The sequence below is a fragment of the Rana temporaria genome, chromosome 3, assembly GCF_905171775.1.
Source record: "Rana temporaria chromosome 3, aRanTem1.1, whole genome shotgun sequence".
In the NCBI taxonomy this organism is placed as follows: domain Eukaryota; kingdom Metazoa; phylum Chordata; class Amphibia; order Anura; family Ranidae; genus Rana; species Rana temporaria.
The window spans coordinates 413048407-413120495 of NC_053491.1; the positions used below are offsets into that span (position 1 = coordinate 413048407).

Here is a 72089-nt window from a genome sequence, read left to right on the forward strand (position 1 = left end):
TAAAATGCAGGTTTTGCTGTCCATATGTATCAACAATAAGTATGACTAGTAATGTGTATGACATAGCCAGTTCTTCATCGCTGTTAAAACAGGAAGGGGCGTTTTTGTGAGTGAGTGAGCGAGTGAGTGAGTGAGTGAGTGAATAACTTGTATAGCACTACAAATGCCAACTAAATCGCCTCAAGGCACTTTCAATCCATTTTCTTCTTTAGCCAACAAAAGAGGTGGGTCTTAAGTTTTTTTCTGAAGGCCTGATGACTTTTTGTTCCATTCGGATGTTAGTTGGTAACGTGTTCCACAGTCTAGGTCCTTGGACTGCGAATTTTCGTTTTCCTTTAGACTTGAAGTGGGCCTTGGGGATTTGAAGTAGATTTTGATTGGTTGATCGAAGAACGCGATTGGGGTTGTGGTATTTTATTTTCTCACATAAATATTGGGGGGCGAGTCCTTGTACACATTTGTGAGTCAGGCAGAGGGCCTTAAAGTAGAGGTTCACCCAAAAAGTTAATTTTTAACATTAGATTGAGGCTCATTTTGTCAAGGGGAATCGGGTAGTTTTTTTAAAATCGAAGCAGTACTTACTGTTTTAGAGAGAGATCTTCTCCGCCGCTTCAGGGTATGGGCTGCGGGACTGGGCGTTCCTATTTGATTGACAGGCTTCCGACAGGCTTCCGACGGTCGCATACATCGCGTCACGATTTTCCGAAAGTGGTCAAACGTCGGTGCGCAGGCGCCGTATAGAGCCGCACCAACGTTCGGCTTCTTTCAGCTACTCGTGACGCGATGTATGCGACCGTCGGAAGCCTGTCAATCAAATAGGAACGCCCAGTCCCGAAGACCATACCCGGAAGTGGCAGAGAAGATCTATCTCTAAAACGGTAAGTACTGCTTCGATTTAAAAAAAAACACCCGATTCCCCTTCACAAAATGAGCATCAATCTAATGTTAAAAAAAAAAAATTCGGGTGAACTCCCGCTTTAAAGGTGACTCGGTCCTTTACGGCCAGCCAATGAAGGGTCCTCAGGGACGGAGTGATTGATTCCCAGGTTTTTTTTCATGTTACCAGTCTTGCTGCCGTGTTCTGGACGACTTGTATACGAGCAATCTGGTATTTTGGGAGTCCGAGGTAGAGGGAGTTTGCATAGTCGAGCCTGGAGTTGATAATTGATCCAACCACTACTGCTGAATCCTCTTCCGGGATGAAGGGGATGAGTCTTCGTAGCAGGCGAGAAGATGGTGAGATCCGCTGACTACTGTCCCCTTCAAACCTTAGCTAGCTTCTAGATCCAACAGCCAAAAGAGCTCAGCTCCACATTTACCAAGCTTTGGGGTTCATTTACTAAAATTGGAGAGTGCAAAATCTGGTACAGCTGTGCATGGTAGCTAATCAGCTTCTAAAGGCGGCCGGCCATACACGGTTCGAATTTTCGAAATAACTTTTTTTCGAAAATCGTATCAAAGACTTTTCGTACGAATTACGCACCGTTAGTGGGCTGCAGCAACAGCCGATTTTCATGCGGCAAACAAATTTGAGGAATCCCACATGTTGGAAATTTTTTGAAAAACAAATGATTTTCTGATCAATGATGGGAGAATCGTGCGAGAAATGTTTTAAAAAAATAAATGCGCATGTGCAAGAAAAGAATATTCCCGGAGAGAAAAGAATATTAACCGCTTCCATACAGGGCATTTTCACCCCCTTCCTGCCCAGACCAATTTTTAGTTTTCAGCGCTGTTGCACTTTGAAGTGACAATTGTGTGGTCATGCAACACTGTACCCAAACGAAATCTTTATGTTTTTTTCCCCCCACAAATAGAGCGTTCGTTTGGTGGTATTTGATCATCTCTGATGTTTTTATTTTTTGCGCTATAAACAAAAGAAGAGCGCCAATTTAAAAAAAAAAAACAATATTTTTTACTTTTTTATTTAATAAATATCACAATTATTTTAAAAAAACATTTTTTTTCCTCAGTTTAGGCCGATACGTATTCTACATATTTTTGGTAAAAAAACCCACAAAAAATCGTATATTGATTGGTTTGCGCAAAAGTTATAGCGTCTACAAAATAGGTGATAGATTTATCCCGCGCGCCCTAGATCGCCGGGAACACAGGACGTCATATGACGTCCACCCGGATCGGCGAGGGGTTCCTGCCGCCGTCATTTCCCTATGACGCAGTATGGAAGTGGTTAATGGAAACATAAAGGTTTGGTCGGCCGAATTTCCAAAATCAATGGTGGCATTATCGGATCACAAAAAAAAAACGAACTATATGATTTTGAAAAGAAAATTTGTTAAAAATCCGACCGTGTATGGACTGATTTACTTCAGCTTGTTCAATTAAGCTTTGCCAAAAGAAGGTGGAAGCTGATTGGTTTCTGTGCAGAACAGATTTTGCACCCCTTTGTGTCACTTTCTTCTTCTTGCAAAGCACAGGCTAAACAACCCTATTGGTGTTGATCACCCTTAGAGTGTTAAAAGTGTGAGTGAAGTAAAACATTACTATAGGTACTGCATACTCTGGTTTTGTAAACACTTTGGCTTGGATTCACGTAACACTTACGCGGCGTATCTCGAGATACGCGTAAGTGTAAATGTGCGCCGTCGTATCTGTGCGCTGTGCCCATAGAACTAGATACGCCCCAAAATAGGCTTCTTACGACCGACGTAACTTGCCTACGCCGGCGTATCTTGGGCGCATATTTACGCTGGAGGCAGTGATTCGACGTATCTTATGGAGTATTTATGACGTGATTCTGACGCATTCGTACTGGGATGCGTCCACGGGACCCCGCATGCGCCGTTCGTTCAGCCCATCATTTGCATGGGGTCACGCTTCATTTAAATGGATCACGACCTCCTTCCACCTACTTACGCCGAGGAATTTACGTTACGCAGGCACAACGTTGGGAATACTGTGAATACTGTGTTCGCTGCTCTGCTATACGTCGGTGTAGCGTATATTCAATACGCTACGCCGGCATAACTATGCGCCGATCTACCTGAATCCAGCCCTATCTCTGAAGATCCAGCCTAACTTAAAGGGGTTGTAAAGGTTTGTGTTTTTTTCACCTTAATACATCCTATGCATTAAGGTGAAAAAACAACTGGTAATGATGCCCCCCCCCCCAGCCCCCCCGTTTTACTTACCTGAGCCCGTTCCCCTGCTATGCGCATCCCTGGCATCCTCTTCTCCACGGAGTCTGGCCGTTGATTGGCTAGATTGGATAGATTGATAGCAGTGCAGCCATTGGCACGAGCTGCTGTCAATCACATCCAATGATGCGGCGTGCCCGGGGGGGGGGGGGGGCAGGACAGAGTGATACAGTCAGTGGCTATAGCCTCCGGCTGTATCATGGGAGCACGCCCGCAAGCTAACCCCCTTGGGAGAGCGCTTCCCATGAAGGGGGTTACCTTTTGCGGGGAGGAGCCGAGACAGCCGCCGAGGGAGCCCAGAAGAGGTGGATCAGGGCCGCTCTGTGCAAAACTAACTGCACAGTGGAGGTAAGTATAACATGTTTGTTATTTTAAAAAAAAAAAGCTATACAACCACTTTAATTCCTTGTAGTACAACTGCTTGAAGCCTGGAGTGCCCAGAAGCCTTTTGGAGATTTTGTTACAAGGCCCTGCCTAGGTGCTTTTAGTGTATACAGAAAATCAAAATGATATATATTTTTCCGATTGTGATATTTAACCACTTAAGGGCCGCCGCATGTACATACGTCAGCAGAATGGCACAGGCAGGCACATGCACGTATATATACGTGCTCTGCTTGACGTGGGTCGGGGGTCATGCGGCGGTCCCCGTGGCTTCAGGAGCGATCCGGGACGACGGCGCGGCTATTCGTTTATAGCCGCTCCGTCGCGATCGCTCCCCGGAGTTGAAGAACGGGGAGAGCCGTTTGTAAACACGGCTTCCCCGTGCTTCACTGTGTCAGCGCATCGATCGCGTCATTCCCTTTATAGGGAAGACACGATCGATGACGTCATTCCTACAGCCACACCCCCCTACACTAGTAAACACACACAAAGTAAACCCTAACTCCTACAGCGCCCCCTGTGGTTAACTCCCAAACTGCAAACTGTCATTTTCACAATAAAGAATGCAATTTAAATGCATTTTTTGCTGTGAAAATGACAATTGTCCCAAAAATGTGTCAAAATTGTCCGAAGTGTCCGCCATAATGTCGCAGTCACGAAAAAAATCGCTGATCGCCGCCATTAGTAGTAAAAAAAATAAATAAAAATAAAAATGCAAAAAAACTATCCCCTATTTTGTAAACACTATAAATTTTGCGCAAACCAACCGATAAACGATTATTGCGATTTTTTTTACCAAAAATAGGTAGAAGAATACGTATCGGCCTAAACTGAGGAAAAAAAAATGTTATATATGTTTTTGGGGGATATTTATTATAGCAAAAAGTAAAAAATATAGCATTTTTTTCAAAATTGTCGCTCTATTTTTGTTTATAGCGCAAAAAATAAAAACCGCAGAGGTGATCAAATACCACCAAAAGAAAGCTCCATTTGTGGGGAAAAAAAGACGCCAATTTTGTTTGGGAGCCACGTCGCACGACCGCGCAATTGTCTGTTAAAGCGACGCAGTCCCGAACTGTAAAAACCCCTTGGGTCTTTAGGCAGCATTTTGGTCCGGGGCTTAAGTGGTTAATACACCTGTTTTTTTTAAAAAAAAAGAAGATATTATTTAAAAAAAGCCAGTGTTGCAACTCACTTTAAATCTAAACAGTGCCCTACATAAATCTACAGGTGCCCCCACATAAGATTTTATAGTGGTGTGACATCCGGTTCACTTATTTTTGGCACATGCTGCATTAGAAGTTTTGGCCACCTGACCTGAACAATGTGTTAACATTTCTAATGCTGTAAATTGAATTCAGCCACTCACGAATCCCTACACATTAAGTATGTTTAGGTCTATTTGAAATTTTCAGTCTGTAAAATGTATTCTGACGTATTGCACATTTTCCCTGTGCCTGTCCCACCCTTGTTATCTCCAGCACACATAAGAAGGTGCCCTGTATGTTCTCTGGATGCTCTGTAGGTCCAGATAAGTTCATTGGCAGTGCACGCCCAACTCTGGTATCTGTGAATACATGGAGCATTTGACTACCATCATCACCCCCACCTGCTGATGTCAGTCAATTTAAAAGACATTCCCAACTGTCCCTCCTTTGGAACAAAATCCATCTGTCTTTTCCTTCTCAGTTCTTCAACTGTAAGCCTTTCATAAAATCACTTTAATATGTCCATACAAATAACTTAATTTTTATTTATTTTTTATAAAAAAATATAAAGGAAATGGAGCCGTGAAAAAAACAAATTAAGCAAATATTTTTGTATGCTAATTCTTTGAGGGTCGCATAATTGTGGACGTAACCCCCCAATATAGCTCTCCTGTATAGATCTCCCCCTCTTAGTCCAGCTATTCCCTAGAACAGATCTCCCCAGCCTTAGTACAGCTCCCCCAGTACAGATTCCCTTCCTTAGTACAGCTCCCCCAGTACAGATCCCCTTCCTTAGTACAGCTCCCCCAGTACAGATCCCCTTCCTTAGTACAGCTCCCGCCCAGGGCCATCTTAATGCAAGGGCACTCCTGGGCTGGGCCCAGCGGTCCTATGCACATGGGGGCCCTACAATAATTTTGCATTACATCATGCTTGTTGCCAACTGTCCCGGATTTGCTGGGACAGTCACACTTTTTACTAAACAGTCTCGATATAGTCGTGGAAGCATCCCAGAACCTATACTGTGCCCTCCTGATCCCAGTATTGTGCCCTCCTGACCCCCCCCTGTACCGTGCCCTTCTACATTCCCTGTGTACTGTGCCCTTTGTGTTGACTAGACTTTGATTTATGGAATGTGTTTCTTTTGTAAATGGATTTTATTGAAAGTACTAATGATTATGGCCCGGATTCACGTAGAGCGGCGAATATTTGTGCGGGCGTAGCGCATCTCATATGCGCTACGCCAACGTAACACAGAGAGGCAAGAACAGTATTCATAAAGCACTTGCTCCCTTTGTTGCGCCTGCGTATCGTAAATTGGCCGGCGTAAGCCCGCCTAATTCAAAGTAGGAAGGTAGTGGGCGTGATCTATTATAATGAAGCGTGACCCCATGTAAATGAAGAGCCGAACGAACGGCCCAGCACCATTCACGCGCGACTTACGTAAACGACATAAAATACGACGGCTGTTCCGTCGTCCATTCCTTTGCATGGCGTGCGCCTCCTATATGGTGTAATAACTTTCTGCCGGACGTACACCTTACATAAACGGCGTAGATTACAGCGACGGGCGCAAGTACGTTCGTGAATCGGCGTATCTCAGTCATTTGCATATTCGACGCGTAAATCAATGGAAGCGCCCCTTGCGGGCAGCGTAAATATGCGCCCAGGATACGACGGCGTAGGAGACTTACGTCGGTCTGATGGAGCCAAAATTCAGGCGTATCTTATTTGCAGAATCAGGCGCAGAGATAACACGGCGCATCCGTGCACTTACACGGCGTATCAGTAGATACGTCGGCGTAAGTCTTTCTGAATCCGGGCCTATATGTTTAATTCTATTTCTTGAAAGGAGGTGTGTAAATTGGGGCAAGCTAGTAGGGGGCCCCAGTGCATTACTTTGCCCAGGGGCCCATGATGCTATTAAGACGGCTCTGCTCCTGCCTCCCCTTAGTATAGCTCCCCCCTATACAGGACCCCCCAATACAGATTTTCCCCACCCCCTGGGTAAAGCTTTCCTTGGGAAAGATCGCTCTCCCCCCAGTACAGCCCCCCCTAGTATAGATATCCCCCTCTATGAAGCCCACTCTCCTGTCAAACCAGGCAGTTCAGGGTGAAGGGATGTCCTCTCTCTGCTGTGTCATGTGACTGGACCCCCTTATTTCATCTTTCTATTCCACTGTTTTATGATGCTCTTACTTCAGCTGACTGTGCAGGAACTTTTAGTCTGGTTCCTTCTGAATCCTTGGAGTATCCTGCTTCCCTAGCAAACGGTGTCATCCCATGTGACGTCAGCCTCTGCTGTCACTCCATCTCCACAAGTATATTGCATCGCTTTTAAAGCACTCTGTCTGACGCATAAGTGCATCCATGGGAAGGCTCCGCAATATCTATGCGAAAAGATAAAAGCTCACAACTCCAATCGCGTCTTGCGATCCACCGACCAAAATCTGGTCCAGATACCCAAAGCCAGATACAAGTCCAAGGGAGAAAGAAGGTTTGCGGTACAAGGTCCTAAACTATGGAACGCTTTACCAACCAGCATTCGGCTGGAGGAAAACCACCAAGCCTTCAGAAGACGGATCAAAACTCTGCTCTTTTGATGCTCTAGAAAGACAGGAACAACTAGCGCCCAGAGGCGATTCAGTTCGCATGCGCCACGCTTTATACGTTTTTCATTCATTCATTCATCTCTTTCTGTTCTCAGATTGTCGTTTGCAGCTCCATTTTGCTAGCTTCCAGTGTCCGCTGGTGACCCTCAGGAAACCAATACCTTGCTGTGTCTCCTTTGAAGTCTGAGCTTTGATGCAGTGTTATGTACCTGTGCGTGGAACGTGAGATGACGAGGATGGCCTCTCCTACAATTCCCGTACAAGCAACCTTGGAAGTGGAGACAGGGGCAGCTAGGACAGTGGAAGAGTACAGGAAGCTGGATCAGTGAACTTGAAAGTGCTGATGCCAAAAGAGCAGAAGCATAGAGTCAGGTCACAAGCCAGATTCATTAAAAGGCCAGGCGGGGAATTACCAAATTATGAACAGAGTCTAGGTCAGTATTAGGCAGGGGTTGGCAGCATGCTAGCAATGAAGTACAAAATCAAAAGGTAGAAACCTTATCAAAAGTCTAGGTCGGGGTTGGTAACGCAGATGAGCAGCAGACATGAACAGGCAAGTGTAATCCAGAGAGGAGCATAGCCGAGTCAGGAACGGAGGCAGTAAGGTTTCAGGGACACAGATACCAAAGGGAATAAGCTGAAAGACCATTTAGTTACAACGCTGGCCTCAGGTCTAAATAGGCCATCAGGCGCCAGGATTTGTGTAGGACGCACCTGTTCATCCACGTGTTTATATGCCTGTGCCCATCTTTGCACGCTTAAAGTGGTTCTAAAAGCTGAACTTTTTTTAACTTAATGCATTCTCTGCATTAAGGTAAAAACCTCCTGTGCACAGAATCCCCCCCAACCATGGGCGTAGCATAAGGGGTTGCAGGGGTCACAATCGCAACCCCACCCCTAGCTCCAGGGGGCCCCTGCAGCCTTCCTGTCATATTATCATATCCTTCACAAAGTCCAGCTCTGATCTGCCCAAGGGCCCCACAGCCACGCTCCAGTACTGGGCTTCCACTTTGCCTTCCACGGTCCACACCCCTCCGTTCTCATTGGCTGGGGACAAGCTGTGAGCCATTTCCTGAATGGAGAGGAGCATAGGGGGAGAACTGCCTAGGGGCCAGGTCAACTTTTGCATCGGGGCCCACAAGCTTCAAACTACGCCTCTGTGCCTGATGGCAGTGGATTTTTTCCTCCTCACTGGACAGAGAGGCAACAGTGGAAGCCTTTGACTCCTGCTGCTGTTACTCAAATCATGTGATGAAGGAGTGGGGTCGGGGCTGAGCTGTGCTGTCTGTGTCAATGGACGCAGACAGTGCAGCTCAGTATCACCACAATAGAAATGGCTTCCTATGGTGACACACAAAGAAGAGGGGGAGCTAGGAGTGCCAGTGTGGGTCCCTAGAATAGGATCGGGTCTGCTCTGTGCAAAACTATTGCACAGAGCAGGTAAGTATGACATTTTTTTTTTTTTAAAGGTTTACAATCACTTTAAGCCCATATGCCTAATGCCATATGCCTAATGCCGCGTACACACGATCGGAAATTCCGACAAGAAAAACGTGGATTTTTTTCCAACTGAATTTTCGCTGCATAGACACGGTCACACAAATGTTGTCTGAAATTCCAACTGTCAAGAACGCGGTGACGTACAACACTACAACGAGCCAAGAAAAATTAAGTTCAATGATTCCGAGCATGCGTCTTTTTTTGTAAATCGGAATTGCATACAGACGATTGGAATTTCCGACAAGAACTTTTCCCGTCAGAAAAATTTGAGAACCTTCTCTCAATTTTTTGCTGTCGAAAATTCCGACAGAAAATGTCCGATGGGGCCTTCAGACAATAGATGGACATTTCCTTTTCTTCATACACATGTATGTGCATAATTTTCAGGTGAGGATTGGCTATTTGATGATGGTGGATTTATTATATACAGGGAGGGAATGATTCAATCCTTTTGGGGAGTCTTCCCTGCCTTTTAATATATGGTTAGTATTAACCCTATAATCTCTGTGCAAATATCTCTCACCTGGTTGTTATGTGACCAATTTTATGTGTATTGGCGATATATATATCCTGGCCACTGGGGGGCGCGTGAGCGTGCCGCATCACTGGGATGCTGGTGCGCGTGCCTGGCGGCCGCGATGTCCTCCAGGCTCCCGCGATCGGCGGTTACAGAGAGAAGGACATGGATCTGTGTGTGTAAACACACAGATCCATGTCCTGTCAGGGAGAGAGGAGACCGATCTGTGTCTCTTGTACATAGGGACACAGATCGGTCACCTCCCCCAGTCAGTCCCCTCCCCCCACAGTTATTAACACTATATAGGGTACACATTTAACCCCTTCCTCACCTGTTAGCCCCTTCAATGCCAGTCACATTTATACAGTAATTAGTGCATATTTATAGCACTGATCGCAGTATAAATGTGAATGGTGCCAAAAATGTGTCAAAAGTGTCTGATGTGTCCGCCATAATGTCACAGTACCGATAAAAACCGCAGATCGCCGCCATTACTAGTAAAAAAAAATAATAATTCTGTCCCCTATTTTGTAGGCGCTATAACTTTTGCGCAAACCAGTCGCTTATTGCGATTTTTTTTTTGTTTTTACCAAAAATATGTAGAATACGTATTGGCCTAGACTGAGAAAAAAAAAAAAAATTAAAAAAAAAATTATTACAGCAACAAGTAAAAAATATTTTTTTTTCAAAATTGTCGCTCTATTTTTGTTTATAGCGCAAAATATAAAAACCGCAGAGGTGATCAAATACCACCAAAAGAAAGCTCTATTTGTGGGAAAAAAAGGACGTCAATTTTGTTTGGGAGCCACGTCGCATGACTGCGCAATTGTCAGTTAAAGCGACGCAGTGCCGAATCGCAAAAAGTCCTCTGGTCAGGAAGGGGGTATATGTGCCCAGTAAGCAAGTGGTTAAAGTAGAGGTTCACCCTAAAAACGATTTTTTTAACATTAGAGCCAGCATAGTAAGAGCATATATTTTCGGCAGGTTTTTTTTTTTTTCTCCGTACTTACCTTTATATTCTGATTTGGTCCAGGGCTTCCGCGTTCTGATGACCCTGGGACTGGGCGTTCCTATCCCTGCCTCAGGGATCCAATGACCTGCCCCATAGCCAAACAGGAAGTGAGAGGAAATCTATGCAAATTAAGGGATTCCATTGCCCCCCCAGGCCCTCGGAAATAGTGTCCCCACCCAAAATTTTCAGGGCGGGTCTTAAACAGCAAGGAGCGTGGCTTTGACAGGAAGGGGTGGGTCATATTTAAATTAGGAGTGCACAAGTTTAGTCAGGCCTAAATACACAAAACCTAAATACACTACTGAGCTAGATTAAGCTTTTTAAAGAGCATAAGAGATAAATACATGAAACAGTAACATAGAAGTAGTAAGTATGCAAAAGCATGGGGTAAGAAGAGATATCACTACTAATAGCTAACCTTCTGGAGATAAAAGAATCCAGTTAGTGTTTTCCTACCACCACCCACGCATAACCGAAGTACCAGTTTTAGGTGGGATGCATCTTATAGTCATAATAGTGTAGCATTACCCCTGGAGGAGCTGCTGGCTGTTTTGGGCGGCACATTTACCTCATGGCTCCCCCAAATTCCTAGGGGTGAATGATGCGTATTGCATTTGGTAGAAGTAAAGGAATGTCCGCAACAGGTGTTCTTTGCTGTGCTCTTTATTACCCGGCCGGGTGAAAACAATAAACTTGTGGTGAGGAAAGTAAAGTTGAAGAAGACAGAACAGCAGATTCAGGCGTAGTAATAGGGAAACAGTCCTGCTCCCAAGCGTAACACTTCTCTGCGCCACTCCTGCCTGAGTGGGTTTAGTGTACCCGGACAGGCCTCTCTCACTGACCTGGCAGCCGGAGTATCACTCGAACGTTTGTAGGATAAAGTCCCTGCCACAGACCCTCCTTGGTGAACTTGAACTTGAGGAAAAGTCTCTGCCACAGACCCTCCTCGGTAAGCCTCAGAAAGACACCCCTGCCACAGGCCCTCTCTGGATTGTTTAATGGAGATATCCCTCCTTAGATGAGTTACGCCTGGATCTCCTTCAACTTGTCGCCCAGGTGCCGACTGACAGGTGATCAATCCCTCAGTGTCCGGCTACCTTGATCCCCGGTGGTTTGTCGAGGCCCTTTTGGATCGTCAGCCTCTCAATGGCGCTCCTCAGACGGACTCCCCACCGAACAGCAACACAGCTTGGGATCCTCAAAAGTGGAAACCCAGTCGCTCACTGGGTCCCCGTCGCTGTTCAGGAACACTGTGTGGCACGCACACCCCGGCCAGGTAGGCCATAATGCCGGGGCTCCGTGAAGTGGTCACCCTAAAGGTGGGTGCCACACTCGAAGAAGAAGACCCAGAACCAATGGCGTCTGCCTCATAAATACCCCTCCCCAGCATGCACAGCAAGGTCAAACCCTCCTGATTGGCTGCTGGGAAAGAGCACCCAAACCTTGACTCCACTGCTGCCACCTGCAGCAGCGGGGTTGGAAGAACACCCCAGCGCAACAGAATAGCCCAAAGCACTGCCCAACTGAGACACAGACCCTGTTTTGTACTTAACAATCTGGATCAGAGTTTAACTACACTCTGATCTACCCTTAAATGTAACTAGCACCGGTACCATAAAGTACACAGGCGCTACATCAGCATCAATAAATTCATCTGCAAAATGCTTGCTTGTATAACATCATAATCTAATTTGCACACCACTGCATCTAGGAGTGGCCTTACTTTCTATCGACTGGATTACACACTCATTCAGGCAGAATTAAATATCACGTAAGAGGAAAACAGGTTTCAGGCACAGCTGCTGTTTGTATGTTATATAAATCATGTAGTCTTTTATAAACAATTACATTGTAATTGTTTTATAGACATTCAACACATAACACTAATGGGGAGTATTTGTTATTTCTCCTGCCATAAAAACACATTACCTGCCAGATACAGTTCCGGAGGAGAATATGCAGCATCTATTGGAGGGGGAACAGTACTATACAAGAGAGAAATAGCCGCAGAGCAAAGGAGATGGAAGACTTTGACTGGCTTATTACCATAATAGCATAAAAAAAAACTAGTATATCAAGTACTGTATTTGTATTTTAGATTATTAGCAAACAACTAAATACACAGATTAAATACACATGAGGGAGCTGCTGGTTTTATTGCATTTTTGACTATGCATTGCTGGGATTTACACAGCTTTACCACAAGTATAGCCTAGTCTAAGAGGGCAGGGGTGCTGATTCCCCCACTCCAGGTAAAAGACACCTGAGGCCTCGTACAGACGAGCGTATCTGTCCGATGAAAACGGTCCGCGGACCGTTTTCATCGGACATGTCCTCTGGGATAATTTGGTCTGATGGCTGTACACACCATCATTCCAAATTTCCCACGGACAGACGACGCGGTTACGACGCGGTGACGACGATGATGCGGCGACGTGCGCAAACCCGGAAGTTCAATGCTTCCACGCATGCGTCGAATCACTTCGACGTCATGCGCGGGTTCTCGGGCCAGCGGACATGTCCGATGAGTCATACTGACCATCGGACATGTCCGGCGGACATGGTTCCAGCGGACATGTTTCTTAGCAGTGCACTATTCCTCCCTCTAATGCTAGAAATGCACTATTTACTCCCACCGGGTCTCTAGGACAATTTCTACTCCCAATGGCCACAGTCCAGTCTGTAGAACAGTAAACTGGCCCTTTGTTTAGAAAGTTTGGAGACCTGTACTAAGTCATAAATAAGACCTTCATGTGCACTGCAATCATTCTTTTTCTAAAGAAGGAGTATCACCACGACATAAAGAATTCTTGTTGAATTCCCCCATGTGTATTAAAAGGTTGTTTATATATATATATTAGGTTTGTCCCGATACCGATACTAGTATTGGTATCAGTGCCGATACCGAGCATTTGCCCAAGTACTTGTACTCGGGCAAATGCTCCGATGCCTAATCCGATACTTTGTCAGTGGTGCTTCTGTCCCCCGCCGTGTCCAGCTTCTGTCCCCCGCCGTGTACCGCTCTGGTCCCCCTCCATGCTCTACTCCTGTACCCAGCTGTGCTCTGCATCAGTACTTCTCCATGCTCCGCTCGTGTCCCCCGCCGTGCTCTGTTCGTGTTTCCCCCGCCGTGCTCCACATCGGTCCCCCGCCGTGCTCTGCTCGTGTTTTCCCCGCCGTGCTCCGCTCGTGTTTCCCCCGCCGTGCTCCTCATCGGTCCCCCTCCGTGCTCTGCTTCGGTCCTCTGCTCCCCTCTGTGTACCGCTCCGGTCCCCCGCCGTGCTCTTCACCCCTCCCCTCTGTTCTCGATCTGTCAGGATGGAGAGCAGAGGAAGGAGCCCTTTTCTGAATGAACAGTCAGTGATCTTTTTTTTTTTTTGTCAGTGATCACTGACTGTCCATTCATAACTGTTACGATGTCTCAGTTTATGAATGGAGAGGAGACACTGTCTGCTTTTACATTCATCTACAGTGCAGTTCAGCCTGCAGAGAAAGGGACTGGGGAATCCGTCCTTAGTGCCTTTCTCTGTCTCAAAGAGGAGATATCAGGGGTCTGTTAAGACCCCCAATATCTCACCAAAGCCCCCCCAACAGGGCTGCTAAAAACAAAAAAAATAATTGTAAAAATAATAAAGTTAAATAAAGTTAAATAAAAAAAACTGACACACTGACACTGCCCCCCCCCCCAAAGAAAGCATTGTAAAAAATATATATATATATTGTAAAGAATATTTAAAAAAAATGAATTGTAAAAAAAAAAACTGACAGTGCAAGCGTTAGTACGGCATATTAGTGCCACTGTCAAAATAAAATTTTAAAAAAAGTAGCGGTAATTGGTATCGGCGAGTACTTGAAAAAAAGGATCGGTACTTGTACTCAGTCCAAAAAAAGTGGTATCAGGACAACCCTAATATATATATATATATATATATTGTATATTGTCTCGTTTTGTTGTGTACTCTTTTGGGGGTGTGGCTGTATTCCATTGTTCTATTGTGTCTGCCTTGTATATTATGGGATGTGTAAGTGTGTTTGCTATGAGGCATGGCGCATCCATCTGACTACAATGCTCTGCAGGTTCAGACTCACTTCACACTTGTGCGATGCCAAACAATGCATTGTTGTGCAGATCACATGCAATGTCTGTGTGATGCAAATTCAGCCATACAGTTTGAATGGCTAAATTTGCATCGCATTCGCACAAAAATGGTGCAGGACTCTTTTTTTGGTCCACACTGGAATCGGACCGCATGAGTGTTCACACCTATGTGATCCGATTCCTGCACCATTTCATGGTTCGTAAAGCGGTCTGTGAACCGATTTGAGGGTGTCATCAAAGTGGTTGTAAACCCTGTTACACCACTTGTACCTACGGGTAAGTCTATAATAAGGCTTACCTGTAGGTACTGTAAATATCTCCTAATCTTGAACGGTTTAGGAGATATTTACCATATACGTTTGCGCCAACGTCATGTGCCGTTTCTTCAGCAGTGTGTTGTGACCAGCGGCTCCTGCGCGCACGCACAGGAGTGACGTAATTTCGGCTCCAGCCAATCACAGTGCCAAAGCTTGCAAACCCGGAAGTAACTCTGGGAGACCTATTGCTGGTCATAGCGGTGTGCGGGGCCGCTGCAACAGCTTCGATCTAAGGTAAGTATTTTATAATGAGCACTTAGTATGTGATGCATACTAGCTCATTATGCCTCTTGTCTTACAGGGTTTTTTGTTTTGTTTTTCGGGTTAAAGGGGTTGTAAAGGTTTGTTTTTTATTTTCTAAATAGGTTCCTTTAAGCTAGTGCATTGTTGGTTCACTTACCTTTTTCTTAGATTTCCCTTCTAAATGTTTTTTTTCTTTGTTTGAATTTCTCACTTCCTTTTCCTCCTCGGTAAGCTGTTCTAGCTGACTAACCCCCGGCCAGAACAGCTCGGATAATGGGGGCAAGTTTACCGAGGAGAAACAGGAAGTGAGAAATTCAGACAAAGAAAAAAAAACATTTAGGGCAGGATTCACGTACAGCCGCGTAAAATTGTGCAGGCGTAACGTATCTGATTTACGTTACGCCTCCGCAACTTACACGGGCAAGTGCTGTATTCTCAAAGCACTTGCTCCGTAAGTTGTGGCGGCGTAAATCGGCCGGCGTAAGCCCGCCTAATTCAAATTTGGATCAGTTTTATATAAAACTACTGTGACCCGACGTGATTGACGTTTTTGCGGAACGGCATCGTCCGTGGAATTTCCCAGTGTGCATTGCTCCAAAGTACGCCGCAAGGACGTCATTGGTTTCGACGTGAACGTAAATGAAGTCCAGCCCCATTCACGGACGACTTACGCAAACGACGTAACTTTTTCAAACTTTGACGCGGGAACGACGGCCATACTTAACATTGTAATGCCGCACTTATGCCTCATATAGCAGGGGCAACTATACGCCGGGAAAAGCCTAACGTAAACATTGTAACTTTACTGCGTCGGTCGCGCGTACGTTTGGGAATTCGCGTATCTAGCTAATTTGCATACTCGACGCGGAATTCGACGGAAGCGCCAACCTAGGGGTCAAAATAAAATGCAGTTAAGATCCGACGGCGTATGAGACTTACGCCTGTCGGATCTAATGGATATCTATGCGTAACTGATTCTAAGAATCAGGCGCATAGATTCGACGGGTCGGATTCGGACTTACGACGGCGTACATGGCGCTGCGCCGTCGTAAGTCCTTTCAGAATCTGGCCCTTAGAAGGGAAATCACAGGAAAAGGTAAGTGAACCAACAATGCACTAGCTTAAAGAAACCAATTTAGAAAATAAAAAATGAACCTTTACAACCCATTTAACTTTGTATTGATACCCGTAGCAGTTTGCAGAGGGCAGTGAGAACCGATGGCCATTCATGTGCAATGCGGGAACCCACACTGGAATTGCGCTGAACCGAGCCTCAGTGCTATAATATAATATAATAAAGTTATATATAGTATAGTTATATAAAGTATAATAAATGCACAATTTTTATTTCATTCATGTGGGTACATTTATTTAATCTTTACGTGAGGTGGACCACGCCTTGAATTTTTTGGGCTGATGGTACCAGGTGTAGGTGAAATTATGAGGTGATCTGTATAGGAAGTGCCATTTATTTTTGGCTTATCTATAACTACAGTGGAAGCCATGGCAGGAGTGATCCCTCACAGCCCTGGTCTGCACATTCCTGGCTTATCTGACTGTCCTTTACTACAAGGGGGGCGTCCCTGAAACTTTTCTGAACTCTTCAGCTTCCCATCCCATCCCTTTCCCGCCCTGGAGCCACGTGACCCATTGAAGCCAAGCGCTAAACCTACAACGGGCGTGGCCTCAGTGAGTTGTAAGGCGTTTTGTTTTCGTGGCCAACCAATGATTGCCTCCCCTTGTCTCCAAGGTAGAAGGGACGCCGTGGTTGCTGCCGTGTTGTGTAAGTGTGGCTCCACCTCTTGTCCTGACGTCACCCCGGACTGTGTAGGGATGGTGTGCGGCGACTTGGCTTCATTCAGCGGGCAGAGCGTGGCCTGCTCGTTGCATTGAAGGAGGAGGGGGTGTTATCGCCGCGGGTCCCGGCTGCTCCATGGAGCTGCGAAGCGCTGGGCTGGCAATGGAGGCGAGGGACGGGGTGGCCGCCCTTCCCGGCGAGGGGGAGGACTACGAGAGCCTGCCGCCAGGAGTCTCCCCGCTCACCCACATGACGGCCGGGGCCGTGGCTGGTATCCTGGAGCACACAGTCATGTATCCGGTGGACTCTGTCAAGGTGAGAGCTGGGGAAAGGGGGCGGGGCCCGCTGACAGGTGTCATGGCGCTGTGCACAGCACGGGCATGGCATGGGAATGTCTCCTCTGTGTGTCGTCATCATCATTACATACACAACCAGCCTGCAATATAGGACAGCCCAGCAATACTCAGGCATGTCATATATTGCAGATTATCACTCATTATTATATGTGGGGGGCTGCATTCCTTTTCTTCTCTAAATGCTTTTCATCTAGTGATCCTGCCAGTAACAAATCTACTGTATATCAGTGAGACACAACTCTGGAGGAATAAGAACAGGAGGCACAGCAGCATTGACAGTGTGGGTGGTGTTGTGCTGTCAGATTTAAATACACTAACATTTAAGCCAAACTTCAGCTAATACTTTATAAGCGGTTACATCAGTAGATTATTTGTTTCCTTTTGGGGGCTAAAAGGGTTTTACATGCATAAAAGCTGATCTCAATGTTAAATGGCTGGCCTCACCCCTCTAAGGCTGCACTCACGCCTCCAGCGTCTTTGATTTGCAGCGATTCTGCCTGCGATAGTGTCACAGTTTAGGATTTTTAGGATTTTTTGCAAGTGTGAAAGCTTTCTTTCCTGGTGATCCTGTCAGTAAGTTTGTTGTCGGGCAATGCAGCAGTAAGACCCCTTTCACACTAGTGCCGCCCCGAGCGTCCGCAGTAAAATATCAGTAAAACGCTGCTATTTTACCATCGGATTTGTGGCGCATTTCGGCTGCTAGCGGGGAGCTTTTACCCCCCCACCCAGCAGCCGAGAAAGGGTTAAAACCGCCCGCATTGCGCCACTACAGCGGCGTATTGCTGGCGGTACGGCAGTGCTGCCCATTGATTTCAAAGGGCAGGAGCGCATCAGCAGCAATGAGTTCACCGCTCCAAAGAAGCTGCTGGCAGGACTTTTCCTGACACCCTGCCAGCGCAGCGCTCCAGTGTGACAGCCCTCAGGCTTTCACACTGGAGGCAATAGAGCAGCTGTTTTAGGGCAGATTGCAGGCGCTCTTTTTAACTCTATAGCGCCTGCAAAACGCCCTCAGTGTGAAAGGGGTCTTGGGCTGCAATCGCAACTCCAGCGTGGGAAGATTTGTCCGCAACTTCAAAATGCGGAAGGTGTCAATGACAAATCGCAGACCGCACATTTGACGTGCCCTCCATTTGAATGGCACCTAAAATAGCGATGCATCCCATGAAGCATGTCGCCTAAAAGTAGCTCCTGAACTATTTTCGGGCGACAAGCTTCACGCGATGCAGATTGCAGCGCGATTTATTGTGGCAGAACCGCACCACAATTTTAGGTGCCATTCAAATGAATGGCATCTCAAATGTGCTTTCTGCGGTTTGTCATTCACACCTTTGGCACTTTGAAATTGTGGGCAGAATCACAGAAAATCTGCCTGCGCTTCAGAGGTGTGATTGCATCCTGACATCTGCATGACAACGGACTTACTGGCAGGATCGGCAGAAAAAAAAAAACTTTCACACGTGTAGGGCCGATACAATCGATTATAATCAAAGTGGCAGCAGGTTAGTCAGGTGTTTTTCCTTTAAAGCAGGGGTTCACCTTATAAAACATTTCTAACACTACATCCAGCCCACTTCTGCAAATAAAATTACACTGACCTTTTTTTTTTTTCGCCGTAGATAGTGTTTATCGTTAGAATTCACTGCGGCTTCCGGGTAGGGAATCCCGCTGGAGTGGGCGTTCCTATAGACATGCCAATTGATTGACATGCTAAACGACGGCGCGCGCACAGCGCGTCACGACTTCCCGAAAGAAGCTCGGGTCGGATCTATTCGGCGCCGGTGCGCAGGCGCCAAATAGAGCCGAGCCGACCCGGGCTTCTTTCGGGAAGTCGTGACGCGCTGTGCGCGCGCCGTCGTTTAGCATGTCAATCAATTGGCATGTCTATAGGAACGCCCACTCCAGCGGGATTCCCTACCCGGAAGCCGCGGTGAATTCTAACAATAAACACTATCTACGGCAAAAAAAAAAAAAAAGGTCAGTGTAATTTTATTTGCAGAAGTGGGCTGGATGTAGTGTTAGAAATTTTGTATAAGGTGAACCCCTGCTTTAAGGTGCAGTGGTGGTACTTCAAGTGTGGGCGTACGAGACTTGCTGACCATCAGCCATAAATATGATTGAAAATAGTTGTTAACTATTTTTATCGATTAATCGGGCAGTCGATTGACCTGCATACAGAATACATTATTTGTTTATATATCGGGAAATCGAGTGAAGCACACATACAGCTCAGTACACCGTCCATACATGTCAGTAAGTGCCTGGGAACTGAATGTGTGAGGAGCAATGCCTCATGGGACATGTAGTCCTGGGCAGGAAGTAAGTGGCTCTAAAGGCAGAAGTTTAAAAAATTTAAATGGATCAAAAGCAAACTGCATAGGTGTGAACTGAGCCTTATGCTGGCCATACACTTATCAATTTCCAGAAAAGAATATTCATATGAGAAATCTCTGTACATTTGATGTTTGAAAATTTCACTTGCTTTTAAAATTCAGTTTTAAAATTAATGTAATTTCTGAACGAAAACACATACACTGTCTGAAAATTCCTTTCACCAAGAAGTTTTTTTATTCTGCTCCTTCCAATTTTATCCTCACTGTGGTTGAAAACTAACAACGTTTTGACCCTACACATGATATATATATATATATAATGTGTTATTTTTGAAGGAAGACATTTGTTTTTGTATGGCATTGGAAGTTCAGTCGCTGTAGAGCCGAGGGGGACATGCAAGGAAAATAAAAAAGAGCATTTTAGCTTGCACATGCTTGGATAATAAAATCAGCAGAGCTTCCCCTCATTTCAGATCTACCCCTCAGATTTACAGCGACTGCACTTCCAAGTGCACTTGTAGTGCAAATTGTATTTGCCTTTCGTAAATAACCCCCAATGTATCTCTTCTGTCTGTGGATTCAAGATTTTACTCTCTAACCATATAGTTGGTTATTTAGATTTACCACTGCATAGAGATATTTAAGAATACATTGCCCCTTTTTTTATTTATTTTTTTACTTTACATATTAACTAAATTTATACACCGTTTTTTTTTTTTTTTAATGTTATTCGATTAATTGAAACATTAATCAGCCAACCAATTTATTTTATGAGAATAATCGTTAGTTGCAGCCCTAAACACTTGCAAAGAGATCGTAACTGTGACATTAAAGCTGATCTGGCCAGTAACAAACCTGTATTAGCAAGACACAACTCTGGAGAAATGAGAACAGGAGGCACAGCAGCATTGTCAGTCTGGTGAGGGGTGGCGTTTGCTGTACTATCAGATTTAATTACACTAACAAATTAAAGCCAAAGTCCAGCTAAGGCTCCATGCACACTGAAGCTGATAAACTGCAGTTTATTGGCGTTTTGTTTTTAAAGCCCATAAACTGAACTCTATGTTAGCCTATGCACACCTGGGTGTTTTTTAGTGTTAATAATGAGCTTTGGAGTTTATTGGCTTTTTTCTGAATGCCCCAAATTTGCATTCAAAGTGCCGTTTTTCAACGGGAAAAAACGCAAAACGCTGGTGCCAGCGTTTTTTTGCTTTTTTTATTTTTTTATTTTTCTATTGAAAAAATAAATAAATAATAAAAAGAAAAAAGCTACACTCAAAAACGCTGATTAAAGCTATTGCAAAAACGCTAAAAAAAATTGAAATACTCCCTGCAAAACTGCTGGCGTTTTATTTTTTATTTTTTATTTTTTTATAGCTTTTATCAGCTTCAGTGTGCATGGAGCCTTATACTTTATAAGCAGTTACAGCAAACGTGTGTTGTGTTCGTTTTTTTCCTTTAGGGATAAAGGTTCTAGGCTCCATGCACACTGAAGCTGATAAACTGCAGTTTATTGGCTTTTTTTTTTTTTTAAACCCCATAAACTGCACTCTATGTTGGCCTATGTGCCCATGCACACATGGACGTTTTTTAGTGTTAATAAGCAATGCAGATAAACGCAGCTCGCAAGCATTTTTAGCTAAAAAGTGCTACACTGAAAAAAAAAAAGCTAATAAAAGCTTTAACTGATGCAGTTTGCTGCAATTGCAGCACATTTTATCGTGGCTGGACCGCACTGCGTTTTTTGAATTGCATCTTAAGTGTGTGTTTGGTGTTTTTTATTTTTATTTTTTTGCATTAATAGTTTTTATTGAATTTTAGAAACAAAACAAAATACATAGGACACATAGTCAAATTCCAGAGTTGACATAAACTATACTATAAATACATCTATGTAACAGAGAACCAATGTAAAAACAAAAGAAAGTGAATGAATATCGGAGAAGAGAGCGACTACAAGGTATAACCTGAGGCTTTATTAGGGAAGCATTGGAAGACAATATTTCCAGGTTTGTTGGCATGTAGGATAATGCCCTGTACACACGATCACATTTTGTGATGAAAACAAATGTCATTTTTATCATGGAAAAAAATGACATTTTTCCAACTTCATCATTAAAAATGATGTTGCCCACACACCATTGTTTTTGAAAAATGATGAACAAAGTGACGGCACTCTAAAGGGGAAGTTCTATACGCCTTGAGGCTGCTTTTAGCTGGTTACTTGTTAGTAAAAGACGATTCACGCTTTTTTGTCTGTTACAGCGTGATGAATGTGTGATCTCCATTATGAATGGTAGTTTTACCTCCCGTCTCATAACTTGCTTCTGGGCATGTGCGGGTTTAAAACGTAATTTTTGCCCACACACGATCATTTTTTATGACACAAAAAATGACATTTTAAAAAATGACATAAAAAATTCAAGCATGTTCGAATTTTTTTTTTGTTTTTTTCATTTTTCAGAAGACATAAAATGACATTTTGCCCACACACGATCATTTTAAATGAAATTTTTAAAAATGTCATTTTATTTCATCACAAAAAGTGATCGTGTGTACAGGGCATTAGTGTTAGCTCTGATGGATAGAGCCTTTTCATTCTCCGCCTTCTGTGGTTTGTCATTCACACCTCAGCGCTTTGAAATCGCAGGTAATCTGCCCACAATTCAAAACAGAGGTGTGATTGCAGCCTAATTGTTGCATCTGCATGACACCAGACTTGCTGGCAGGATCACCAGGAAAGAAAGCTTTTGCAAAAAATCATAACAGTGACACTAAATGTGGCCTGCAGAGCCCTCTGATGTGGCCCGCGACCTCCTGCTGGTTGGCAAGCCCAGATTGCAGGTTGCCGACCTGCCATCCTAGAGCATCAGCTTTGTGAATAAAGCCAGCGGTAGAGGAAGCACGCGGTATTTCAGAAAGTGCACTACACCTGCAGGATGCAATAGACCTCTATGGCAAAGTGCAGCTAACTGGCGTGAAAACCACAGGTAAACTGCCCCGCACCCACGTGGGTAGACTGGAGACATTCAGTATCAAAGCAGCCTTGGGCCTCTTTCACACAAACGGCCTGACCCAATCGGATCCTCCATTCACCTCTATGGAGCAGCAGATGTAAACAGACTTGTGTATATTTACACCCGCCTACCTCCAGTCTGATCTGCTAAAAAAAAAAAAAACAGAAGTGGATCCGTCCTCTTCCATCTGATTGGATCAGAGGGCCCATAGAGTAGATTGAGCTGTGTCTGTTTCGCATATGCAGACTGGACACAGACCTGTCATCTGCCCGCTCCGCTCGTTGTGGCCCTCGAATGGTTACTAAGTTGCTTAAGTGGCCCTTGGCCTTCAAAAGATTGGGCACCCCTGCACTAAAGTGTACCATTGCACCCATAGCATTAACACACACTTTTTTGACATGTTTAAAGCTTGTTAAAGAATACATCCAGACTCCCAAGTAAAAAAATGTATATATTTATACTCCTTTTTTTCTTCTTGGGAAAAGTGGGCTGTAAACACTAAAGATAAGTTTACAGGGAATTACTAATAAACTTGAATAAAGGGCGTTGACAAGCTTCAGCTCCTTCCAGACTCAACATGTAGCTTAATTTTTGCCGCAGAGCAAAACAAATGCTTCTTTTTTTCAGATGTGGACAGATCTGTCCATATTATCCATTGCAGGATACTTTTATTAGGTGTTTGGGGAGGGGCAAATGTACACCTTCATATGTACGCCTGTTTCTAATCTCAGTGTGAAAATGAATGCAGCCATCATATCCAAGAATTGGTGCGCTGCAATATGTTTGCTTTTGGGTTTAATACTGCTGTAATGTCAGCATGGACAGTAACGGTTACATTGTTACGCCGTCCTTGTGGAGGAAATGCATAGGGGCTGCACATGGCTAAAAATACTCAAATAACTGTACACTGACCTCTGCAGGAGATGAGCTAATCCTTCAAGGGCAGGATGTATCGGATGAATGGAAGCCCCAAGGTTAAGTTCACACTGCAGCACACTCTGAAAAGAGGTGCGGTGGATCGCTTTTCACAGGGTGGCTTGCGGGCACTCAGGAGGCAATCCTGTCATCTGTTGAACATCGTTTGCAGTGCGGCCCCATTGAGTCAATAAGGCAAGTTTTGACTGGCGTAGCCACCTGTGAGCACAACATGCTACCTTAACCACTTCCATACTTGGCACATATACCCCCCTCCTGACCAGGTGAAATTTCAGCTTCCGGCACTGCGTCGCTTTAACTGACAGTTGCGCGGTCGTGCGACGTGGCTCCCAAACAAAATTGGCGTCCTTTTTTCCCGACAAATGGAGCTTTCTTTTGGTGGTATTTGATCACCTCTGCGTTTTTTTTTTTTATTTTTTTTTTTTGCGCTATAAAACAAAAAAAGCAACAATTTTGAAAAAAAATTCAATATTTTTTACTTGTTGCTATAATAAATAGCCAAATTTTTTTTTCCAAATTTTTTTCTCAGTTTAGGTCGATACGTATTCTTCTACATATTTTTGGTAAAAAAAAAAAAAATAATAATAAAAAAAAAAAAAAATCGCAATAAGCGCTTACAAAATATGGGACAGAATTATTATTATTTTTATTTTTTTTACTAGTAATGGCGGCGATCTGCAATTTTTTTTTATTGGGACTGCGACGTTATGGCGGACACATCGGACACTTTTGACACATTTTCGGTCTCCTCTGTCCCCTGACAGGACGTGGAGCTCTGTGTTTACACACAGAGCTCCACGTCCCTGCTCTGTCACTGCTGATCGTGGGTGCCTGGCGGACATCGCGACCGCCAGGCACGCGCATCGGCATCTCGGAGACGCGCCGGGCGCGCGCCGGCGCGCTCGCGTGCCCCCCAGTGGCCGGAGGAATCCAGGACGTCAAATGACGTCCTGTTGAGTTTCCAGAGCCACTGTGAAGCCATCATTTTACATGCGGCCGGTATTCAAGTGGTTAAAGCAGTTGTATACCCGCAGAAAAAAAATCCCCCCCCCCCCCCCCCCCCCCCCCCGTGTAATTCAAAGGCATAATGAGCTAGTATGCCCTGCTGACATTTTCCCAGGTTCGCAGCTCCGGCGCTGTGAGTGGCCGGAGTCGCTCTGGCATCGCTGACGTCAGCGGCTACATGCAAGGTGAATTTCTCCTAAACCGTACAGGTTTGGGAGATATTAATTTTTCCTACAGGTAAGCTTCATTATAGGCTTACCTGTAGGTAAAAATTGGCTGACGGTGTATACAATCACTTTAATGTTTTGCTCACACATTTACGAAATGCACTGAAGACGATTGCTGCACTTGCAGTGCCATTCATTGTTAATGACAGTCTAAACGCAGCAGGTAGACGTGCTTTATTTCCACAGGGAAAAATGAGCAACGAATGCAGCAAAACATGCAAGGTTCAACATGGCTTAAAGCTACAGGAGCTACTTTGCTGTGTGTAGGGCAGTTAATTGAAATAAATGGGCCGCCCTACGTGTGTAGTGGGAAAATGATCACAGGAAAAAAATGCAAAAGCTTGCAAGTGTACAAAGCGCTAGGTGCGATTGGGGCCTAAACGGGCTGCACCAGGTGCACAGCCCCATTTGACAGTTGGCAATGTCGCCGCCTGAAATCTACACCTCCATGCTGTGACCGCCTGCATTTATCACATTTGCGGCACATCCCCATTCACTTGAGTGGGTCACATTTGGCAGCACTGCCCGCCGTGCACAAAGGGGGTTTTCCATTTTTGCTGCTGCCATATTGCATGTGTACGACCCCCATACGGCTGTCTTTGCAGCTTAAACCCCCCCCCCCCGACCTATTTTCACATATAGGTAAGCCTATATGTACTAAAAATATCTCCTAAACGAGCGCCGTTTAGGAGATATTTGCCTTGTTGCGTGCCGATGTCATCGGCGCATGCTCGGTGATGAAACTGCTCTCCATGCCGTTTCTTCCCCAGCGTGTGCCGTGACTGGCGTCTCCTGCGTGCGTGCAGGAGTAACGTCACGCAGCTCTGGCCAGTCGCAGAACCGGAGTCCACGGCCCCGCAAGGAAGAGGGGTGAAGATGGATGCTTCCAGCAGTGGGGACATTGTGGGCTTTGTTTGTAGGGAAGTGCCACATAATGGGCTAGTATGGGATGCACGATGAATCATGAAGTTTACCTCCACTTTAAGGGGGCTGTAAACATGCTGCTCAACTGTCTATTTTTACTACCTCCTTGACCACATGGTGTCCATACGTGTTGGAATGTGACTTTGCAAAATTTCCAAAACCATGTAATATGGGGACAAATCTATGGGCTCATTCACACCATCCTGCATGCTAAAAAAAAACAAAAAAACACATGTGCCTCCGTTGGAAGCGGTGCGATGTATTGTTACACTAGAGCAGCGTTTCACTTTTTTTAGACAATTGAATCCCCGCCATGTCTGTTCAGCTGTGCTGATCTGCATAGAACAATACAGGCTCCATTCAAGGGCACAGAGAAGATAAGTGTTCTCCATGTGCCCTGATCAGGTGCTCTAGTGCAGTGTTTCTCAACTTCAGTGCTCAAGTTGCCCCAACAGGTCATGTCTCAGGCTTTCCATTATTTTACACAGGTGATTTGATCAGTTTCACTGCCTAGATTTTATCTGAGGGAAATCTGGAAATTCTCCTGTGCAGTGGGTATGTGACTGCGCCACAAAGCTTTATTTTTTTTTTTTTTAACAAACAAGGTTGGTCTTTATTGAATGAACGAAGGTACATGACACAGTACAAGCAGTAAAACAAACAAAGCAGGGTACATCATACACAGTGTACATGAGCTAGGGGAGAACCCTCAAGGTACATCAAGCAAGGTACACACAGCCAGAAACAACTGTAATTTAAAATCAGGAGATTAATATTAAATGAATAAACAACAAGTGGGGGGGGGGGGGGGGAAGGAAGCCCACACCAATCACCACACAATGGAGCAATCACATCCGAGTCCAAATTACATGGGTTAATCCAAGGTCCCCATACCCGTTCGTATTTCAACGTGCACCCCCTATTGATGTACGTCAGTTTGTATAAAGGTAAAGCAGCATTAACCGAGTCCATCCACGCTCCCACCGTGGGCGGGGCTCTAGAATTCCATTTAAACAGAATCCCCTTTTTGGCATAAAAGAGCAACATTGACAACAGAATTTTAGTATACCGAAGGCCTTTGGTCATCCTGTATCCCCAATTGGCCCAAGGCAGGGGTAATCAGGATATCCAACTGCAGCCAAACATTATTAAAGTCAAAGATGGCAGACCAGTAGTCCGAGAGCCCGGGACAGGCCCAGAACATGTGAACGTAAGTAGCTTCGGGAGAATGGCAGCGCGGGCAGTTAGGAGAATGTTGCAGATATATTCCATGCAGCCTCTGAGGCGTATAGTATACCCTATGGAGGAACTTCGTCTGTATAAGTTTGTCTCTGGACAATATCACTAATTTATAACTATCCTCAAAACAATCTTCCCAGGATTCCCTATCCAGGGACGGGATATCATCCTCTCACTTTCTCCATAGTGACTCCATCTTTGGGGAATCTTTCCGCAGTAGAGTCACATACAGCTCTGAAAGGGGTTTAGCCAGGGAGTCCTGAGCCAAGAGCTCCTCCACCACATGCAAACCCAGGCTAAGGGGGGCCCCAAAGAACAAAAAAGAGCTTTTTGTTCTCTGCCAGGATGTTCCCCGTCCCTGAAGGGCAGCAAGGCCATTGTAACCAGTTTTAATATTTGTGGAAAGTCCCATGCGGAATATTGACTAACTGTCGGACAATCCACCCGTGCGCAGGAGCTTGTGTGTCTTTTGTGTATTACTTTGCTAAGGGGGGCCCTAAAGGCATGCCTCAGCTGGAAGTAACGGAACAGCATCCAGCCTGGCAGGCCAAACCTGCCTGCCAACTCCCGAAAGGGGAGCAGAGACCCACCGGAGACAATGTCCTTCAGCAGCTTGACTCTGTATCTGGCCCACAGATGCGTATCGGGTACAGATCTAAAATGCCCAAGGGAGGGGTACCCCCACAGTGGAGTGAAGGGAGACCACCGGCCCAGAGACAGGAACTTTGTATTATCTTTGCAACTTTGGCTACCAATTCAGAGGGTTCAGTAATATCACACTCCTATATTATGATTTGTCAAAGTCTCAAAGCATCAGTTGCATAAAGTCGCCATGCAAAGTCTAACAACTTTGGGGCAGTGGCAGTGTGAACCAAAATATTGGATTTATTTATGGCTAACATAATTTGGATAAATACTTGCTTGTATATCTCTATCTAGCCAAACGCAGCAATAAAGAAAACATTCTAACCTTGCTGCTCAAAGTGTTTTCTGCCAAGTCTGTTAATCGCACAAAACCATTTGATTCTTCTGAGCTCAGCAAGCTAAGTTTACTTGTATGTGTTTATTGCTTATATAGCCCAGAGGCCTTTAATTATGTCTTTTGCAATGCAGTCTAGTGGAAGTGTCTGGACACGTTGGATTAAACTGGAGATGTATGTCATATTCACATTGGTGTCATTTTTAATAGAGCAGCGTTGGGATTAGCCTCGTGGTTTTTGTGTGTAGACTTGGTTTAAAGGAAGGGTTTTTTTTTTGTTTTTCCCCCCTCATGGATGGTTTAGACTCTGAGAGATCAGTTGTGGTGTCATATGGCGGTCAGCCCCCCAGGAAGTATACCACATTACAGCTGTCACTATAGCTGTGATAACTTCCCTGACAAATGCAGAAGTTTCGGTGAATGTTGAAGAAGAAACGGTTACATGTAGCAATCCTCATCTTTGGTGTTGTATCCTCCCTGTGTGTACGGAAGAAATGTTTTATTTCTCACCTTATAAGCATAGCTTTATCTTGGAGCAGGTGTGATCAGCTTACCAGGGGTAGGGGGCCACAACTGCAGCTCCTAACCTTACCAAAGGGCCACATGTAATGTTCTTTGTATGTTTTACTACAGAAGACTGTTTGTGGACATACCCATCGGAGATTATCGAGGACTATGGACGTACCATAGGATAGTTCAGGGGTCTGCAACCTTTAAGACATAAAGAGCCACTTGGACCCGTTTCCGAAGGAAAAAAAAACTGGGAGCCGCAAAATATTGTACAGTATTGCATTTGCTGGGCATGTGGAGGTGGAATCTTATCTGATATTGTCAATATCGGATAAGATTCCACCTCCACATGCCCAGCAAATGCAATACTGTACAATATATCAGATAAGATTCCACCTCCACATGCCCAGGCTGGCCCCAGCCCTAGACTAGGCCACTCCCCCCCAGTCCCAGACACTTCCAATCCACACATGATGCCAGTCCTCACCTGCGCTGCCTGCTCTAGTGCTCTTACTGTCTGTGTCACTCGTCTGTCTCGCTCTCTTCGCAGGGCAACGGTCTTTGATCCGGAGCGGAGGATATGTCGGGGGCTGAGCTGAGAGATCTCGAGTCGTGACAGGCTGAGGCGGGCGGGAGACTCCAGGCGCATGCATGCGCCAGCACCACCTGGGCCGCGAGCACAGACAGGCCAGCTATGTGGCCAGTCACATGACGCGCCGTGACCGAATCACAGGCCAGCTCAGGCCTGTGGCCACATGACCCCCCTGCCCCCCCCGCACGCCGCGCAGTAGATGTAATTGCGGTAACGCCGCCCAAGTAATGGGAACGGCGTTACCGCGAGGGTAAGAGTAATCAGGTAGATTACTCGTTGCCCTCAAAAAGGTGCCCCGGAGCCGCGGCAAAGGTTCAAAAGAGCCGCATGCGGCTCCGGAGCCGCAGGTTGCAGATACCTGGGATAGTTGAAGACACTGAGCATGCTACATGTGTGGTTGGAGACATGGTGCAGGTTATAGGCAACGTCTGGGAAATGTTGCAAGAGACTTCCAGAGATCACTGTCATTAGTTTCTTCACCAGTCAATGCTGACTGCTGGGTCTGAGGACTGTGCAAGTACCAAAGGGTCACATTTGGCCTACAGGTTGGACACCAAAATGTCAGATACTGAGTAAGGATGAGCTTCAGCGTGTTCGCATAGTACACGTGCAGAGCCCGCCAGGAAGTGTGCAAGGCGCTGCGCTAATCACAGCCAGGGAGACATTTCCCGATCTCTGCAGCCGAGCATCGAGAAATGTCTCCCTGGCTGTGATTAGCTCAGCGCCGTGCAGAATTCCTGGCGGGCTCTGCACGTGTACTATGCGAACACGCCGGAGCTCATCCTTAATACTGAGCCTTGTATCTGAAGTGCCAGGTGCGTGTAAAAGAGCCTACTCATAGGTTGAACACATGAGAAAAGTATCGGTCTGAAGTTGTACACTTTGGATGCTTTAGTTCTTCTAAACTTCAATCCAGACTTAAGAAGTTGAGGGTTCTCGGGGGGGATAGGAATAAGGTATAATACTCGCTGTATTCATTGCTCTGCAGGCTTTTCCCCTCGTTATCGAACTAGTCCTCTGAAGCAACTTTTTTTTTTTTTCACTACCTGCTTGTAGCTCTCTGGTGTCATCCTATACCGTGTGGGACCTGTAGTTCTGCATTGTATGTGAGGACACAGAGGCCCCACCCACATAGGGTGACTCTTACATCAGGGACGGCAATCTCTGCCCCCAGCTGTGGTGAAACTACAAATCCCATCATGCCTCTAGGACTCATGCCTGTGATTGTCAGGCTCTTGCAAGCATCTCATGGGCCGAGGTTGCCTACCCCTGGCTTGCATCATGCTGTAGACCAGGGGTCTCTGCACTTTCTGAACAAAGGGCTGGTTTACTGTCCTTGAGGCTTTCAGGGGGGCCAGATTGTGGCCAATGGGTTTAGAAAGTGCACCATGTTTGGTTTTAGTGGAAGGACTAGTTGCCTATTGCTATTGGTGGGAGGAATGGTGCCCCATCCTTGGTGTCACTGAATGGCATGATGCCAGATAAAGGTAAGCAAAGGGGCACATCAGGCTCGTGGAGTACAGTTTGGAGACTCCTGTCCTAGTCCATTGGTGGTCGGCTTTCTTGATATGGGGGGAGGTTTCAAGTGTGACCCCCCCAACATCAAGGGCCGCACATAAAATTTAGTGAATTATCATTGTCGGAGACGGCAGACCCACAACAATATAAAGTCAGACAGTCAATCTCTGACCGTCTCCTGTATGTCCACAGTCTCCTGCAACTTGCCTGTAGTCTCTGACTGAGATTGTGAACATGCGATCTAAGAATTGTTAGGGACATGCTTCAAGAGACGGTTCTTTTACACGAGGCTGCTAGAAATCACTGCTATAACAGGGCAATAGGAAAAAACTGATTAGTATCTGCAGGGGCCTCAGCCTGCTGGGTGAATGGGGGGACGGGACAACTGTGTATAGCCAGCTTTAGGGTTTGTTCATTCTGTATGGAGGTGCATTAGAGCCGGTTCACACAGGGGCTACCTGTCGGGCGACTCAGCTGCCTGACAAGTCGCGGTCCGCTCTATTCAATGAAACCGTTCTAATAGGAGCGACGCAAATCGCTCCGACTTAGAAAAAGGTTCTTGTATGACTTTGTGGGCGACTTGTATTGACTTCAATACAGAAGTCATTTTGCAAGTTGCCTCTCAAGTCGTCTGGGGGCGACTCGGCAAGTCGATCTCAAAAGTCGTGCCACCTGTGTGTGAAGCGGCTCTGAGGGACATCCTTCGACAGCAAAATCAGTCAGTCTGCGGTGAGGTTGGTGTAAAGCTGTCCAAACATGGTTGGAAGTTCAGCAGGAACCAGCTGATGTTTAATCCATGTATGGGCACTGTGGTTGCCACTGGTTGGACGTAAGCCGGTCTGATGGACTTCTGTACAACCGTCCTGTTTTTGGCCGCCCGATCAGCACTGAAGGCTCTGCCCGGCAGCAGTGACCAGTGTATTTTTTTATTTTTTTTTTGCAACATTTTATTTTTATTGGGTTATATAAACAAGCAAGACATCACTGTATCATAAGGTACAGAGTATTGAAAACATCAACAGAATTGACAACCGAGAAATTGTTCAAAGGAGAACATGGAAACACATGACATGTACACGGTGTCCAAAGACGCAGAACACAGGAGTGATCCGCATCGTTTTTCAAGATCATAGAAAGCAAACAACTCTTAGGTATACATTGGAAGTATAAACGGGGAATATAAAAAAAAACAGACTATGGTGAGGGCAACGGCAGTGATCAGTGTATTCTGATGGCAGAGAAGTCTCCCAGCTGTCAGAATACAATGGCTTGGCAGGAGGATCCACTTCGAATGTATGGAATAAACTTTCGTTCAACTTACTGGTTTGAAGGAAAAAAAATTGTCTAACGTGTGAATCCAATACCACTTTGATAAAAACACAATTTGCTTTTCCATCGGACAAAAGCTGGATGTGCAGACTATAAACATTTTGTCGGATGTGAACTCAACGTCTGATTTTTGTTTCATTAGTACAGTTTTGGTACGAAACAAATTGTAAGAGCAAGACTACGCATGCTCAAACGGAAAATACATACAAAACTATTTAACGCATTACGTCACTCCAGACGTTGTATTCTGTCGTATGAAAATTTTCGGATTGTGAGTAACTTCTTTACTTTCGACATGAGACCAGCATGTCACAAAAAACGGAGGTTCGGTGGTCCGAAAATATAAGCGTGTGTACAAGGTTTTAGATTCAGGTTACATCGTTGTATATGTTTGACTTTTATTATATTGTCCTGAATTTTGTCAACTGTGCTGTTCATTCAGATTTAATGATTGCTATTGCAGGACATGATCATATCTGATTGTTGCTCCGTATCCACCTGCATTTTCCTCTGGGCTGGCTGTAGAGTTGGGTTTTCAGGTAATAGATCACGGTCATAGCTGGCAGCTTTGTGTATCCGTCCTTTTTTGCGTGCCGACCTTTGTCCTTTACTACTTCAGTATTACTTAACATGCAGATTACACTACACAGCTACTCGGTCATGGCTAGGCCTTTTGTTTTAAAGGGCTATAAATGTATAAATCTGTTATCTTTTTAAAAGTAGTCAAATAATCTTGTGTAAATTTGTGTCCTTTCCTGTATTATTAGAAATCCATCTAACCACTTGCCATGCTTGGGCCATTTATTTTTGGCCTCAGGAACAAGCCTTTTTCAGCGGGTGATCGGGTTTTTGGTAAAAATGTCCAACCTCCTTCACAGTGCTTGTAAGGGGGTCCGCCCCCTCTTGGTGCTGATCCTTGGCTCTCGTGTGCTACCGGGGAGCCTGGGACCACTGCAGGCAGTAAGGCCGGCTGTCTTTGTAGCAAATAAAGCCAGACTTAATGAGGATTTCATGGTCTTTGGTATTGGTTTTTAGTGCACTCATTCCCTGGCTGGTACTGGCCAAGGAAGCGGTCGATCAAACCAGTCCGTGTTTAACCACTTCCCGTGGTTCTGCTATCCTGACTTGGTGTCCTATGACGTCCAGCAGGATAAGCTGCCTTCGTGGGTGGTGCGCAGCGATCGGTGGCGTGTCTGTTTTGACACACCGCATCTCAGAGCCAGCGTTGGAGGAGGACCTGTCGCCACTGAGAATGCTTCAATCTTCCACCACTACATAAGTGACCGGGGGGGAGCGATGACATCAGTGTATGTAATGTATGCTGGACCTTCAGAGCGCATGCGTAAGTGACGTCACCGGCTGCATGCAGTCTGAATATCTCCTACGCAGTGCAAGTGTAGGAGAGTCACAGTACCTACAGGTAAATCTTATTATAGGCTTACCTGTACGTATAATGGGCGTAACAGTTTACTATCACTTTAACCTTGCAGTGTGCACCTAGGCTCAGTGCTTATGTGGGTGCACCCTCTGTTTGGTGTTCGGCCCCTTTTACACAATTGTTGTTGTGGTTGGGTCCGCCTGAAAAACTGCCAGACCTGATTGGACAGTCCATCCGCCCCCTATGGACTGGCGGGTGTAAACTGACTACCGCCGATCTGATCCACTAAAAACAATCATCCGTCAAGGCATATTGGATCGGAGAGCAGTTGGGTTGACACGGGGTCTGTCTACACCAGGCCACACATAGAGCAGGCTCCGTCTGGAGTGGACACGGACCAGTCATCTGCCCGCTCTGCTCTAATCTGCAGGGGATCAACGGAAAGGGTCCCCTGCTGATCAGATCCGAGTCTGTCATGTCTGAAAGGGGCCTTAGGATAAATTCTTAAAGTGGAAGTCCAGGCAATTACTAACCAGGAAGATGCTTATACTTGCCTATTCTCACAGCAGTCTGGTCATGTGATTGGCTCCCAGCAGTGGATTCCGGGGAGGTGATGGACAGCCACCGAGGTTGTTCACTCTATGGCCAGCAGATGGTATTTTTAGGGACCCATCTGTATCCAAATGGGCTCACTTGATAGTTTTATACTGAATATTAACATTATGTGACTGAAGTTTCATGTTTTTTCTGATTGTGGCCCTTTAAGCCTGCTGTAATACTCTGTCTTGCCAAAGTGAATGCCTTGTTCAGTAGTAATACAAAAAATCCGACCACAGGGTCTTACAAAATCCCTGAAATTCCAACTACAGAAATAGTAAGCAGCTCCTGTTTTTTTGAAACCCAGAGGATTTCCCAAATTACAGTCTAGATTGGCTTACAAAGCACTGAGCATGTGTCTGGCATGGTTAGAATAAATTCCTCTTGGCTAGAGTCTTTGTTAGTGGTTAGATGTATTTACTGCAAGTTCATAAAACGCTGAGTTTATGCAGGAGATAAATGGCTTAGCGGCGTTCTCAAGACTGCACTTTGTTTTCATAAGTACTTCGGTATCGTTGTGATCTCGCTAAATACCTATTTAATTCCCCACCCAATATTTCTGGCTGAACGCTCGATGTAAAAATGCCTCGTCATAGCTGCTGTGTGCTGATGTGCGTTGTGGAATGATATCTGCCGTGGACAGGTTGCTGCCACTCTGAAGCCAGACTGAATACTGCAACTTCTGCAGATCTGCAAGGATGTCCAATGGAAGCCCTCCAAGGTTATTCATTAACAATGATTGTGTTCCTGACCTATTGCACTGAAATGTACTGTGTTTGGTTAATAAAAGAAACCCATCAGGATTGAAATATGGAGGCAGCCATTTTTGATGTGTGTTTGTTTAACCACTTCCAGACCTTAGGTGTTTTTTTCAGATTTGGTGTTTGCAAGACTAAAACAGTTTTTTCTGCTATATAATGTTTGGGGGTTTTAAGTAATTTTCTATTTTTTTCTAACACCCTAGAGAATAAATGACGGTCATTGCAATATTTTTTGTCACACTGTATTTGCGCAGTGGTCTTACAAGCGCACTTTTTTTGGAAAAAATTCACTTTTTTTAATTAAAAAATAAGACAATAATAAATTTGGCCCAATTTTTTTACATATTGTGAAAGATAATGTTACGCCGAGTAAAATGATACCCAACATGTCACGCTTAAAAATTGCGCCCGCTCGTGGCATGGCGTCAAACTTTTACCCTTAAAAATCTTGACAGGCGACGTTTAAAAAATCCTATAGGTTGCATGTTTTGAGCTACAGAGTAGGCCTAGGGCTAGAATTATTGCTCTCGCTCGAACGATCGCGGCGATACCTCACTTGTGTGATTTGAACACCGTTTTCATATGCGGGCGCTACTCGCGTATGCGTTTGCTTCTGCGCGCGAGCTCGTCGGGGCGCTTTAAAAAATTTTTTTTTTGTTTTCTTATTTATTTGTATTTATTGTATTACTTTTTACACTGAAAAAAAATTTTTTTGATCACTTTTATTCCTATTATAAGCAATGTAAACATCCCTTATAATAGAAAGAAGCATGACAGGTCCTCTTAAATATGAGATCTGGGGTCAAAAAGACCTCAGATCTCATAATTAGACTAAAATGCAAGAAAAAAAAAAAATTAAACTGTCATTTTTTCAAATGACAAAAAAAAAAAAGTTTCTTTAAGCCGTTTTGACGTCACTTACGCCCAGCAGAGCTATGGGGACGGGCGAAGGAGATTTTTCCTTCAGTCTAGTCCCCAGTCACCAGCCGAACGGTCCCGATCGCCTCCGCCGCTACCGACGGCTCCGGTAAGCGGCGGAGGGCGCGGGAGGGGGGGGGCGGCCCTCTCCCGCCACCGATAACGGCGATCTCGCGGCGAATCTGCCGCGGAGACCGCAGTTATCGTGTACCGGACCGCGCACACTAAAGATCGATACCTCGGTTGTGGCAGCAGCTGCTGCCGTTACCGAGATATCCATCTTTAAAAATAGGACGTACATCGTCGTGCGCAGGTCTGGAAGTGGTTAAGGTGCAGAATGCCATCCCTGTCCTTCCTTCAGTGCTTAAAGGGTCACTAAAGGAATTTTATTTTTTTATTTTTTTTCTGAAATTACGGTTTACAGGGTATAGAGACGTAGGGGCAGATCCACGTACCTTCGCGCAATAAGCCGCCGGGTGCAGCGTATCGAAGAAACACTACACCGCCGTAACTTTTTTTTTCGAATCCTCAAAGATTTTGCGCCGTAAGTTACGGCGGCGTAGTGTATCTTTGGCGGCGTAATGGCACGCCATTCAAATCTCTGTGATGGGGGCGTGTTTTATGTAAATACGTTGTGACCCGATGTAAACAACGTTTTTTTTTTTAACTGCACATGCGCCGTCTGTGGGGGTATCCCAGTGCGCATGCTCGAAATTAACCCAGAACAAGCCAATGCTCACGACGGTGAGGTCATTCTACGCAAATCCCTATTCACGAACGACTTGCTCAAATGACGTAAAAAAATCAAAATTGGACGCGGGTACGACGGACATACTTAACATTGAGTACGCCACCCTATAGCAGCTTTAACTATACGCTGGAAAAAGCCGAACGCAAACGATGTAAAAATGTGCCAGACGTACGTTCGTGGATCGCCGTAACTAGCTAATTTGCATACTCGATGCCCACCTAATGGCCGCCGAAAAATTGCAACTAAGATCCGACGACGTACTAAGACGTACGCCTGTCGGATCGATCCCAGATGCCGTCGGATCTTGTTTTGTGGATACAAAACAAAGATACGACGCGGGAAATTAAAAAATTACGCAGCGTATCAAGAGATATGCCGACGTAATTTTTTTGTGGATCTGCCCCTAATAGTTAACTGATTCCTTTTAAAAATGATTAAAAATAGATAAAAACCAATCATATAATGTGCCTGCAGTTTAGTTTAGTTTTTGCTGCCGTTTCCTGGTTCTCTGATGTACAGGGACAAAGAGCCAATAGAGGGCAGTGATGCTTTGTAAAACGAAACTGGATTGGTGCTGACACACAGTAATCACACCTCCTTGATTAGTCACCACAGTGAGAAATCACCCAGTACTGTGGTGATCAGGAAACCGACAACCAGGAAGTGTCCAGAACAGAGAGGAATTACAGCAACATCAAAGCAAAAAACGAACAATGAGGACATGAAACCAGGACTGCAGTAAGGTAAAGGAAGCTATTTAGCAAAAAAAAAAAAAAAAATCCTTTAGTGACCCTTTAACTAGAACTCCAGACGGTACTTTGTGAAAAGTATGTGGAAGGGTTTCTAATGCTGGGGAGATGGTAACCACTAACTAGCACAGGAGCAGAGGGAGAATCTACCATTGAGTACAATTGTTATGGTCACAACTGTGATAGGTGGGATTTTCACACATTTTTCAGCGATTGACATTTTCATTTTATTTAAATGTCTGGCATGGACCTTTTTTATAGGCCCCTTGCACATAGGCATCCTCTAACTGATCCCCTGTTCAGTTGACCAGAACACAAACCGATGTCGCATTAATGACATCTATGTTCCGACTTCTTCTTTTGTTCTTTAACCACTTGACACCCGCACGCCGTCATATGACGTCCAAAACGGGGACCTGTTATCCTGGGTGGACGTCATATGACGTGATGGGCTTTGCGGGGGGGATATCTCAATGATGCCTGCACCCGGAGGCATCATTGAGATATCATTTTTTAGCGGCGGCGATCCTGCGCACCGTAAGAACGATCATAGCGGCGGTTCCGCCGCTAGATCGTTCTTACAGGCGGCGGGATGGGACATCCCCCCCCCTCCCGCCGCCATCCGGTGCTTCTCCGGGCTCTCCCGTCCCACCGGGGGCCCGGAGAGATGATCGCCGTCCGCCGGATGTTTGCCATAGAGAAGACTGGTGACGATCTGGTCACCAGTCATCTCTATGACCGTCGGAGGCCCGGGCGCGATGTGATGACGTCACGCCCGGGTCCCCGTAAGTAAACAAACCGCAATTGCGGCTAGTTTGAATGAGATCTGTGAATTTTTTTTCACGATCTCATTCTTTCCAGCCTGCAGGAGAGATGTGGGGTCTTATTGACCCCGCATCTCTCCTTAAAGAGGACCTGTCACACACATTCCTATTACAAGGGATGTTTACATTCCTTGTAATAGGAATAAAAGCGATTGAAAAAAAAAAAGTGTAAAAAAAAGTGTAAAAAATAAAGAAATAAGTAAAATAAAAAAGAAAAAATAATAATAAAAAAATTAAAATGCCCCTGTCCCCGGTAGCTCGCGCTCAGAAGCGTACGCACACGTAAGTCCCGCCCACATATGTAAACGTCGTTCAAACCACACATGTGAGGTGTCGCCGCGTGCGTTAGAGCGTGTGCAACAATTCTAGCACTAGACCTCCTCTGTAACTCGAAACTGGCAACCTGTAAAAATTTTAAAGTGTCGCCTATGGAGATTTTAAAGTAACGAAGTTTGGCGCCATTCCATGAGTGTACGCAATTTTAAAGCGTGACATGTTAGGTATCTAGTTACTCGGCGTAACATCATCTTTCATATTTTACCAAAAAATTGGGTTAACATTACTGTTTTGTTATTTTTTAATTTATGAAACCATTTTTTTTACAAAAAAAAGCCGTTTAAAAAATTATTGCGCAAATACGGTGCAAGATAAAAAGTTGCAATGACCGCCATTTTATTCCCTAGGGTGTCTGCTAAAAAAACATATATAATGTTTGGGGGTTCTGAGTAATTTTCTAGCAAAAGAATGAGGATTTGTACATGTAGGAAAGAAGTGCCAGAATAGGCCCGGGAAGGAGGTGGGTTTTAAAGCCCGGTATTGAAGTGGTTAAAAAAAAAAAAAAAAAAAAAAGTGCCCTATATAATATAATCTGAGGGTGGCTGTATGTAAGCAGACTTGCAAATATTCACCCACAACCGGTCAGATCCGTATAAGTGGACCTGTATGCAAACCTCCAATGAACCAGAACAGACCCAGTGGGCTGATATAGGTGAACACATGTCTGCTTACATCTGGCCACCCATAGGAATACATTGAAATTCCCTTTTGATCCCATGTAATCGCAGATCAAAAACTGACTGACAGACGCCCATGTGAAAGGGGCCTGAGCCGGCCATAGAAGGTTTAAATCTCAGCGGGTTCAGCAGGATATCGGCCTGAGATTCGAACCATGTATGGGCAGGCTGATTTTATCCAAGTTGATCAAATGATCAGTCAACTTGGGTACAAAAAGTATGTTAGATTCTTCATGCGCTATAGCTGCTAGCAGTAATCGCTGTATGTGCTCCCAGCAGGAACCCGAGGTTGCATAAAAGAAAACCACCCCATTTATGGCAGGCTTTAAGCTGGCCATACGTTGTACCATTTTCTTGTACAATTCCCCCCCCCCCCCCCCCTTCCTTTTTAGATTAACCAAAACCATATATGCGATCAAGCCTAAACCCTTTCAATTTTGTATGACATCGGGAAAGTCATTACACTTCATATTTGAAGGTAAATCTAAAGGAAATTGAATAAGAAAATTGTATAATGTATGGCCAGCTTAAAGGAGGTAAACCTAATGGGTTTTTACTTCCTCTTTTGATCGCTGCAAATGAAAAGCATAATGGGCTAGTATGCATCGCATACTAGCCCATTATGTGCCACTTGCCTGCAAAAGAATCCAGCGATGTCCCCTGTGTAGGCAGCGTCCATCTTTTAACCCCTTTTCCTTCCGGGCTGCGGACTCCAGCTCTGATTCGTCGGAGCCGCGTGACATTTCAGCGCAGTCGCACGGGAGCCACGATTAACGGCACAGGCTGGGGAAGAAACGGCACTCGTTTTTCCTTTTTTTTTTTTTTTTTTTTTTTTTTTCGCGCATGCTACAAGTGAAATATCTCCTAAACGGCGCGTGTTTAGGAGATCTTTCCACTACCTATAGGTAAGCCTTATTCTAGGCTTGCCTATAGGTAGAAGTCCAAAAAGTGGGTTTACAACCACTTTAAAGCCAGCCATAAAAGGTTAGCAGAACTTTTATTTACATTGACTGACTGGTGGAGCCTCCTGATGTTGGCACCCCAATGCTTGGCTGCCATGGAAAACTGCACAGATTCAACTTGCAGAGACATGAATTTACATCAGTTTCACATCCGTTTACATCGGTTTTTATGTGCGTTTCAGTGAGGTTTTTATGCACGTTGACATCTGTTTTAATGTTTGGCAGTTATATTCCCTGTGAGGATATTTCCAACACGAGCATTCAAAAACTATTTTTATTTTTTCTAAGCATGATCACATCACGAAATGAGTAGTGCAACGTTTGAGTCATGCAAGACCCCATTTGTCAGGCATGTGATGATCACCACATGCTTGACGAAGGGTCTTGTGTGACTCTGAAAACATTGCATTACCAATTTTGTGATATCATGCTTAAAATAAATAATAAAAAATAAAAATCGTTTGGACGCTACTTGATGATCTGTGGTGTGCTGGCAAATATCATTGTGACTTTCTGATCCCGTCTCCAGTTAGTGGTTGCTGCAGCCCCCAAAACTTTTTTAGCGCTTTATTCAAGAACGTGTGAGGTGGGAATATGGAGTATTAAAAGGGGGTAAATTCCGCGCCAAAACTAGTAATGTGAAATATAAATAACTCTATATAACAAATACCAACAGCTGCTCCTCAAAACAGTAATTACTGTGCTAAATAGAAAAAAAGGTGATAAGAGGGCGCTTAACATGGGCGCTTTAAGCGCCCTCTTATCACATTTTTTTCTAATATGGAGTATTAGCGTTCACACTGTCATGTCTTTTGGTTTTTGTTTTTTCCATACATGTTGCAGATTCCTGCACAGAAAAAATCTGCACGTAGTAGTGTGAACAGGGCACCTAGAGAACATTTGTTTGTTTTTTGTGCAGAAAACCAATGTCTCTGCACCATGGTGTGAGCAAGGCTTTAGGGGCCAGTTCACACCCTAGAAATGTGGTCCATATTGCTTTTCTGTATGCATGTTTTTGATGCAGTCCAGTGCATTCTGCCCCCCGGTTTACAGAATAGCTGCTGACTGGTCTGCGTGTCACCTAGTAGAAGCAGAAGGGTAGCGAGGTTTCATCTAAACCAGGGGTCTCCAAACTTTCTAAACAAAGGGCCAGTTTACTGTCCTTCGGACTTTAGGGGGGCCTGACTGTGGCCAGCAGGAATAATAACATTTTTGTGGCATTAGTGGGAGTAGACGGTGCCCTATTTTTGGTATTGGGGTGAGGAATAGTGCCCCATTGTTGTCGGTGGTAGAAATTATGCCCAATTTCTGATGTCGGAGGGCAGAATAGTGTCTCCTATCGGTGGTATGAAGGCAAGCAAAAGGCTGCATCTGGCCCCTGGGCTTAATTGTGCACTAAAGTAGAACTAAAGGCAAAACTTTTTTTCCATTTTTTGAATAGAATAAGGGAGGGTTATAACCCCAGTCAGGTTTTTTTTCACCATCTGTGTCCAACTGGGGAGATCTCCCATCACTTCTTGTCCCATAGCTGAAACAGGAAGTTAGAGGAAATCCCTCTAAGGTGAGTGAATCCCCTGGTTCTCCCCCGAACAAGTGTCCTCCATTGGAAGACATATTTTAGGGCCAGTTTACACCAGAGCCATTGTGGTGCATTGGGCAGCATTGCTCAACACAACATCAAGTGGAATAACATTGGCGGCAACTGCTGTTGTTCACACCCATCTGCTGCATTGCGCTAAAATGATGCATACAGGTCTGTCATTAAATCCAACAGTGCAGGCAGCTGAAAACAGCCCTTCCCATAGGCGTGCAGATCGGTACACCTGTGTGAATGAGGCCTAAAGCTTGGTTGTGTGTGTGTGTGTGTGTGTGTGTGTTGGGGGGTTATTTTTCATTTTTTTTCCCCCTTAACCCAGCATGCTGAATGAAAAAAATACTGCTCAGGTGGAGCCGCTGTACTAATGATCCACTTTTGGTACAGGAATCTCCTCCCCCGTTGGCTGAGAGCACTGACCGGCAGACCTTTTTCAGTCATGTCCCTTCATCCCTTCCACCGAAGCCGGACCAGCTTTAGTATCACATGGACCGAATGGCAGCCGGTCTCTATTAAATCAGCTGATGCCGCCTGACATTCTGCCCGTGTGCACTAGGCTTAAGAAAAGAAATGTGTTTATTGGCTGGATCACCAGGTGAAAATAAGGGAAAACCAGCCTGGGTTTAAGTTGTGTTTGTTTTTTGCAATGGGCCTAAATAGGGAAGGAGCTGCGGCAATCTTATCAGTCTGTTGATCGGTTGCTTGCATAACAAAGAATAGCTAACATACAGGATAAATTGCACAACAGACCAGTGCATGCTCCATCTCTTTAAGCTCTTACTTTATGTGCACACAGGCCTATTTGCTGTGTACAGCTCCATAATTTATACAGATCTGAACGCGGCAAAACTGTATGCTATGGGCCAACGCACACCGGTTCACCACATTTATCTCCCTAAGCCAAAACTAACAATATATAGGCAGTCACACCACTGATTACACACTAATGTCAAAACTTCCCCCAAATGAGTCATTCATGCGTTGGTGCATATACAAAATTACCTTCAGGTGAATTGAGGTAACCCCCCCCCCCCCCCGAACTGAACAGCTCTGAAAACGAGGGGCTAGTACTTGTATCATGACAGGTTTCCATCAATATTATTTCTTACAGCAGGGGTCTCCACTGACTGTTTTCTGTCCTTCAGACTTTAGCGGGGCTGAATTGTGCCCAGCGGGGGGTAGGAAATAACCTGGCCTCTGCATCAGTGATGCTAAACGATGCCTCAGACTTGGTGCCCAGTTATACTATGCCTAAGATCAGTAGGAGGAGGAATGGTGCCCCATTGTTTCTGTGGGAGTAGCGCCTGATAAAGGCTAGTACATAGCCGCATCCGGCCCTAGCGCCACAGTTTGAAGACCACTGCTTTAGGAAAAAAGCGCACATTCTAAATAACACTCCAAAATCCCTTTTTTGTGCCGATGAGGAGCATCGTTCCACCTGGAAGACTGAGAACATCCTGTAAGTGCAGAGCTTCATGGACCCTTCCCAAAGGGGTTTTGGCATGGCACCCTGCACTCTCAATACTGCTGTGGAGGTGGGCCTTAAAGTGCAGAAAGTGTCTTGTTTATATACTGTATGTCCTTGAATGTGCGTGTGTTTTTTTTTTTTTTTTTTTTTTTTTACCTTTATGCATCGTGAGCCTTCACCCCCTTAGAGCTACTTTAAGTTAAAAAATTTGAGTTGTCTCTCATTTTAGTATCTCTGCATTGAATGGTTCAAAACAACACTGTTCTTTCCCCGAAGACTCACCAGCAGCTATGCAGACCAATAAAAGGCCACCTCTGTGTGTGCCAGGTAGGTCTCTTCTGCTGTCACATTCTGTGTTTTGAAAAGCTTCTGTAAAAAATCCAGCCATTCTACTCCTTTTTTAGGTTATGTAATTCAGTAGCAGTGTGCTTTCTCAGAATGTACAAACCCAACAGGAAGTCTTTCCCGCTGCTGTATTTGTTTGATGTGTTGCGTGTCTTTGGATGATTTTGATATCCTAAAGCTCGTATACCAAACAGATTTATGCAGTTAGGGTCCTTTCACACGGGACAGATCCGTGATGATCCACCCTGTGAACCTCTGCTTGCTCAGCGGGGATTGCGCCGCTGATCCCCCCCCCCCCCCCCCCCGAGCCGGCGGATGACAGGGCAGTCCCCGCACACTGTGCAGGGACCGCCCTGTCAGATCTCCGCTTTCCCCTATGGGTGGATCAGATGAACACAGATTGTCTGTCCATGTTCACCCGAATAGGGTTTTCCTCCGTCTGCAGAATCAGAGCGGACCCGGATTAAATTGGGTGTCAGCGGATGTTCATCCGCTGACACCCGCTATCTCATAGGGATCAATGTATGTCCCTTTTTCATCCGTAAACGGATGGATGAAAAAGTGGACATATGTTCCGCAGGTGTGAAAGGGGCCTTAGGAGCTGCTGGAAAAGACAAGACCCAAAATGAAAAGCCGGATAATGTTTGAAAATTAGACTTTCTTCCCTACTTTGCAGAGGGAGATCCTGATCTGCAATCCGGGACCTAACAACCTGGTGTAGTGTCCCACTCCTTCCCTTATGGACTGACAGGACAGCTAAGCTCTTTTTGTTTAGGAGGAGGAGGAAAAACGGGCCCAAAGGCTCCTGGGATGTGTCCAAGACCATAGAATGAATTTCTTTCACATGCAAGTTCATTTAGAAGCACAGGATTCCTGGCTCCGCTTGGTGTAATCTTGTTTGCACACTTAGCAAGTTTTGCAGGTTCTGTTGTTGACCATCTGCAGTCTATTGTTCTATACATTTGCATTTTTTTTACCATTTAATTATTGATCTAGCGCAGTGGTGGTCGGCTCACCTGATACATGAGTTCTAAAGTGTGGCACATAAGGTACAGTGTATGTAATGCTGCAGAGAATGGTCAGTGACCGGACATACTACAGTAGATGGGAAGACTGAGCGTGCCTTTTAGGACATGTCTAGACTCCCAGTATTGCTATGGACAAGATGTAGGAAACTCTCAGACTATGGGCATGTTACAAGAAACTGCTGGAGATCATTGCCATTGCAGTCTGTGCTCCATACAGCAAAATATGACTGGCATATTTGATAGTCCTCTGGGCAAGGTCCTCCTTTATAACCACTATGTCATGCCTGTGGTTATGCCAAATTCTCGAGGTGGGTACTTATGCATGTGCAGTGTTCTGGCAACTGTGCTGGAACAGCAGCAGCATTATTTTGTGCTTGCCGGGATTCTCTTGCACATAGTTTGTAATCATTGAAGACACAAAATGGGTAGCCGTGGCAACATGTCACCGACTCCACAGCAAATAAGCAAGGCCGGGGGCCTGTAAGAGGAAGAAGGGTACTGTGATGTCAAAAGTCAGGAATTTGGGCCCCTTGTAAAGTGAACCTAAATCGGACAGCTAGACAAAATTATTATACCAGTTACGGTAAGTTATAGCGGGCATCTTTTGGAATCTGCTGTTGGTCAGGACTCTTAAGCCTCATACACATGGTACAATTGTTGGCCAAGCGGGCGTGTGCCAGGATCTTGTCTTGCATACTAACATTACACAATTGTCGTGCCACAAACGCGAACATAGTGACGTACTACAAGAAATTTCAGCTCTTGAGCACCACCCTGTGGGCCCCTTCTGCTAATTTTGTGTTTTGAGCATTGATTTTGCGCATGCGTGTTTGTACGTTCGACTTTTGTATGACGGTTTTGTGTACTGAGACCATATGAAAATCTGACATGGAGCCATTGTCTGCCAAAAATGTACTAGCCTGTCATCCAACATTTTGTTGACCTAAAGTTGGACAACGATTGTCTTAAAATCTTACTGTTGGTATGCTCCTTTAGACAACAGACAATCCCCTGCCAACAATCATACTGTGTGCGCGAGGCTTAAAGCAGGGGTTCACCCTAAAAAAATAATTCGAACATTACAATGAGCTGACCTGTGACACGGACATTATGCTGGTCCTTCTTCTTTTTTTTTTTTCGTACATACCGTTTTTATCTGTATCGCCGTATAGAGCTGACCCGATGTTCGGTTTCTTTCGGCAACTCGTGACGCGCTGTATGCTCCGGTCGGAAGAACGTCAATCACTTACCCTGTGAATAGGAACGCCCACTCCTGCGGCAAATCCGGGGAGAAAATACAGATAAAACGGTATGTACGAAAAAAAAAAGACCAACATAATTTCCATGTCACAGGTCAGCTCATTGTAATGTTAGAATTTTTTTTTTTTAGAGTGAACCCCCACTTTAAGAGGCCCATTTATATTGGAGTGTGGATGCTGCTTTCGAGTTCTCTTCTGGGCACCACAGGATTAAAAAAAGTAAACCCTGATGGGTTTTACTTCCTCTTTGTTCCCTGCAAAGTAAAAGCATAATGGGCTAGTATGCATTGCATACTAGCCAATTATGTGCCACTTGCCTGCAAAAGAACCCCACAATGTCAGCGCTGTCCCCTTTCTCTCATCGTGTCCATCTTCAACACCTCTTCCTTCCGGGGCTGTGGACTGCGGCTCTGCTATTGGCCGGAGTCGCGTGACGTCCCTCCCACGCATGTGCGCAGAAGCCGGTCACAGCATGCTCACTATATATAAATGCCGTGGATCGTGCCCTCCCTTGTCGGTACCTGCTTCTATGGCAAATATCTCCTAAACCGTAGAGGTACAGGGTGTACAACCACTTTAACTTCACACTATTTTCTTTTAGGGATTCATTCCTATGATTTCATGAATTTGAAAGGTTCTGTGCATAATGCTGTAGACCACAAAGTCTGGTCACATGACTTTATCATGTGAATGAATGGGCTTTTTTTTTTTTATAAACTGTTTGAAATTAAAGCGGAGTTCCACCTAAAAATGGAACTTACGCTTAATCCACTCCTTGCCCCCTTACATGCCACATTTGGCATGTAATTTTTTTTGGGGGGGGGGGGGGGAGGGGGGCGGGTAAGGCGAATAGCTTAATCGCCTTATTGCAGCCCCTCCCTGTAGGCGAGCGCCTGTCCAATCGGACGGCGCCGCTCGCGCATGCGCAGTGCCGCTCGCGCATTCGCGCTGTGGGTGCCCGGCCGTGAAGCCGAAAGCTGTTACTGCCGGGTGCCCACACTAGGAATGAAGGGGGGGCAAGGAGCGGAGCCCCGGCCAACGCGTCGCTGGAACCGTGGAGCAGGTAAGTGTATTTTTATTAAAAGCCAGCTGCTACACTTTTTGTAGCTGCTGACTTTTAATAAACTAAAAAACAGGCTGGAACACCCCTTTAAGGGGCTTCACATTTTGTAAAGTACAGAGCCCTGCTTTATAAATATGACTATAATTTTTTTTTCTTTTTCTTTTTAATGGCAATATGGCTGCTTTATGGCTATACCATTGCCTTTATAACTGGGCCCCATAGTTTTAAAACTCCAGACTGGTTTAGTTGAAGGTATCTAAATGTTTAATGATCTATGCTTGACTCCTACTAGGAGCCTATTATTATTTTTAATGCATAGTTCACCTTTACCATGAAACTGCCTATGCTGGTAGGTAAAAACAAATGATGATGGAGGTAAACCGTAAAAGCTGGGAAAGTCTCAGACATCCTAGTGACAAGGGTGGGTGGGGAGGGGCCATCTCTGGGAGTTTTTCAAAATGTATGTTAGCGGGAAAATGAATTAACTAGGGCTGCAACTAATGATTATTTTCATAATCGATTAGTTGGCCGATTATTGCTTGGATTAATCGGATAATAGCCTTAAAAAAAAAATATGAAAGTAATATTTACAGTAGCGATTTTGCTTTTTTGTACTATAAAGGGATAATTTTCGTTTTTAACCCCATTATGTTACTGGCCAATTAATCGATTATGAAAATTGTAATCGATTAATTTCATAATCGATTCGTTGTTTTGGCCCTATAATTAACTTTGGTCAAAGCTGCACAATTTATCTACAAAGTTCCCAATTGCTTTTGGTAACGAACTATGCCTTTAATATCACGTCTGTGGGCATTATGTGACCTATGAAGATGCTCCCTAAATTTGGTCTTGGGGAAGAAAATAAATAAATATGGCATGGTCAGGAAAGTAATTTTATACAATCCTGTTTTCTAGAGATAACATCACAAGTGTTCATTGCATGAAAATTGTTTACTTGGCCAAAGGTGCATGTATGTTTGTCATGGCTGGACTTCAGTGTCTATTGGCACCAACAGCCTTCCTGACTTCCAGTGTCTAAAGGAGAGTGCCTGAATGATTAAAAACTGGAATTGTTAATGCAGAACTACAGTCTTCTCTTTTTTTTTTTTTTTTTAAAGTGGTTTAATGTTATTAATGTTCCTCCTTGTTTCAGACCAGAATGCAGAGTTTGCAGCCAGACCCCAAGGCTCAGTACAAAGGCATCATAGAGGCTCTGAAGAGGATGGTGCGGACAGAGGGCCTATTCACCCCATTGAGGGGGATTAATGTGACCATGCTCGGCGCTGGACCAGCACATGCACTCTATTTTGCGTGCTATGAGAAGATGAAAACCACTGTAGGATCCATGATTAACCACGCCGGCAACAGTCACTTGGCTAATGGTAATTTCTGAATTGTTGCATGACTAAAATCTTAGATAATCTAAAACTGCTGACCCTATCCAGATTTTAGTTTTGTAAGCCCAGCGCTATGAACAGCTCATCAGTCACTGGCTCTGCACTGTATCAGCATCACACGCACGCACGCACGCACGCACGCACACACACACACACACACACACACACACACACACACACACACACACACACACACACACACACACACACACACACACACACACACACACACACACACACACACTACAAACCATTTTATATAATCTGTGCATGTGTTCGGATTAGGAAGGGACATTGGAGGAAATCCAGCATTGCGCTAAATGCAGACTGCATGGAATCAAACACCAACACTGGCAACAATTGAGATTTTGCTGACATGCATATATTTATTTCTTGTGACTTTCTCTCAATGCAGTCATTCAGAACTGTGATTAACACTTTGTTTTGCCTGCAGGGGTGGCAGGAAGTCTGGCAACCGTGCTGCATGATGCCATCATGAACCCAGCTGAAGGTAATTTTATTTTTCATGCTCTCATCTTCCTGGTCTTCCATTAGTACTATGTATTGATAAAGGAGAAGTATGGCCAAAGCCTTTTGGGCCCTACTTCTTTGCATCACAGGAGTGCAGTTCGTTCTGCACACCTTCCTGCTAAAGCCCTCTGTTGGCTGCAGAAAAATTCCCGACTTTACTGATGGGATCCACCCAGATTCCTGGACTGAGAGCTGACTTGGCCTTACATCGAGCTGCTATGAGCTTGAGCCAGATGAAACCCCCTTTACAGCCCTGTGCACTGGAAGAGCAGAGTGCAGTAACCGACAGTGCTCAAAGCAGAAGGGAGAACTGAGTGATCAACAGTGTTTGATCACTAAAATAGGAAAAACAGTGCGCATACCACAAAATGAACCCAAATAAAGCTGCGACTCAAAAATGTTATACAACATAAATAGTACAAAGAAAAAAGGTGGAGTCGCGCTAAAACGATTGAAAATATCCCAATGAAGAAATATTAAATGTGTAAAATAAAAGTCTGTGATGATATTAGTATAGATGCAGTCCAAAATTAGTTAAAAAAAAAAAAAAAAAAAAAAAAAAAAATTCCTGCAAAATATAAAAGGTGCTCAGTCTGTGTTGTGATAGGGACCACTGATGCAATAGATGAAGACAATAAGTAGGTAACCCAAACGACAGTGCGGACCCTTACCAGAAACAATGATCCCAACGGATCAAGTAATGCAGGGATAATCACAATAGGGATGGATGTAACACGCCACCTAACGGGGTCCACAGTAGCCACGAACACATCACAGAGCATCCAAAGAGAAAAAAAACTCATAGTGTAAAACCATAAATCAAAAACACACAGGACTTCACCCAGTGGTTGATTGACGGACAGTGTGAAATAATGCAACCACCACCACCACCAAACACACTGACCCTTACCAGACCAAAAGATCCCAGTGAGGATCAGACAGAGCAGGGAAGATACACTCCAGTGTTGGTGGAAAAAAAGGTCCTAGATGGATGGATCCACGAGGTCACCAAGGAAGTTGCGGGATGGCCATAAATAAGGAAAACTCAAGATAGTGTAATACCGCCAGGTAGTTTAATAAAAAAATGACAGGGTACACTTACACTTAGAAGGTTGAAAACGAGCATAAAATCAAACAGCCAGCCGGCGTGGCAGAACAAGGATTCGTCCTCAGTGTGCGGTGACGTCAGAACGTCGCCTCCCAACGTTTCGTCTGAAGAGACTTGGTCACTCCGTTCTTGGTACAGAGCCAGCTCTGGACAGATGCAGCATCGAGCCAATGCTGCACTCACCTAGGTAAGTATTAAAAAATGTATAATTTTTTATTTTTTTTTGTAAACTCCATACTTTTAAATTACTTAAACTATTTGAAAAGTAATCCTGTTTTATTTAGAGAAGACTGAGACAACTGCATAATGCTAGTTTTTTTTTTTTTTTAAACCACTAGCCGCTGTCATTATACTGCGGCAGGTTGGCTCTTTCCTGCAAATCGCCGTAGCTGTACGTTGGCCCTTTAAACAGCTATAGCAGACACCCACACCAATATCTATCCATCCCCATCCCGTCAGAGGAGAGACAGATCATCTGTTCCTACTAGTTAGGAACAGCGATGTGTCTACTCATCAGTCCCATCCCCCCCACAGTTGGAAACACTCATGAAGTAACACGTTTAACCCCTTGATCGCCCCCTAGTGTTAACCCCTTCCCTACCAGTGACATTTACACAGTAATCGGTGCATTTTTATTGCACTGATAACTGTATAAATGCCAATGGTGTCAAATGTCTGCTCTGTCTGCCGCAATGTTGCAGTCCCGCTAAAAATCGCATATCGCCGTCATTGCTAGTAAAAAAAATGCCATAAATCTATTCCCCATTTTGTAGATGCTATAATTTTTGCGCAAAGCAACCAATATATGCTTATTGTGATATTTTTGTTTAAAAAAAAAAAAAAAAAATAGTATATATTGGCTTAAACTGATAAAGAATTTTTTTACGCCCCAAAAAATAACCCCAGAGATAATCAAATACCACCAAAAGAAAGCTCTATTTGTGGGGGGTGGGGAGGACGTCCATGTTTGGATACAACGTCACACGACCATGCAATTGTCTGTTAAAGCGACGTAGTGCAGTATCGCAAAAAATTGCCTGGTCAATAATGGGGAAAATTCTTCCAGGGCTGAAGTGGTTAAAATGCATCTTATTTTGCTTATTGATTTGTCTTGGTCTATCCAGCTAAAGGATTCCATGATTAGCCTCGCTGCATCATCATGAGCTCATGCAGACATGAATGTATTGATGTCTTGTATTTCAGTGTAAAGGGATTTTAACCATTTCCACTGATGGATGAGTAAATATTCAGACGAAATAAGTAGAAGTAAAAATATATATTGCACAGCTGCTCTAGTCAATTTCTAACTAGCTTTTTAAAGCTGGACTCTGGTATAAACTAACTCCTATATTTAGACTAAATATAGGAGGCATGTAGAATATTGTGTCCATTGTATTCTTCCAGATCTGTACATATTTCCAGCTTGAAACTTAGCCTTTGTGTAAAGAAAAGGAAGGAAGGAAGAGTTTGCTGGAGCCTCATACTGCACCTATGATCTACTGATCGGGGGTGCAATTCTTTTGTAGGCGCCTGCAAAAAGGGAAACAAAAAATTCCTGTGAAAATACAAGGCTTTTTTCCCCAGAGGTGAACCTAGCCTTCAAACAATAGTTCTCTAGCTTTAAATGCTCGACATTTAGATTTAAAGTAGGGTTCAGTTTACAGAACAGTACAATACAATACATTTTCCAGTAAACTAACCAGCTAGCCAGTTAAAGTAAAAAACAACCCCCCCCCCCATTCTTTGTTTATAGACCCTATATCTTGTACAGAATCTTTCTAGGAAAGCACCTTCTAGTGTAAGAGATTTAGTACTTGCCTCTCCTGTAGACCACACCACAGAATGCTGCTTTGATGCAGAGAGCTTGTCCCTGAAAGTAGACACGTTTTGTAAGAGCTGCTGGGAATCGCAAAAATTCACACTCCTGGAAGTATCTGTTATCCATCGGGCTTTAATGGAGATGTGATTCCGCCTTGGGCAGTTTGTGACTAGTCTTGCAGCATGATTCTGTGTAATCTGCAATGGTTTTATCCACTTCTGTGGGAGTCCTAGAAAGAACACGTTATCCACTCTAGGGTTAGATTGCTCTAAGTCCATGAACTAAGATCATACGGTTGTACTGAGTGAAAAGGTTCTTCATTTTCCGTAATTGCAGATGGTAGTTGGCTGATTTTATGCAATATTTTGCGTGAGGTACGAAGCTTAGTTCAGCATCAAAAATGATACCCAGATTTTTGACCTGCTTAGCTGGAGTTGGTGCAGGGCCGAACGAGGATGGCCAGGCAGGTAAAAAGGTAGCGTTGGCCTGTGGGCCGATCAGCAAAAGCTCCGTTTTGTTGGCGTTAAGTTGATACAAATCTGTATATGAAATCCAATATTCATTTATTAAAAGCAGCAAGTAAAAATGTGACAAAATATACAGGGGAAAAGTATTTGATCCCCTGCTGATTTTGTAGGTTTGCCCACTGAAAAAATTAAATGATCGATCAATAATTTTATCAGCAGGTTTATTTTAAGCACTTAAGCCCCGGACCAAAATGCAGGTAAAGGACCAGGGCCCTTTTTGCGATTCGGGACTGCTTTGCTTTAACTGACAATTGCGCGGTCGTGCGACGTGGCTCCCAAACAAAATTAGCGTCCTTTTTTTTTTTTTTTTCTCCCACAAATAGAGCTTTCTTTCGGTGGTATTTGATCACCTCTGCGGTTTTTATTTTTTGTGCTATAAACAAAAATAGAGCGACAATTTTGAAAAAAAATCAATATTTTTAACTTTTTGCTATAATAAATATCCCCCTCAGTTTAGACCGATACGTATTCTTCTACATATTTTTGGTAAAAAAAAATCGCAAAAAGCGTTTATCGGTTGGTTTGCGCAAAATGTATAGCGTTTAAGAAATAGGGGATAGTTTTATTGCATTTTTATTAATTTTTTTTTTACTACTAATGGCGGCGATCAGCGTTTTTTTTTGTGACTGCGACATTATGGTGGACATTTCGCACAATTTTGACACATTTTTGGGACCATTGTCATTTTCACAGCAAAAAATGCATTTAAAATGCATTCTTTATTGTGGAAATGACAGTTGCAGTTTTGGGAGTTAACCACAGGGGGCGCTGAAGGAGTTATGTTTCACCTAGTGTGTGTTTACAACTGTTAGGGGGGTGTGGCTGTAGGAGTGACGTCATCGATTTGTGTCTCCCTATAAAGGGGATGACACGATCGATGCAGCCGCCACAGTGAAGCACGGGGAAGCAGTGTTTACTCGCGGCTCTCCCCGTTCTTCAGCGACGGAGACAGATCGCGGGACCCCAGCGGTGATCGAGTCCAGCAGCTTCGGACCCACGCGCGATCCACGGCTGGGTAGATGTACAGGACGTGCCGGTACGTCCATCTGCCCAGCCGTGCCATTCTGTGGACGTATATCTGCAGGCGGCAGTCCTTAAGTGGTGAAAAGTGAGCAACAGAATAACAAATGTCCAGAAAAACTAATTTAAAAAAAGTTCTAATTTGATTTGCATTTTAATGAGGGACAAAGTAGGTAAAACAACTCGTACAGTTTAAAGTGTTGAAGTCAAAATTTTAAAAACCGCTAGCCAGCAAGGGGGACATTTTATGACGGAAGAGATCCTGCATGTCATTTTTTTTTTCGGACTATAAAATGTGTGTGTGATTTTATATAATCAATTAACTATTGCTGATATCACAATCTTGGATTTTTCTCCATCTACAGTGGTCAAGCAACGAATGCAAATGTACAACTCACCCTACAGTGGCATGCTACATTGCATTCGCACTATAAGCAAGACGGAAGGAATCGGCGCTTTCTACCGGAGCTACACCACCCAGCTGTTCATGAACATCCCTTTTCAAGCCATTCACTTCATCACCTATGAGTTCACACAGGAGCAGCTGAACCCGCAGCGCCAGTATCATCCAGGCTCACATATCATCTCAGGTGCCATTGCTGGAGCAGTAGCGGCCGCTGCCACCACGCCACTGGATGTGTGCAAAACCTTACTGAACACTCAAGAAAACACCGCCCTAAGTTCTGCAAAGATCAGCGGACACCTGTCTGGTATGGCCAATACCATAAGGACGGTATACCAAATTGGAGGCCTGGGAGGCTACTTCAAGGGAGTGCAGGCCAGGGTCGTTTATCAGATGCCTTCTACAGCCATTGCCTGGTCTGTATATGAATTCTTCAAGTACTTTCTTTCCAATCGTTGAGCGTGTACAGGCTGCCAAATCTTGCAGCAGTGGCACCTTTCTCTTTGGAGAGCCTTTTCTCCTAGGGTTACTCAGAACAATAATATGGCACCTTGTGAACCCTCATGAGAAATCTGCCATGTGTGGAACCTCACCAAAGACCTGAAGCTACATGGAAATCATAACTTATTTTTAATCCGAAAATTCCATTCATATTTAAATTCAGTTTTGGAAAAACTTGTTGCCACACGGAAAGCAACTTTCCCAATTGCATCTAACTGGAGACCATTTCTATTTACCTTTTTAGTATTTAAAGTGTTATTTCACTTTTACACAGAATTTAATCACTTTGTAATGGCATTCCTCTACGCGGGCTGTGGGAGAAAAAGTAAATGCTTTACTTGTGTTTTTTTTCCACAGTCATGAAGGTTTGGTTTTAAAGTGTGATGGCCAAAGCAGGTATTGTACAAGCAACTTGTACAATGGGGGGAGGGACACAGAATGATGTTAAGCTCATTTAGTTTTCTAGAAAGAACTCATCTCGGCAGCAAATAGGCAAGTTTGCTAATGACATTCCTGGTTGTACATGAAACTACGTTGGAGTTATGCACAAATCTGTATAAAAGGAAAGAATTAAAAAGATAGAACATTGAGTGTATAAAAAAGCACTAATAAGGGCTTTTACATAATGGGGTTCTTGGCAGATGGTTCTGACTCTTTCCAAGCAGTGATGGATTCAGACAGTAGGTGAGGTAGCTTCCTTGCACTCCGCAATCTTTTTTATTTTTTTTTATTGGTATTGATAAGGATTGCAATTAGGCACTGAGAAGCTGTCCAGTTTGCATTGTCTATACTGGCATGGCCAGCTCCATGAGAGTACAAGTTTCTCCCCCCTTGTGAAATGACAGGTGCAGTTTTTTTGAACAGTTGCGCTTTTCATCTGGTTTGCTGCAGGAAGGTGAAGGTTGTAGTTGGACATCCAGCAAGCTTTAGACCCCTGCCTAGGCTGCCTTGTGGATGATCAAGCTCTACCTCCAAGACCCCTTTCACACCGAGTTGGATATCTGGCATTTTAGTGCTAGAAATTGTGCCTGTAAAGTGGCTCATTTCAGTGTGACTCTTTACGGGGGGGGGGTGTTGGGGAAAGTCCTGCAACCAGCATCTTTGGAGCGGTTTGTGAGCGCTGTAATAAATTGAATGAGCAGTGCTTTGGAAGTGCCACCACACTGTCGCTTTTTAACCCTTCTTTGGGGTTAAAAGCGCCCCACTAGTGGCCGAAAAGCACCGCTTAAACAGTGCTAAAGCGCCCCTAAGGCTGGGTTCACACTGATACTGCACAACCGTCATACGACTTTCATCCTACTTTGCTCTGCGACATCAGTCTTACATCGGTCCTACATCCATACAACTTGAATGAACAGGATACTACTTTGCTCCAACTTTGTGATCCTATGACTTGTCCTTTGACCAATCAAAACAACCCCAGTGTGACATAAATTCCTTTTACTGCTGCAATCACCATGTCGAATGTCACAAGTCGGAAGGTTAGGACAAGGATCCTACTTTGATCCGACTTCAATGATAGTCAATGGGCTGAAGTAGGATCAATGTCGGACCAGAGTAGTGCAGGATCCTTTTTCAGAGTCGGACCAGCTTGTATCGGACCAGTTAAACCTCTGGGGAAACATTGATTTTTCACAAGTCATGCAACATGTACGACAAATGCTTCGACTTTGGGAGTTCAAGTGTGAACCCAGCCTCCAACAAGCGGCGCCGCGGCCCCATTGTGAAAGGGGTATAAGTGCCTTGGAATCGAGGGTTCGTATATAAAGTTCAGAGCTAATTGGCTTGGCACCTGTGGGTTGTCAGTGGGCAGTGTACTGACTGTATTCCTTCCCACTAGAATGGTAGTCCTATTTCTGCTTTGTTTCACCCCCTACGTTTGAGCAACCCCTACCTCAAGATGTGTAATGACAGAAATGTTTTCCATGTAAGCCACAGCTCTCCAAGCTTTAGGGGCCAGGTTAATGCACTTGAGTTTAGGGGGGCCTGACTGGCCATTGGGGGTAGACAATGGTGTTGATTTACTAAAACTGGAGAGTGCAAAACCTGGTGCCACTGCATGGTAACCAATCGTCTTCCAACTTCAGCTTGTTCAATTAAGCTTTGACAAAAAACAACCTGGAAGCTGATTGAGTTCTGTGCAGAGCTGCACCAGATTATGCCCTCTTCAGTTTTAGTAAATCAACCCCAATGTTTCAGGCTTGGCGGTCATTATGGAGCAAAATAAATTACAAAGCACCTATGGTCAGTAGGAGGAATAGTGCCCCAATATATTGGTATTGGTAAGAGTAGCTCCCCATCGTTTGTTATGCTGGGTACACAGGCTGAAAAAAAAGCTTAAAAAAAATGTCAGTTCTGCAGGAACTGGCCGACTTTCATCTTGTGTGTACAGCTCGTCATCCAACAGAAGCCCTTCTTACTACTGGCTTCTGTTGAATGACCATGCTGGAAAACCAGCATCTGATCAGTGCTCTCAGCCAATGGCTGCAAGTGCTGATCAGTGTGTAATGATTGGGGGGGGGGGCAGTGCTCCTGTCAGAATACAATAGCTCAGCAGGGGAGCTTGCCTCACTAACATTGCATAGTTAGTACGGCGACCTCTCGTGTGGGTTTTTTTTTTTAAGCCGGTTTTGGTTGAGCGAAACGAAAACTTAACGTGTACTAGACTTGAGTGGGAGGAATGGTGTAATCTTATATCGGTGGAAGGAACAGCACCCTAAAGACCGTATAAAGGCAAGCAAAGGGCCGCAGTTTGGAGATCACTGCTGTAAGCTTTCTTTCTCTTATCAGACCTACAGGCACAGAGAGGGCTTAAACAGTGCTTGGCTGTCTCACTTTAATACCGCATTAAAACTTTCATAACTGGGAATAACCTAAGGAAAGTGTTTACCATCCTTGCAGTGTTGCCTTGTGATAAATCACAGGTCCTCTTTAAATCTTTAGTGCCTATTTTTAAGTAGGATGACCATTTTTTATTATGTATTGTTTCTTGTATGCACTTTTAAGTGTCTTCTTCTATACAGGGCATATCTGTATGCAGTCTTCAGGGGGAAGGAAGGGGGGTGTATCTGACAATACTAGGTCTGCCTTCCTCTCCTGTCCTCCCTAGGTCTTTATACTCCGCAGTATAGATCAAATGCCGTTCAGATGTTAAGGGAAGCCTTTCGTAGGAGGTGGAGTGAGCTGTGACTATAAACGCACCTCTCTGCACTACAAATAATCAGTTTCCTTTAATTGTTCTGCAGTGGAACATCCTATAGAAGCTTCACAAAGTGGAGCTTGACTTTAACGCTTGGAGCGAGAGTAATGTATACTGGAGCCCAGCAATGCTGGATAGTAGTTTTGCTGTAGCAGCATATAGATAAATGATTATGGAGAGCTTCGCTCAAGTACTGATCCCAGTCAGTCTCTCCAAGATTCCATTATTTATTTCTGGTATTATCACTGCTTTACAGGACAACAGTCAAGACTACGCACAAGTCATAAATCTTTATTTTATAGAATATATTATATTAATATTGTAATGTTTCTATTTACTTGGATGTATTAGGAAGAGTGAATGTAAATAGTTTTATGGCATATTTTTCTATGTAGAACTTATATAAGCAGACAAGGTAATTCCGCTTTTATCTGAAAGTTTTTTGTTTGACATCATGAAGAGTTTTTTGTATTTGAAAGTCGGAGTTTTGCCTTAAACGAACACACCAGGTAATATATATATATATTTTTTTTCTGAGCCTCTGCCAATATAGACCTGCTTTGTAAATGTAGATCAATTTTTTTTTTTTTTTTTTTACTTAACCTTAAAAACAGTGTGGGCAAATTCTACAAACTTTCTATGTTTTACACCAAATATTCCTGTAACCACAGGCTTTTAGATGTACAATTTGCTTTGTCCCCGGTGTTCGAGGGAACCTTACCTGGCCTAACCCATTTCTGTTAAAGGATAAGTTTTTCACTGTTCATATTCAGGTTGTAACATGTTACGAATGGATCGCTCCCTGATCTGACAGCTAGCGGGGATCTTCTCCCTCTCCGCTAGATGTCACAATAAAATAAAATCTGTCCGAGCGGGGCTCTGCCTGCCTGGCCTCGTCACTCTCTGTGTCCTGTGAATGGAAAACTGCAATGTCTGTGAACCCCCCCCCCCCTTTTTTTTCCCTCAGATCGCTTCAGCGCCACAAAGTTGGAGTTGCGCCAATTTGAACAGTTCCATTGTCAACAATGGGGTGCGACTTGTGATGTGAAACTGTCAAATCTCATGACCAGTCACACCGGGTCTTGGGAACATTTAGGCTCCATTCACACTTGTCTGACTTTTGAGTGCAACTTTGGATGGGTGCAACTAATTGTTGCTTTGAATAACTTTCAGGCATGACTTTCATTCTATTTTGAAAGGGTATGGCCCTCACTATCCCTATTCTCTTGCTTGATATCACTGTTCTGTGAGTGACTTCCACAGCCCTGTTTATGGGGCTGCTTTTGGACCAGGACTTCAGGTGATATATAAGGGAGGTTCAGAATTGTGTTTTAAATGGACATGAACCCATCCCCCTCCTCTGTCAATGACCATGTTTGTTCCTCCTTTTTATTTTTTTTTTTTTTTTTTTTTTTTTTTTATAAGAACCTTGCCTAGAACTTGCCCCTGGCAAATGAAAAGGACTTCACCCTTTCCGGAAGTCTCCTATGCTGCTGTTTGCATTGCTAGTTATTAGGCTTTTAAAGTCTACTATAACAGGCTAGCCATGCCTATGGGCACTGCAATGTTGGCATGAACAATTTTAGTTCTCTGTGCCAATGTAAAGGGGATCAGTGTCTCACCCCTGCTTACTAGTGTTCAGTAGAGGTGTTCCACAGAGTTCCATTCCACTAAAAGTGGTAAACCCCTCATGTCTTCTCTATTTTATATTTGTGTGATTTATTGATGATTATTTTGCTTGTGATGCTGCTGCCACCTGCTGGTTAATGTACTATGCCTTAGAATCCAAGACATGCTGTGAGCCGAGGCAGGTAAATATTGGATTAAAAAAATATGCCAAACAAAATGACACTTGATAATAAATGTGCTTTATGGCGAATTATTGTGTCTGTCTGTTTTTTGGTGAGGTTTTTTCTTGTTTTGCTTTTAGTAGACAAAGATGCTTCATCTTGGCCTATGGCCTTGACCAGCTCTGTTTTGGTAACGTGTTTCCCGTTCCTTTTTGTTTTGATGCAGTTAGCTTCAGCTTTATTTATTCTAAAATCTGTCTTTCCTCCACCCTTCCTGCTGTGCATCTTGATCATTATTCTAGTCATCGGGGGTCCGCTCTGACATGAAGAAGCAAAGTTATTACGCTACCAAAATGACCATCCGCACTTGGCGAGACAGTGCAGAGCAAGGCATGGTAAATCTGTACTGGGGGGAAAGGGATCCGCTGCAGGAAGACTACAGGCAATGCTGATGAATAGTCATTTTTTGGCACAACTTCCAGAGTTCCATGTCATCACATTGCACCCGGGCCTCCGACGGTCATAGAGATGACTGGTGACCTGCTGCCTATAAGAATGATCACGCCGCTATGATCGTTCTTATCGCGCACAGAATCGCCGGCACAAAAGAATATCTGAATGATGCCTCTAGCTGCAGGCATCATTTAGATATCTCTCTAGTAATACTGAATCATAGGGAATAGAGGCGCTGTGTCTGTGTAAAAAATTATATATATATATATATATATATATATATATATATATATATATATATATATATATATATATATATATATATATATATATATATATATATATATATATATAATTACACATTTATTTATTTGGAAACTGAATATATTCATGAGAAGAGGTGTAAAAAAAAAAAAGTAAATGATGTGGTTTTGCATCTTAGGCTGACAATACAGTGCACATTTTCTTCTATCGCCACAGGTTGCAGGACAGAAATGTGCATGATTCCCCCATCAAACATGTACAGTGCTGACAAGGGAATCCTCTGGCTGAGCAATTGTCTTCTCCCAGTTGGGGTGGGGAAAGCTGTTCACGTCGGGAGCAGGCAGTCATTATTGCTAGCAGTTATAGCAGCTGCTTGCGATAATAGGAAGCAAATCCAGTAGGCTGGTTGTACCCAAGTTGATCAATACATTCAACCTTTTTTAGAGTTGTGCTTAAAATTGAGTTCCACCCACTTTTACAACTTTGTCTTGAAGGAATGACAACCCCTCCACCACTCACTTTTGGCTAAAATATATATAATTTTTTTTTTTTTTTTTTTCCATTACTCTACCATTTTGTGTGTCCCAGAAGATGACGGGCCATTCAGGAAGTGCTGCGCAAGTGCAGTAGGAAACCAGCAGTGAAGCCTCAAGGCAACACTGCCGGTTTCCCTTAGTTGGAATGGCGGTGCCTGCACCCGATCTGGGGGGGTGGCGACATTGTGGGCTCCCTGGGCAGGTAAGTGTAATTTTTATTAAAAGTCAGCAGCTAATGTTTGTAGCTGCTGACTTAAAAAAAAAAAAAAAATATTTTGTGGCTGGAACTCGGCTTTAATGTTACATTTGAAAATAAATAAAAGAGAAAAGTCCAAATTGTGAAAGTGCACGATCCATCACCAGAAAAAGTGTGTGACCCTGAGTAAATGTCTCCACTTTACAAAGTGCTTGCCTATCAGCTACTGGTGAGCTCCTATTGTGGAAGGTTGATCTCAACCTGCCCGTTAATGGTTTGAATCTCAGGAACTGACCGAGATTCGAACCATGCAATTGTAGCCAAAAGAAATGCTGCACAAATGTCAACCATTCTTGTGACCTTAAACAAACCAATTGGTTTTTGGGTAAGAATAGTGAATGACAAATATATGCTGCAGTTCTTCAGTACATAAAAAGCATACAAGTTCCTTCCTGAACTGCTTACTGCTGTAAAATATTGGTATGGATCCACTTCCTTGCTGTCAGTGCGTTTTCATTGAAAAGTTGCTGTGCTAGAAACCCTTGTGCTTTGCACTAGCGCAGTGACTGCAGCATGCAATGCACAGACTTTACACGGGTAAATGCTATTTTGAGGATCGGTGTACACCACAATAGAAATGGACCATCAGTGCTATGACTGAGCTCTCCTGCTATCACAGAAATAGACCTGCAAAGCTCATGTGCCTGAGCTCTGTTATGCAGAGGACATCTGTAGGACAATGCAGCTTTTAACTATACAGGCGGCATTTTTCTGAAAGTTCAGTCTGGATCAGACTCCATAGTGTCCTACAAATATCAGCATCTCCTTTCCTTTTATAGATGTGGTCCAAGGTAAAAATGTATTTCCTCAAAGTTCTATCAATTGCTTACAAAGAATAAATACAGAATGATTGCCTGCACACTCTCTAATATGACAACTAAATCATCTCTTGTCCAGTAATTATTTTCCTTGTCTTGTAATCTCTTTAAAATAGTATTAAACACTGGGGCGGTGTGTTGAATAAAGCTGTTGTGCCACTTTTCTGAGCTTAATCCCATTTGGTAAAATATTGTGCCAAATTCATGAAGCACTTTTGGTTCTGACGGATTTGTGCACCAAATTCAGGTAGTTCTAAATTGCACTGCTTTTACCTTGTGTACACCTTGTGTGTTTACCTTGTGTACACACAGGGTAGCTGCCCTAAGGCTGCATTCACACCTGAACGCAGCGTATGTTACCGCGATTTGCCATGACAAATTGCGGCGTTTTTTAAGCCCAACATATGCCGGAAGGGGTGATCAACATTGTCGGCTATGCCGAAAGCCGCCTGGAAAAAAAGGTCCGGGACTTGTTTTGAGCTTCAGGCGTACGGCGTTTGGCGTGGAGATGTGAACCATCTCCATAGCCGACAATGTTAAATCACCCCTCCAGCGTATTGCAGGCTGCAATAGCGTCGCGCTACAGGCGACAATATGCCTAGGTGTGAATGGAGCCTAACTGAAAACCTTGAAATATGTGTTTCGGTCACTGGTACCTTCACTACAGGTGCCGGGTTCAGACAACTGCCCACTTGTCACAAACTCGGAATATGGATATATGAAAAGAACCTGGAATCCATCCAAAAATCTTTATTCGATAATCACCAAGTACAAAGTAACTGCTGACATGTTTCGGCGAAGAGCAATATTGCTGTGAACAAGGCTCTTCGCCGAAACATGTCAGTGGTTAATTGGTGATTTATGACTAAAGAATTTGGACGGATTCCAGAGTGTGGGTTCTTTCCATATATCCATATTCCGGTGTTGCATTGAATGTGCCAGTTTAGACCAACTCTGTTTTGACATACAGAGAGAAATTGTGTATTGCTAGAGTTTTTTTTCTTTTCTTGGAAGGATGCATGTTATCAGCCCAGTGCCAATCAGCACTGTTCAGACCGAGGTTCAGGGGTCCTGGAGCCTCATAGGACAATCAGGGAAGAATGAAAACTCCCCCTACAAGCTTTAACCAGACACTAATAGAAGTCACAAGACTGCGGATGTGAAAGTGTATTTAGCAGCTTATATTTACAAAAACTATTGCATTTCCACGGTTCGTAGACTGTGGGAGACCAGATATAGTGAATGCAGGGTCCTGGGTTTAGTAACACTTTGTTCACAAGATCAATGCTTACTACTAGCTGTCCCAAGCTCCAGGTTGCACAGCACTGAATTTCCAAACTTCTATTCAGGGAGTGTGTGCACAGGAAAGTAGTAACAATAGATAATACAGTCTAGTGGTAAAGAGAGGGGGCAAGGGCGTGGCTTGCAGTACTTGGCTTTTGGCCTTTTATTTTTATATTATTGATGCCCATGTGGTAAGGAGACACAGCTCTAATCATGATGAGGAACATGCAAGCAAGGATGGTTCCCTGAAAAAGAATGGAGCCACCCTATGGGTGACTAGCATACCCTGTGGTTTCCAGTGGCAAGAATCTGCAGAACACTGCGTCTGGAATGACAGGTGTGTAGATGGCTGCGGCACATCTCTGCATCCAGCCACAGTCGCTGCTGTAATTGCTCACTGTGTGAACAGTCACGAATATCTCTGGCCACCGTCAACCTGTCATTGCATTGTGTGATCTGAGCACACCTATAAGATGCAGATTCTGGAAGCGCATCTCATATCCAGTGCTCAGGACAGAAGCTCATTCTGCAGGAACCGGAAAATGTAAAGTGATTGTAAAGGTTCCCTTTTTAATTTTTTTTTCTAAAAATAAAATGTCATACTTACCTGCTCTGTGCAACAGAGCAGCCCCGATCCTCTTTTTCTGAGGTGCCCTGCCGGCACTCCTACCCTTCAACGGGCTCCTCCATGGAGAGCATCTTTCCATTGGGGCACCGGTGCGGGCATGTTGCAAAGTCCCCCTGTTGCATCTATTGACACAGATGGGGGGGGGGACTTGGCCCAACCACTCACTCCTGTGTCACTGCATTTGATTGACGGATTGTTTGATAAGAGTCTGCTCTGTGGGCTCTGGTGTGGCTCATACTGTCTTGAAATTTTTACACTTCTCCATTAGTCATTGAGTAAATTGAAGCATACTGGGTCCCCTAATTTATATCTGAGGAGCACGTGGGCTCAGGAGTCTTAACTTTTCTCTGGAGAGAGGTCCAGGTGGGCAGGGGGCTGCTGCCTCTCCCCAGCGCAGGCTACCATGCAGCCTTAGGTGGCCCACCTGAGGGCCTGAAATATTTAAGCTGCAACCCATGGTTCTTGTGAGAGGATGTCTGGATCCTGTCTGGTATCGCTGAAGAGGGATGCTAAAGCCTTGAGTACAGACCCATGCAGGGGACCCTGGGAACTGATGTCCCCTTCTGAGTGATAGGAGTCGGCTATCAAGTGCAAGCTAAAGGGGACACTAGTGTCTTCAAGAAGCAAAGTCTACTAAATTCCTTCTGCTACAAAGGGACATACTTTAATCTGTTCAGTTGATGCACAGTACATAGAATCAAGGGGCAGATTCACGTTTTTGCGTAACGGCGCATGCGCCATCCGTGAAATTTCCCAGTGTGCATTGCTCCAAAGTACGCCGCAAGGACGTCATTGGTTTCGACGTGAACGTAAATGACGTCCAGCCCCATTCACGGATGACTTACGCAAACGGCGTAACTTTTTCAAATTTCGACGCGGGAACTACGGCTATACTTAACATTGGCTGCGCCTCATATAGCAGGGGCAACTTTACGCCGGGAAAAGCCTAACGTAAACGTCGTAACTTTACTGCGTCGGCCGCGCGTACGTTTGGGAATTTGCGTATATAGCTAATTTGCATACTCTGCGCGGAATTCGACGGAAGCGCCACCTAGCGTTCAACAAAAAAATGCAGTTAAGATCCGACGGCGTAAGAGACTTATGCCTGTCGGATCTAATGGATATCTATGCGTAACTGATTCTAAGAATCAGGCACATAGATACGACGGCGCAACGCAGAGATACGACGGCGTATCTGGAGATACGCCGTCGTATCTCGGTTGTGAATCTGGGCCCAAGTCTTCTTTCTACTAGAGAGACGTAGAGCTCCTGCTAGAAGATACATGTTATTGATTTATTCAGGACTGACATTATTCCTGAAGTTGTACATAGAGATGGTTGTCCTCACCTGTGAATAGTTAATTTGGAGTATCCTACTAAATCCCTTCTACAATCCAAGTTCTCCAAATAAAATACAGAACACAAATCCCTTAGACTGGTCATTGAAGTTATTGAGTGTAAGAGTTTGTGCACCTGGCTGTGAAGAAATCAGTGGGAGGCTCTGGAAAACCAATATCCAAGCGACTCCTACGGGAGTACCACTACAGTAGTATAAATACACCTGTGTACAGTATGGAAGGTACAACTTTCAGGGAGTCCGTATTGTGGAATGTAACCCACTTCATAAAGAAATGGTGATTGAAAAGCACGAGCTACAAGATGGATACAGTAAAATATTCCAACTCACTAAATATCAACTTGAATAAAATTGAATTAACCATTAAGTAATGGAAATAGAAGCCTTTATCGTTGGTCAGAAGACATTCATTACTATGTCCACTCTCATGACTGCCCCCAGTCAGCCAGTGAAGTACGTCTTCAACCATTGGAATGAATGAGCTGAGTAACATGCATATGCACTAGGAGCTGGATGCGACCAGGACTTCTTTCTGTAGACCAGCCTTTTTACCATGGAAAAATCCCTGACACTTTTTTTTTTTTTTAGGTTTCAGGGAACCCCGGCTTGAAATTATAATTTCTACAGCTCAGGGTACATTGGCATGACCAGTAAGCTGCAGTTATAAAGCAATATTAAACTCTACCCTACCACCATTTTTTTTTTTTCTTTCAAATGGGCCTCCTGCAGTGTTATGCCATAATGTGCGACTAAGCACCGCATATTGTCACATTTTAACAGACTTACCTTTTAAAACGAAGCCCTGAATGCAGAGCTAAGTGCATGACATCGGTTAGCGCCAATGTGAATGTCTTCTCAATGGCACACGTCTAGGAAATATTCACCTTACCTACGGGTAAGACTTCTTATGAACCTACCTGTGGTTTACTACAACTTTAGCCACAGAAGGTTTTACCCCCTTCCTGACCAGAGCACTTTTTACAATTTGGCACTGCGTTACTTTAACTGACAATTGCGTGGTCGTGCGACGCTGTACCCAAACAAAATTTGCATACTTTTTCCCCCCCACAAATAGTTTTCTTTTGTTGGTATTTGATTACCTCTGCGGTTTTTATTTGTTTTATAAACAAAAAAAGAGCGTAAATTTTGGAAACATTTTTTTTTTTTTTACTTTTTGCTATAATAAATTTTTCCAAAATTTTTAAAAAAACAAACACTTTTTTTCTCAGTTTAGGCCAATAAATATTCTTCTACATATGTTTGTTAAAAAAAATCGCAATAAGCATATATTGATTGGTTTGCGCAAAAGTTATAGCATCTGCAAAGTATTGGGAAGATTTTTGGCATTTTCTTTTCAATGGTTTTTATTGAATTTTTTTAAGATGGAGGATTAGAAAGTATAACATCATGACAATCAATTGTAATACAATACAAAATAAACTTTCCGAGAAGGACAGTAGCATCACATGGCCTACACAACTAAGACCTCAGGTTGCCCTAAAACGAAAACGTAAAACCAGTCAAAAATGAAAATGAATAGTAGCAACAACCTGTACCGCCCCCTGAGAACAATTATGGGGATCCATGGATCCTCCCCACACCCTTCCCCCCCCAACGGGAGAGAGGGGAGGGGAAACATCCTGTGTGGGACCACCGAATGTTTAGCGCCCACTATCCTGCGCTCCATGAGAACTGAACATTCTGGAGGTATTATTATACCATATATGCAAACCTTCTCGTTGAGAAATGCATCCATTGCATCACAAATTATAGTTTCTCTCTCTCCATCAGTAGTTGGGAGAGAACATAAGAAGAAATTAGTCAGAGAAAAATGAAAAAAAAGAGAAGAAAAAGTAAGAGGACAGGAGAAGATAGTAGAATACCAGAGAAATAAGTACATGCTGTGTTGTGGACTTGTCTGAACCCCTGCTACTCAGAGGGGGTCAGACAAATATTTGATCCAGGGTTCCCAAATCGCTTCGAATATAGCTTGTTTATCTAACAAGCTCGCCGATAGGCGTTCATTTACCATAATCCAGGAGAGCTTAGAATTTACTAGATTAAATGGTATTACGGGTGTTCTCCATGACCTAGCAATCCCTATCCTGGCTGCCGTAAAGATGAAGGCTATTAGCTAGATTCACATAGAGTTAGGCCGGTGTATCAGTAGATACACCGACCTAACTCGGAATCTGCGCCGTCCTAAGTTTAAGTGTATTCTCAAACAGAGATACACTTAAAACTATCTAAGATACGACGGCTTGCGCCGTCGTATCTTAGGGTGCAATATTTAGGACGGCCGCTAGGTGGCGCTTCCATTGCGCTCGGCGTAGAATATGTAAATCACTAGATACGCCTATTCACGAACGTACACGCGCCCGTCGCAGTAAAGATACGCTGTTTACGTAAGGCATTTTCAGGCGTAAAGTTATTCTATCAAATAGCTGGACTAGTAATGTTAAGTATGGCCGGCGTTCCCGCGTCAAAATTTTACGTAGTTTGCGTAAGTTGTCCGTGAATAGGGCTGAACGTAATTTACGTCCACGTCGAAACCAATACGTCCTTGCGGCGTACTTTGCCGCAATGCACACTGGGATATGTACACGGACGGCGCATGCGCCGTTCGTAAAAAAATGTCAATCACGTCAGGTCACCCCCCATTAACATAAAACTCCCCCTCAGCATAATTTGAATTAGGCACGCTTACGGCGGACGCATTTACGCTACGCCGCCGTAACTTAGCAGGCAAGTACTTTGTGAATACAGTACTTGCCTAGCTAACTTACGGCGGCGTAGTGTAAATACGATACGCTACGCCGCCGCAAAGATGCGGTGGTCTATTTGAATCCAGCTATATGAGTTTCCCTGTCTGTCTAGGAGTTCCATCAACTGGACGTCCCAGAAGAGCTTGCTGTGGAGCTTTACGTAAATTCACCTGAGTAAGTGAATAAATGAAATTATAAATACGGATCCAAAAGCATTTCACCTTAGGGCAGGACCACCATACGTGTAGTAACGTACCTTCCATCCCACATCCACGGAAGCAGGAAGAGGAGGCTCCCGGGACATACGCTGCTATTCTTGTAGGGACCATTTACCTCATTAACACCTTGTACTTTGCTTTGATCAAGAAAGTGTTTTTATATGATCCATACACACACTAACATTTTGAACCAGTTATCTATTTCAAAGGTTTTGTCAATGTCCTGTTCCCATTTCGTCATATAGAACAATTTTTTTGACTTGGAAACCAGTATTGCATAAATCTTAGAAATATATCCAGTGTGCTTATCATAAGTCCTACACAAACACTCCATTGACGTGGAAGTGGTAATGTCAGATGTACGCTGTAAAAGTTTAAAAAAATTAACAATTTAAACATAACGATAGAATTCAGAGTTTGGGAGTTGATATTAGATAGAATGCCTCTATGATCACAAAAATCAGCAATATGTAATAAGCCTTTGTTGGTCCACCAAACAAAGGTGTGAGGATGGAGACCTGGAGTGAATGCTGGGTTATGGACCAAAGGGGCCATAGGGGTATGCAGCGATTTAAAACCATGGGGCTTCACAAGTCTATCCCTCAAATATAGTGAGAATGAAAGTGTCGGGCACATTATGACCGGCCTATCTTTCGGTTGGAGCCACATTAAGGGCCAAATCCACAAAAGGGATACGACGGCGTAACTGCTGTTACTCCGTCGTATCCCTGTCCCTAACTATGGAACTGATCCACAGAATCAGTTTTCCATAGTTAGGCAGAAGATCCGGCATGTGTAAGGGACTTACACTGCCGGATCTTAGGATGCAGTACCGCATCCGCCGCTGGGGGCATTTCGTGTCGAAATGCCGCCTCGGGTATGCAAATTAGCACTTACGGAGATCCACGAAGCTTTTCAGCTTCGTTTTTTCTTCGTAAGTTTTAGTTTGCATATGCAAAATTAGGGCTGCTTTTACAAGGTGTAAAGTTAGTACACCATGTAAAAGCAGACCTTTCTGTCCAGCGACGCGTTTTTTTTTTAAATTTGAATTTTTTTTTCCCGACTCAACTTTATTGACCCGTCGCAATCCACAAAGCTCGGCGTAACGTAATTTCGCGCTATGCACGTCGGGAAAATGACGTCACGAGCATGCGCAGTACGGCCGGCGCGGGAGCGCGCCCAATTTAAATGGGAATCGCCCCCATGAAAATAGGAACGCCTTGCGCCGGCGGAATTTAAGTTACACAGCCCAAAATTTCTAGGTACGTGCTTTGTGGATCGGGCACTTAGGTAGAAATTTTAAGGCAGTGTAACTTAAATGGAAAAAAATAAGTTACGCCAGATCTTTGTGGATTTGGCCCTAAATGACTAACCGGTCTTGTGGGATATAAAGAGGATTCCAATTTTATCCAAGTAGGTGGCGGAGCTGATGAATGAAACTGCATTAGTTGGGCCAAATGTCCTGCTCGGTAATATTTAGCCAGGTACGGGACACCCAGGCCACCCCGTGACTTTGGTGTGTATAGGGTGCGCTTATTTACTCGAGGTCTCTTGTCTTGTTCCCCTGAACAAATTTCAAAAGCTTGTTCCGAAACTTGTTTAGGTCAGACATGGAAATCTGGATGGCCGATGTTCTGAATAAATATAAAAACCTAGGCAAAAGATTCATCTTTATAGTATACAGTCTGCCGAACCATGACGGTGGATTGCGTTCCCAACGTTGGTCTGCCAGCATTTTTTGATATAATGGGGGATAATTTGTGAAATATAGCTTGTCTATGGTGGGAGTCAGAAAGATACCTAAAAATGGAAGGCCTTTGTCTGCCATTTGAAGGAAAAATAATTCTGTAGTTGTGTCAGTGGCGGCTGGTGCTCAAATTTTTTGGGGGGGCGCAAACGAAAAAAAAAAAAAACAATTGCAGCCTCACTGGGCCCATCAATTATCACCACTGTGCCATGCCATCAAACGCAACCACTGTGCCATGCCATCAAACGCAACTATTGTGCCATGCCATCAAACGCAACCACTGTGCCATGCCATCAAACGCAACCACTGTGCCATCAAAATGCAACCACTGTGCCATAAAATGCAGTCACTGTGCCATGCCATCAAAACGCAACCACTGTGCCATCAAAACGCAACCACTGTGCCATAAAATGCAGTCACTGTGCCATGCCATCAAACACAGCCACTATGCCATCAATTGTCACCACTATGCCATGCCATCAATTGTCACCACTGTGCCATCAATTGTCACCACTGTGCCATGCCATCAATTGTTACCACTGTGCCATCAATTGTCACCACTGTGCCACAAATTGTCACCACTGTGCCCACCAATTGTCACCACTGTGCCCATCAATTGTCACCACTGTGCCTCCAATTGTCACCACTGTGCCCATCAATTGTCACCACTGTGCCCATCAATTGTCACTGTCCAGACATCCATCCACTCGGAGCTTTATATTATAACCTGCTGGGACTTGTGTTATCTGATCCTGCCCCCCCTGGGGATTGATAGGTGCATGCAATCCACACACCCATCCACCTCAGAGCCTTATTGTATGTATAATCTGCTGGGACTTGTAGTTCTCCAATCTCCATCTTCTCCATGAGAAGATGGAGAACTACAAGTCCCAGCAGTCTAACTACAATAACAGGCTCCAATCGGGATGGGGATCAAGCAGTGCAGGATTGGCTTGATCGCCCCCAAAGTCATCAGCCATGACGTGACACAACAACCCAGGCAGGCATCCATCGGCTTACCTAGCCGACCGTTCCGCTCGGGCTGTATGAAATTATGTGCGCTCCCGCGTGACGTCACTTCCGCTTTTCGTCTAAAAGACGAATGGCCGGAAGTAACAATGCTCCCGCCTCCCAGCGCCCATACAAGCACTGTGAGGGGGACGGGAAGCTCATCAGCGCTTTGCAATGCGCTCGATAGGCGGGGATTGAAAAGCCTGCATATGAAGCACCATGTATGCAATCTAAAGATTGCATTGACACGGCGCTTCATAGGGCAATGGTGGCCGGCGCTCAAACATTTTTTAAGTAAAGGAAATTTTTTTTTCAAGTTTCTTAAAGGGGCCACTAAAAAAAAAAAAAAATATATATATGTATATATATATATATATATATTTTTTTTTTGTGCCTACAGGAGGGGGGGCGGCGCCCGGGCGCCCCCTATGGGCGGGCCGCCACTGAGTTGTGTTATCGTGTCTGCTTCTAGGGAGGGATTCAAGGCAACCGATTTAGTATGATTAATAGTGAGGTCAGAGACAATGGAGAAATGCCGCATTACTCGCAGAAGAGACAGAAGTGATGTAACCGGAGAGGTGAGTAGTAGGAGGATATCATCAGCAAAAAGAGTACATTTGTGCTCTATGCCTCCGCACTGTATCCGTTTGATGTCAGGATGGTTCCTAAGTTTAATAGCCAGAGGTTCTAAGGCCAATATAAATAAGATGGGGGGGATAAGGGACACCCTTGTCTAGTTCCCTTATGCACATCTAATTGTTGTGAACTATAACCCTTCACTAGTATCCTAGCTGTGGGTCCATTATAAGGGGTTTGTAGGACCGCCAAAAACCTTGAGCCGAACCTGTAACCTTTTAGGACATAAAACAAATAATCCCAAGATAAGGAATCAAATGCTTTACAGAGGTCCAATAACAGCATCATAGCCTTCCTGGATCCCCCATTGTCCCAATTGCACTGCACCACAGAAATAAGGTCTATTACCCTCCGGGTCTGATCTGGGGCCTGGATTTTTGGCATGTTTATGGCATTTTTATTATATATATATATATATATATATATATATATATATATATATATATATATATTTTTTTTTTACTAGTAATGCTGGTGATCTGCAATTTTTTTTAGTGGCACTGCAACAATGCGATGGTAATATCGGAGACTTTTGACACTTTCTTGGGACCATTGACATTTATACAGCGATCAGTGCTATAAAAATGCACTGTTACTGTGTAAATGTCACTGGCAGGGAAGGGGTTAACACTAGGGGCGATCAAGGGGTTAAATATGTGTTCCCTCTGCATGTTCTAACTGCGTGGGGATGTGAGTGACTAGGAGAGAATCCCTATCATTTTTCCTACTTCGTAGAAAGAAACGATAGGGCTCCTCTCCTCTGACACCTCGAGCACACGATCACGCGAGGCTGGCGGTGATCGTGCCCGCCGGCCACGCGCATTGGGTCCCCCGCTGTGCAGTGGATGCACGTGCCTCCGACGGTACATTGTCCTCTGGTGGCCGAAAACGGTTAGGACGTACCCGTACGGGATTTCGTCCACCAGTGCCATTGTGCCTCAGTATATCTGCGTGACACGGTTGGCAACTGGTTAAAGAACACAGTAAAAATGTGGCATACCTAGTGTATTTGACTTCTGCAGCGGATCATTTTTTGAACAGCAGTGCTAAAGATGCATATTTTCTTGCAATACCTCTGGAACGTCAGAAGGATGATTGCTGCTAAGCATATTTGATAGAGACATTCCCAGGAATCATAAATTACAGCACAAAATGTCTACTTCCTCAGTGTGTAGGCCACACATACACTTTAAGGTCACCGTGAAATTGCTGACTACTATTACAATAACAAAGTAACATGCAGTTACATTTGGGACATTTGAGCTTCAAAATAAAAACTCTGAGTTCTGAGATGTGCA

At 44.2% G+C, this 72089-nt stretch overlaps 1 protein-coding gene across 1 annotated transcript; it reads left to right on the forward strand.

The window, feature by feature from the left end:
- Positions 1 to 16805: 16805 nt before the first annotated feature.
- Positions 16806 to 54406, forward strand: SLC25A37 (solute carrier family 25 member 37). The gene is made up of 4 exons (XM_040346083.1): positions 16806 to 17163; positions 47677 to 47905; positions 48375 to 48431; positions 53291 to 54406. Exons 1-4 carry the CDS (start codon positions 16984 to 16986, stop codon positions 53785 to 53787), a joined length of 963 nt encoding a protein of 320 aa, XP_040202017.1. The 5' UTR covers positions 16806 to 16983; the 3' UTR covers positions 53788 to 54406.
- Positions 54407 to 72089: the final 17683 nt, after the last annotated feature.

Coding starts and splice junctions, on each gene's coding strand:
- SLC25A37 (XM_040346083.1), top strand. CDS start 16,984: ATGGAGCTGCGAAGCGCTGGGCTGGCAATGGAGGCGAGGGACGGGGTG. Junction 17,164..47,676: donor ATCCGGTGGACTCTGTCAAG/GTGAGAGCTGGG, acceptor TCCTTGTTTCAG/ACCAGAATGCAGAGTTTGCA. Junction 48,432..53,290: donor CATCATGAACCCAGCTGAAG/GTAATTTTATTT, acceptor CTCCATCTACAG/TGGTCAAGCAACGAATGCAA.